Source organism: Podarcis tiliguerta, assembly GCF_965153285.1.
Source record: "Podarcis tiliguerta genome assembly, chromosome: 5".
NCBI lineage: Eukaryota > Metazoa > Chordata > Lepidosauria > Squamata > Lacertidae > Podarcis > Podarcis tiliguerta.
Window position 1 is genome coordinate 17,176,474 of NC_139538.1, and position 72,089 is coordinate 17,248,562.

The 72,089-nt window shown below is 43.1% G+C and overlaps 1 long non-coding RNA gene across 1 annotated transcript; it reads right to left on the minus strand.

Moving 5' to 3' along the window:
- Nucleotides 1-46,669: 46,669 nt before the first annotated feature.
- LOC310677624 lies at nt 46,670-54,380 on the minus strand. The gene is made up of 3 exons (XR_014511343.1): nt 54,324-54,380; nt 50,169-50,230; nt 46,670-47,091 (listed from the first exon to the last, which is right to left on the minus strand). It is a non-coding gene; the product is annotated as an uncharacterized lncRNA (long non-coding RNA).
- Between the last annotated feature and the right edge of the window lie 17,709 nt (nt 54,381-72,089).

The following is a 72,089-nucleotide window of genomic DNA, read 5'->3' on the forward strand; positions in this document are numbered from 1 at the left end:
CATTTTTGTATGCAAATTTGCCCAATATACTTATTTTTGCAAACCAGTTTTTCCCTAATGATATTTTTTCACTAATATATGCATCTTTAGACACACTTTCCTCTACTATATGCATTTTTGTACACATTACCTGCAGAAGTACAAATTTTGACGGTGGTTTTTCAGTTTCCATATTGTTATGGAAAGTCCAAATCAGGTGCCTTTAAGTGTGAACTTAATCCTACCCCCAATCCCTATGGCAGAGAGACACCTGCCCTGCACTAGGTCAAGGAATCGGGCCAGACTTGTAAAAAGGAAGACGCAATGATGGCCTCTTGGAAACTCAGTAGGACTTATTGAGAAATGTGTCTTCACTTTGCCCAGCTTAGTTGTTTAAGCATTGTGTCTGAGCAAAAGTAATACCCTAATTATTGTCAAATCACCGCAATTGCTGGGTGACACTTACAGCTATTGTATTCTCATCAGGCCTGACCTTCCATTCGGCAAGGTCTTTCAGCACGCTGAGAGAATTGGCCGTTTATTGATCATACCTTCGTGCTAATGCAGTGTAACATTTCACATGTAATTGAGATGCTTATTATTAATTCCAAGGAAAGGTGGCAGATTGAAAGCCACGAGGGATGACATACGTTCCAAGCTGGCAGAAGCAAAGACAGGGCACAGATGAGATCGAAGTTCTCTTGTTTTTCAAAACAATGGAGCGGGTTTATGTCTAAACTTCAGGCAAACAACGGGGACAACTTAGGGATGTGGAACCCGCTGTCCTCAGAAGCTTTGCTGGCCTTGTCAAAACTATTGCTATCACATCTCCGCAAAAAGATATGAGCTCCAAGCATTTAAGTTCTGTGGTCCCAAACAGACAGGGGTCAAGTTCCACAGCAGCAATCAAAGGAGACTGGAGGCAAAGTCCCCACAGAAGGGACTGAGGACCAAGCTCTGTGATTACAGTTTTAGAAAACCTGGTAATAAGGATTAGACCTTGGGATCAGGTGAAGCAGACTAGAATAGAATCATAGAGTTGGAAGAGACCACAAGGGTCGAGTCCAACCCCCTGCCAAGCAGGAAACACCATCAGAGCACTCCTGACATATGGTTGTCAAGCCTCTGCTTAAAGACCTCCAAAGAAGGAGACTCCACCACACTCCTTGGCAGCAAATTCCACTGTCGAACAGCTCTTACTGTCAGGAAGTTCTTCCTAATGTTTAGGTGGAATCTTCTTTCTTGTAGTTTGTATCCATTGCTCCGTGTCCGCTTCTCTGGAGCAGCAGAAAACAACCTTTCTCCCTCCTCTATGTGACATCCTTTTATATATTTGAACATGGCTATCATATCACCCCTTAACCTCCTCTTCTCCAGGCTAAACATGCCCAGCTCCCTTAGCCGATCCTCATAAGGCATTGTTTCCAGGCCTTTGACCATTTTGGTTGCCCTCCTCTGTACACGTTCTAGTTTGTCAGTGTCCTTCTTGAACTGTGGTGCCCAGAACTGGACACAGTACTCCAGGTGAGGTCTGACCAGAGCAGAATACAGTGGCACTATAACTTCCCTTGATCTAGATGCTATACTCCTATTGATGCAGCCCAGAATTGCATTGGCTTTTTTAGCTGCCGCGTCACACTGTTGGCTCATGTTAAGTTTGTGGTCAACCAAGACTCCTAGATCCTTTTCACATGTACTGCTCTCAAGCCAGGTGTCACCCATCTTGTATTTGTGCCTCTCATTTTTTTTGCCCAAGTGCAATACTTTACATTTCTCCCTGTTAAAATTCATCTTGTTTGTTTTGGCCCAGTTCTCTAATCTGTCAAGGTCGTTTTGAAGTGTGATCCTGTCCTCTGGGCTGTTAGCCACCCCTCCCAGTTTGGTGTCATCTGCAAATTTGATCAGGATGCCCTTGAGTCCATCCTCCAAGTCGTTGATAAAGATGTTGAATAAGACCGGGCCCAAGACAGAACCCTGTGGCACCCCACTAGTCACTCTTCTCCAGGATGAAGAGGAACCATTGATGAGCACCCTTTGGGTCCGGTCAGTCAACCAGTTACAAATCCACTGAGTGGTAGCATAGTCAAGACCGCATTTTACCAGCTTCTTTACAAGAATATCATGGGGCACCTTGTCAAATGCCTTGCTGAAATCAAGGTAGACTACATCCACTGCGTTCCCTTCATCTACCAGGCTTGTAATTCTGTCAAAAAATGAGATCAGGTTAGTCTGACATGACTTATTTTTCAGAAATCCATGCTGACTATTGGTGATCACAGCATTCCTTTCTAGGTGCTCACAGATTGTTTGCTTAATGATCTGCTCCAGAATCTTCCCTGGTATTGATGTTAGACTGACTGGGCGGTAATTATTTGGGTCCTCTCTTTTCCCCTTTTTGAAAATAGGGACAACATTTGCCCTCCTCCAGTCTGCCGGGACTTCGCCTGTTCTCCAGGAATTCTCAAAGATGACTGCCAGTGGTTCTGAGATCACATCTGCCAGTTCTTTTAATACTCTTGGATGCAGTTCATCTGGCCCTGGAGACTTGAATACATCTAAACTAGCCAAGTATTCTTGTACTATCTCCTTAGTTATTCTGGGCTGTGTTTCCTCTGCTGAATCATTTCCTCCAAATTCTTCAGGTCGGGCATTGTTTTCTTTATCGGAGAAGACTGAGGCAAAGAAGGCATTGAGGAGTTCAGCCCTTTCTGTGTCCCCTGTTTGCATTTCACCATCTTCTCCTCTGAGTGACCCCACTGTTTCTTTGTTCTTCCTTTTGCTACGAACATACCCATAGAAGCCTTTTTTGTTGCTTTTAACCTCTCTAGCAAGCCTGAGTTCATTCTGTGCTTTAGCTTTTCTGACTTTGTGTCTACACGTGCTGGCTGTTTGTTTGAATTCCTCTTTGGTGGTTTCCCCCCTTTTCCATTTTTTGTACACATCCTTTTTTAATCTTAACTCAGTTAAAAGTTCTTTAGATAGCCACCCTGGCTTCTTTAGGCACCTTCCATGTTTCCGTCTCATTGGTATTGCCTGAAGTTGTGCTTTTACTATCTCCCTCTTAACAAACTCCCAGCCATCATGAACTCCCTTTCCTTTTAGTATTACTGTCCATGGGATCTCACCCAGCACTTCCCTAAGTTTTATGAAGTCGGCTTTCTTAAAGTCAAGAAATTGAGTCCTAGTATGCTTGGCTGCTCCTTTCCGTTGTATAGTAAACTTCAGAAGAGCATGATCACTTGCGCCTAATGATCCTTCCACTTCTACCCCATTAACCAGGTCATCGACATTGGTTAGGACCAGATCTAAAATGGCTGTTCCTCTTGTTGCTTCTCCCACTTTCTGGACAATGAAGTTGTCTGCAAGGCCAGTGAGGAATCTGTTTGACCTTATGCTCTTGGCTGAGTTTGACATCCAACAAATATCTGGGTAATTGAAGTCCCCCATTACTACTATCTCCCTTCCTTTTGCATGCTTGGCCATCTGTTCCAGGAAGGCATCATCTATGTCCTCCGTTTGGCTTGGGGATCTATAGTAAACTCCCCCAATGAGGTCACTATTATTCTTCTCTCCCTTAATTTTGACCCAAATGCTCTCACTTTGGCTTTGAGGTTCTAAATCTTGGATCTCTTCACAGGTATACACATCCCTGACATATAACGCCACTCCTCCTCCTTTCTTGTCTGGTCTGTTTCTCTGAAATCGTGGGACTTATCCCACCAGGTTTCAGTGATGCCTATTATGTCATATTTAGTTTGCTGTACCAAGAGCTCAAGCTCATCTTGTTTATTTCCCATGCTTTGTGCATTAGTGTACAGACATTGAAGTCCATTAGTCATTCCCCCGTGTCTCTTATTTAAGGATTTTTTCCTCCCACCACTAGGTCTGCTTGCTGTTTGCTCCATTTGGTCTATGACATTTGGATGATCATCTTCATCAATTAATAGACTCCTACCTTCAGGAGCACTGTCTCCCTCCCCCACATTAGTCAGTTTAAAGCCCTCCTGATGAGGTTTCTTAGTTTTTTGGCAAAAGCATTCCTCCCAACCGTTGTGAGGTGCAGCCCATCGCTTGCCAGAAGTCCATCCTCAAGAAACTGCAGTCCGTGATCTAAGAATCCAAACCGTTCCTGTTTACACCATTTGCGAAGCCAGCTGTTTACTTCCACTATTTTCCTCTCTCTCCCTGGGCCACGTCGTTCAACTGGGAGGACAGATGAGATGACGATTTGTGCATTTAATTGCTTCAATTTCCTGCCCAGAGCCTCGTAGTCTCTTTTGATCTTCTGGAGGCTATTGCTTGCAGTGTCATTGGTTCCCACATGAACCAAGAGGAAGGGGTATTTGTCAGTGGGTTTTATGATTCCTTGCAGTCGTTCAGTTACATCTTGGATCTTAGCCCCGGGGAGACAGCACACTTCCCGAGACATCTTGTCAGGCCCACAGATCACTGCTTCTGTTCCCCTCAGTAAGGAATCCCCTATCACCACTACACGCCTTCTCTTAGGTTTGGTCAGGGTTCTTCCGTGAGCGGTCCGTTCCAAGGTCGCCTGCACATTCCCTGAGGACTGCCTTTGCTGCTCATCTTCATATACGTGATCGACTGTAATGAGGGAGAGATCCTCAAATGGAGTCTGCTCTTCGTCTTCCATGCTAGGGGAGAGGACCTCAAAGCGATTGTGTATTTCTAGACAATCAGAGCGAACCCTGGGCCTCCTACTTCTTTGAGTCACGTTTCTCCACATATCGGGCTCCTGTGTTGGTGAACTAGCCTCCTTCTCAGGGGAGTCCCCTGTCTCCTCCTTGGTGGAGACGGTGTGCTCTGCTGCTTCCAAGAAGAGCTCCAGCTCTCTAATTCTTTGGAGCATAGCTACACGTTCCTCCAGTTGCTGGACTTTGTCTTTTAGGAGGGCAATCAACATGCAATTGCTGCAAGTAACGCTGCCTGCAACCTTTGGCAAGATGGCAAACATTGCGCAGGAACCGCAGGCGACTGCAGCTGTTCCCTCCCCCTCCATCTTGAGAATGTGTCGTTGGGCTTGAGACTAGCTTCCCTAAATCTAAAAGATGGTTCAAACACTGATAAGCTCCTCCCACAGCTAATCACCTGCCTCAACAGAAACCCTGTCCCCTCTGACCTTTGACCAGGGAAAGCAGCTAATCAGCCACAAGAATCACACACACAAGAAACCCCTTTTGGCTCCTTCTTCAGCCGCTGCCCTGCAAACACTGATAAGCTCCTCCCACAGCTAATCACCTGCCTCAACAGAAACCCTGCCCCCTCTGACCTTTGACCAGGGAAAGCAGCTAATCAGCCACAAGAATCACACACACAAGAAACCCCTTTTGGCTCCTTCTTCAGCCGCTGCCCTGCAAACACTGATAAGCTCCTCCCACAGCTAATCACCTGCCTCAACAGAAACCCTGCCCCCTCTGACCTTTGACCAGGGAAAGCAGCTAATCAGCCACAAGAATCACACACACAAGAAACCCCTTTTGGCTCCTTCTTCAGCCGCTGCCCTGCAAACACTGATAAGCTCCTCCCACAGCTAATCACCTGCCTCAACAGAAACCCTGCCCCCTCTGACCTTTGACCAGGGAAAGCAGCTAATCAGCCACAAGAATCACACACACAAGAAACCCCTTTTGGCTCCTTCTTCAGCCGCTGCCCTGCAAACACTGATAAGCTCCTCCCACAGCTAATCACCTGCCTCAACAGAAACCCTGCCCCCTCTGACCTTTGACCAGGGAAAGCAGCTAATCAGCCACAAGAATCACACACACAAGAAACCCCTTTTGGCTCCTTCTTCAGCCGCTGCCCTGCAAACACTCTAAAGACTAAAGACATGTGAGGCTATAAACAGGGATGAAGTCAGGGTTGGGCATGTAAGGTCCATCTCTAGAGTGTCTGGGCTGCTTTCAAACCTTTGCAAATTTAGCACCAAGGTCAGAAAAAGATTTTAAAAGAGCAATTGGTTGGGCACCATAAATTTAGGTATACACAATTAAACTGGATTAAAACACTCTTGCATTGCTGCAACAAATCCACTTTTTTAAAACAACAACAATAACTGGACTTTTGTGGTTCAGAACGTGTGGGATGAATGATAATGCGAAGATGTATAATCACTGCACAAGCAGTTTGGGATTAATTCATGATGTATGCTCATTGTTATAGAACCTCCCCACAAAGAAATCCAAATGAATGATCAATAAAGACTGGACATATTCTAACTTCCGTGGAGGCTTTGTGTAAGACAGGCGTGGTGAACAAGTAAACAGGTTTTTTGGAGTTGCACCTACCTTCCAACCTGACTGTGGCTTAATAATGAACCCTATCCACCAGCTCTCTCAAAGCCAGACTTAGTGAGACATCAGCAAAGTAGTAGTAGTTCAAGATTAAAGGTACCAATGGGGTTTAATCATTTCTCCTGGCACCTCTCTCTCTCTCTATATATATATATATATACAGTGGTGCCTCGCAAGACGAAAAGAATCCGTTCTGCGAGTCTCTTCGTCTAGCGGTTTTTTCGTCTTGCGAAGCAACCCTATTAGCGGATTAGCGCTATTAGTGGTTTAGCGGCTATTAGCGGCTATTAAAGGCTTAAGGGATTAGCGGATTAGCTGCTAAAAGGCTATTAGCAGCTTAGTGCCTTAGAAAAAGGGGGTGGGGAGCAAAAAAAAAATCGCAAGAATCGCAAGACATTTTCGTCTTGCGAAGCAAGCCCATAGAGAAATTCGTCCTGCGAAGTGCATTGAAAAACGGAAAACCCTTTCGTCTTGCGGGTTTTCCGTCTTGCGAGGCATTCGTCTTGCGGGGCACCACTGTATATATATATATATATATATATATTGCTCAGATGCTTTGCTCAAGGAGAATACTCCAAACTCCAAAATGTGTAGAGTCAAATGTTGTTACATTCATCCATTGTTACACAGTACAGTATACCCCATTTGCAAAAGCTTTTCCAGATTTATTAAGTACCAAATAAAGATTTAGTGCACAGTATGGAGAACTTCAGACAGATTGCTTTTGGGTTTATTTGGAAAATGTTCTGGAATGTTGTTTGAATAAAAATTACTTTACTATCTCCCCGGCCCCCAACCACAAAAATCCGCTTTAATTGAACTCTAGGGTGCAGGGGCCTGGAATCTAATTTACTGTGTCATTAAGAAGAAAACAATGTTAAAAATCTTACCTACCTAGTAAAATTCAGTTACTGTGAAATAAAATATAATTTATCTGTTGCATCCCTAGAAAGGTTTTATAACATTATCTGGGAAATATATGGGACCTAATCAACTGAGCTCTATGAAACAGCATGAAGTTAAGCTGATCCATTATTCAGTGGAGTTTGTATCTTTCATACAACTTTCTTCCTGCTCTTTCAAGGTGAGGAAGTTGACTTGACCAGCTGTCCTCTGGACGGCCAGCCGCCACAAACACCATACTCCAAGAGGCTGGCTGGATCACACAGAAGGGTGCATATGGTGGCGCCTGTATCTCCAGGCAGAGTCTCAGTATGCACCCTGTGGTCAGGGCTGATTACTGCCTGCTGGCAAAAGCAAGAACTCTAAAGATAGAACCTCACAACGCTGGGTGTGAGGAAATAGAATAGTGTGCAAGGCGTGGACGTTACGTTGTGCTAACTCAAAGGTCCTGTTTAGGGCTGAGCTGAAAGCACTCAAACATGCACTTCCATTTGGACAGTTCTTTGGTTGCAAAAAATATTTGCCTGTTCTGTGACATTGCCCTCTCTTGCTTTGCCTGCTCATATACATCACTCAGTTTATCTGTTTCCTCCTTTCATTTTTGTTTCAGCTGATTGGCTATGCTGTGTATTAAGATGTCCAATTCACGGTGTGCTCCCTGAGTGGCTAGGATCATGTAGCTGATCTATTCATTTAAGGATGAGACAGCAATTTGATGAAAGTGGCTTTTGAAGCAGGTTTACCTGACCTGCACCTCCTAGACCAGGCATAAGTAAACTCGGCCCGCCAGATGTTTTGGGACTACAACTCCCATCATCCCTAGCTAACAGGACCAGTGGTCAGGGATGATGGGAGTTGTAGTCCCAAAACATCTGGAGGGCCTAGTTTTCCTATGCCTGTCCTAGACTAATGTGGTACTGGGATATGGGTCCACTTTGACATCCTCACTGGATTCCATGATGAGATGGGTCTCTCACCTTGAAATAACTTTGTTAAGCATTCAGTTTTGTTTATCACTAACTCTGTGTTAGTTTTTCAGGATTCCCTCCTTAAGACAGGAATGAATGGAGAGGGTTAGGGACACATGCAGAAATGGGACAAGCTAAATCGATTGGCTGATCCCTCTACTGCCCTCATTTGCTCCCAGAGACATTATCAGATAGCCAGTTCTGATTGGCTTCATAGCCCTGTAATGGCAGCCCACTAGCAGCTTGTAGAAACAAATCCAACCAGATAGAATTGAAAGACCATAAATATATTTTTTTTAAAAAAAAAATTCTGGCAATATTTTTCTACCCTCTTTCCCAGATCACTATCTTTTAGCCCCAGCATGGAGACTGGAGAATAATATATGTAGCCCTATTTGTATTGCTTGTAAAAAATAAAATGTGTTGCATTTTCCCATCTGCTAGCTAGCATCAAGGAACACAATGAAAAACAACAACAATACGGCACTCTTCTGTGTAGAGCAGCAGGGATATGACAAATAATTAACCACTACTTTCTTGTTGTTAATGCATTACTGATGATAATTAGAAACTGCTTTAAACGATTTGTTCTAACATTTTGCAAATGATTCTGACTGAATATGTTTACTGTAACAGAATGCTATTATGCTACACGCAAAATAGACAGAAAACAGATAGTTTTCTAGAAATGTGATGAGCCTTCTTGACATAAATGGAAGAACCCTCAGAAAAAGATAGACTGGAGCAAGTCCTTCCTGTTCTGTAGCAGTAAGAGCTTCTAACAATAAAGTGGTACCTCAGGTTACAGACGCTTCAGGTTACAGATGCTTCAGGTTACATACGCTTCAGGTTACAGACTCCACTAACCCAGAAATAGTACCTCAGGTTAAGAATTTTGCTTCAGGATGAGAACAGATATCGTGCTCCAACGGTATGGCGGCAGCGGGAGGCACCATTAGGTAAAGTGGTACTCAGGTTAAGAACAGTTTCAGGTTAAGAATGGACCTCCAGAACGAATTAAGTACTTAACCAGAGGTACCACTGTAGTGCCAAGCCAGAGGAAGAAATGACACCTTTGAAAGGTAAGCACATATGGGTGGAATGAGAGAATAGGTTTATAAAGCTCTTCTCAGCCCAGTGCTCTGATGGGAGTTCTTCAGTCTCTATCACAAGGTGACTATGTGTGCTGAGGCCATCCAGACACTCACTGTTTCAAGTTCCCTTAGATCAAGGCAAATGGGTTAGTACTTTTGAGGAAATTACTATACAGAGAAAGGCCGACTCCTCTAGGTCATGCTTTTGTTTCTTATGCAGAATTACTGCAAAGGTTTGCATTTTCTTTGTCCTATCAAAGGGACTAGTGAACGCTGCCGAGTATCTCTCAATCAAAATAAAGGTAGTGATTAATTCTTAAGATTGTATTTAAGGCTCATATCAGTTCTAACCTTCCCCAATCAGTTTCCATTCTTATTTCTGGCACCAGGGCAAACACATTATTTGTATATTAATATTAAAGACATGCATTTGGATAATCTAAAGGCTCAGCAACTTTCTCAGCAATCAGAGAGATTAAGCTGTCCTTTGTGCATCCTTTACTGATTATTTTTAGTTTTCTACTGGGTACACTTATCTTAGCCAATACTGGCATCTTAGAAAAATGTCCCCCAAAATCTGTGCCAATTGGGCTCTTCCTTAAGGAAGATGCATATATATATATATATAGTAAAACTTCAGAAAACAAAAATGTTGACCCAACTGAGGCTGGATCTGCAAGGTTAACCATTCAAAAGGGCTTCACCATTCACTTCACCGGAAGGAGATCACTGTGCACACAAATAGATAAATGAGCCAAGTCTCCATGCCTGTGTTATAACTGCAATCAGAGAGAACATGGGATAAAATGGTGTAGGGGCTATGTAATGGTTCTAGGGGTTGCTCGTGTGTAAGTTGCCACCACTCCTGGCTGGGTTACCTGGTTGAACCCTTTCTGTCTGGACAGCCTCAAGTTTCGTTGCTGCCTCAGTCGCTGGCAGCATCCATCAGTGGGCGTTTCTTGAACCTCTTCCAGCATAAAAGCTGTTTGACGCCCAGTCTCCTCCTAGTCTCCCTGCGCGGAAGTCTTCTGCGCAAAGAGGGTGTGGGCAGTGGAGTACTCATACTTTCTCCGCTGGTCTCCGGTGAGGAGTCCTGGAGCCACCTCTCCGATTCCCCCATCTGCCCCCCTTCTCCACTGGTGTTACGCTGATTTCCTTCCCCAGCAGATGGGCTGCCTCTCTCCCTACTGGAACCCTCTCCGGCATCCCTCTGGAGCCTTCCCTCCGCCTCCAGCTCCGATGGCAGTTCCCTGACAGGCTACATTAGAGGCACAGCTCAGTCTGCCTTTCAGTTGAGGGGCTCAGTTTTGGAATACCCCTGTCCATTTTCCCAGCATCCTTCTGGTAGTTTTCAGATGGTGGTTAAATCCCTTATTTGTGCAGCCTTTCAACAGGTTTTTAAACACTGAGGAACGGGCCAGAACTCAGTGGCAGAACATCTGCTCTGTATCTCAAAAGTCCAAGGTTCAATCCCTCACATCTCCAGGTAGGACTGGGAATTGTCTCCTGTTTGAAATCACTTTCTAGTTATGACTCCAACTTTTAGAGGAAACCTTGTTTTTCAACGTGTGACTTCAGCTATATTAAAGCAGATGGGCCTACGTTGTTTGGAACTAGTGCTTAATTTTCAGATGATGCTTCCGTCACAGCAATCTGAGCAGTAAAAGTCCATTAGCTTGCTAGGTAAACTGTCCATATCACTCTCCAAGGACTTGACCATTCATTGGTTGCAAATGCCTGAGCAGAGGCTCTCAGGCTACGCACCCGCCATTGCCAATTAATTAAAGCCAAGGCTGCGGTTAAGTTGACACTTCAAAATCTTTAAACCTTTTAGAGCCAGCTGCTTCAGCTTTTCATATTCAGCGACTTCAAGAGCCAACGCTGAACATTTATCGTGTGATTATGGCCAACAAAATGATGACGGCAGGCACCTAGGTAGCATAATACTCCCAAAGAATAGCTGTGAGAAATGCCATCAGCTATATTTCTGTAACTCTGAAACTTAGGTGGTGAACTTGCCAACAGGGGTATCGATAAATGGATGCATGAACTTTTTTATTTCTTGTTCTAAATTACTGAGGCCATTAACATGAATATGGCTTTGAGTTCCAAAGTATAACTCTGACCTGAGAAGGGACAGTGTCATAGTTTAGTGGTACAGCATCTGCTTCGTATGCAGAAGGTCTCAGGCCCCAGCATCTCCAGATACTGCTAGGAAATTCCTCTGGTTGAAATCCTGGAGAACTGGGACGTTTTATCATATGTGGTGGGATTGTAAGGTAATTAAATTTTGGGGGGGAAATGTTATACAACGAATTGAAGAAAATGTTCCATTTAACATTTGTTAAAAAACCTGAAGCCTTTTTATTAGGGATTGTAGGGAAAGATCTGCCAAAAAAGCTGAAAAACATCTTCTTGTATGCGACAACGTCCGCAAGAGTTCTGGTAGCACAAGGATGGAAGACTGAAGAAACCCCAACTAAAGAATCATGGCAAGAAAAACTGATGGACTATACAGAACTGGCAAAATTGACATACGAGCTATGGGAAAAGGATAACTGTGACTTTAAAGATGGATGGGAACCCTTTACAAAGTATTTGAAGACGCAACAAAGCGAACTGGACTCCTTGGCTGGTTTTGAATAAACATTCACAAACTTTTTATTGATAATAATCAGCTAAATAGTTTGAGGGTTTATACAACTGTGTAACATGCAGAAAACAGCATTTTTAGAGAAATCAAAGACTGGAACTGAGGGAAGTTGGGGTGGGGGTGGGTGGGTTCTGTGGGGGGGAGGGAGGGGAGGGAGGGAGGAAAAATGGGGGGGGAAATAAGGATGATATGTTTCTGGATAATATCTTTTGTTTTAATTTTGAATAAAAAGTTACTGGTATTAAAAAAAGAAGAAGAAGAAGAAATCCTGGAGAACTGCTGTCAGTCATTGTAGGAAGTAGTGAACTAGGTAGACAGAATGGAATAGACTTATGTGTGAGCACATTTGAAAGTGACTCAGACTGGAAATGCACCGATTCATCCACCCCTTGTTGCCAGAATGAATTATAGACCATTTTGGAGCTCTTTCCATAGTGAACAAAACCATTTTGTGAGCAGAGCTTGCCCATAGTTGAGTGTCCAGTACTTTTATCAATCTAGCTTTCCAGTTTCAAAGATGTGTTTTTGAAAACAAGGCTGAAACAACAAGTAAGTATGTGTGTGTTTGCTTTCAGCAATAATAACTAATAATGACAAGACACAGTGTAGAAATATAATTTATGGTGGTTATTACTTAGTCAAACCCACTCTGAAACTGAAATGGATATGTCGGATAATAAGATGCTATAATGATCATTAGGCACCAGTAAGTGACCGGTGTTCCAATTCCACATTTAATAATCAAAATCGTTAAAATGCTATCGCTAGCCACTCATAATTGCACTGTGTTGCAATACATTCCTTGCTGTAGTCAAGAAATTTTGTAACTTGTGTTGATGCTGTTCTGAATAAAAGTAATGCGGGAAAGACATTGTTTCACTCTTCCACCCTCGTCACTTAGCCTGCTCCCTGGTTCTTTGCTTTGCAGGGATAAAGGGTCTTCTTATCTTACCATGTAGTAACTCTAAACTTGGGGTGGGACTACCTCAGGTCCAAGGGCTGCAACCCAAGGCTGGTAATCATGGCTACCGGCCACAGTGGTCTTGCTGTGCCTCCCTAGGCACACACAATATGCTCATGAATACCAGTTCACAGAAACCACAGGAGCTAAACTTCCCATTGTGCTCAGAAACCACTTGTGGGCTTCCCAGAGGCATCTGGTTGGGCACTGTAAGAACAGGAGGCTGCACTAGAAAGGCCATTGACCTGGTCCAGCATGCACCAGGCAGTGTGGTGTAGTGGTTGAGAGTGGTAGTCTTGTAATCTGGGGAACCGGGTTCGCGTCTCTGCTCCTCCACATGCAGCTGCTGGGTAACCTTGGGCCAGTCACACTTCTTTGAAGTTTCTCAGCCCCACTCACCTCACAGAGTGTTTGTTGTGAGGGAGGGAAGGGAAAGGAGAATGTTAGCCGCTTTGAGACTCCTTAGGGTAGTGATAAAGCGGGATATCAAATCCAAACTCCTCTTCTTCTTACCACACTAATCTCATGCAGACCTCAAAGCAATTTTATGCAGGTGAGGGCAGTCTTGTGGAAGAAAAGGAGGCTAGGAGGGAAACAAGGAGGAGAAATGGAAGGAGAAATGGCAGGAGTGGGGTCCGGAATCATATTGCCTCAGAAAGGATATTGTAGAGCTGCAAATGTTTTAGAAAACCAAAATAATCAAACCAATCAGCCCTATGAAGAAAGGTTACAGCACTTGGTTTAGTGAAAAGGCTAGGAAGGTGACATGATAAAATTATGCATGGCATAGAGAAGTTAGATAAAGAAAATTTTTTCTCCCTCTCTTGTCAGCTTCAGTTTCAAACAGAAGAAAAGACTTCTTCACACTGCAAATAATTAAACTCTGGAATCCTCTCCCACAGGATGCATGCTAAGGCAGCACTCCACATAATGCACCTTGTTCAGGTGTGAAATAGTAGTCCAGCCCCTCACCAACTCCACACAATCTCTACACAGCCATGGTTTTAAATCAAGAGAGAGTCTCTGTGAGTACCACAAGCTTCCCAGGGCTGGGAGATGAATGTGTGCTTGTCAGCTGTTCCCTCACCTACATCCAGGGGGCAAAGCAAGTTGGGGGCAGGTTGCCCCAGGTGTCATCTCTGAGGGGGGTGACATTCGGCGCACCACCCGCCTGCAACTCCCGCCTACCCCGAGCCATCAGGGGAAGGGGGTAGTTGTGCTACTTTGCACCGCTTTGTTTTGACATCTCCGTGCTCCCTCACTGCCTGCATGCAAGCAGGCAGGGAGAGGATGGGAAGGAGGCAGGCAAGCAAGCAAGCAAGCAGAGGTGGAGGGAAGGAGAGAAGCAAAAGCTCTCTCAACTCAGGACCCAAACCCTGCAACCCTAAAAATAGCTCAGCAACTCCTGGTAATGACAATGGGTAGATTGCAGTCTCTTGGGAGGCCAACTAGATTTCAATATGGGGGGTGACAAGAAATTTTCCACACCGGGTACCACCTGACCTTGCTACACCACTGCCTACATCTAATCCCATGAGGCAAGGAACACCTGTGTAGGGCTATGGTGGGCCCAGGTTTTGTTTTGGAGTATACAAACAACACTGTGCATAGGAAGGAATACAAGACATAAGCATACATGTAGAGGACTTTATTTGGTATGTGCCTGGACTCCAGCTTCTTTTTGTCCCATTGGATGGCGGAAGAATGAGTGAAAGATCTATGACTTCACATGAATAGAGACCCTTGCAGATGGAGGTGCAAATGTCAGAGTGGTCATCTAAGACAATCACCGTGGAGTCCCACTCCTCACACTTCCAGTCTTCAAAGGCCTGAAAATGATTTGTTTCTCAGGACCCCTATGCTTGAGTAGAAAATCAGCTGGTCCATCAGTCTACAGGTGGATGTCATTTAGAAATTCATTAAAGACCCGTTTCAATGAATTTTTGTTTTATTGAGGAAGAATTTGACAATACTACAAGAGCTTCTGCGCAGTGTACATGAATAACACATAGTCTGCGATTCTATCTGGAAAGAAGAAACTATAAATCAGAGAGAATGCATCATAAAACAAAGTGTTTCCCTTTAGGCTTGCAAAAAAAAAAAAAATGAAGATAGGGAAACTCATACACTCACAGTTAGAGCACCATCCCCCCTCCTACAAGAGAGTGTTGCGTGGTATCTCAGCCATGTTCTGCAAATTGTTTCATGTATTATACATGGGTTCCTGAGAGTGAATGTGGCAAGTCAGCCACTCCTGATGTGAAGTCATGCATTTAAGACATATTAACCTGTTAGGCTTTTTTGCTAACTTCTGTGTAAGAGTTTTGTAAGTGGACCTGTTCTTTCTAGATTGAAAACAGAAGACTACACAGTCAATCTAGCTTCTTTGGTGTTCACTACATCCCTGTTCATGACAACCTTTTAAAATTGTTCATGATCCACGTAATGGTTTCTCCCCCTGCACAGTGAAAAATTCAAGAGTGAAGGTACACAGCCAGCAATTAATTCTCAGAAAGGAAGCCAAGAGGCCCATAGCTTGAGTCAGCTTCAGGGATTAGGCAAGTTTGATGTTCATAGGTGAAAGCCAAGGTGGATATCCAGAGAAGCAGATGGCGATGATTGATTAGACTCCGTTGCTTGTTACAAAATTGCCTCCGAGCGACTTATAGCGACATATAGCATAGCCTAACCATAAATAAAAATACCTTATTTTGTATGCTAATTTCTACTGAATAAATGCTGAGCACAAAGAAATCATTAACTCTTGAAGGATAGGTTGCAATAGGATAACAGTGGAACAATGCTAATTCCAGGCCTGTTAGGCCTTATGCTGGGGGCATTTAAAGGGGCAACTGCAGGCAACAATCCGACTCTTCGTGATAACAATTATCTTCTGCATATATGATGCTACACCTTCTTCTTCTTCGGCAATCGCTTGTACCTGAGTAGGATTGTCTTCCATAAACACAGTTTTAACAGTGAGTCCATAAGTGACTGTGGAGGCTAATTCTGGAGCCACATGTCCTTCTACAGTAGGGACATTGGTTTCCCAGTGGGAGTTGATCACGGTGTGGATTTGCCAAGTGTGCCTTCCTCTTAGCACGTTTCTCCCTTGCGTCCTGAGTTCGAATGTCTTCAAAGCCCATGACACCTTTGGTAAAGGCTGTTCTCCAATTGAAGTGCCTGCAGGCCAGTGTTTCCCAGTTGTCAGTGTTTACACTACTTTTTAAAGATTTGCCCTGAGAGAGTCTTTAAACCTCTTTTGTTGACCACCAGCATTACATTTTCTATTTTTAAGTTTGGAATTGCTTTGGAAGATGATAATCAGGCATCCACACAACATGACCAGTCCAGTGAAGTTGATGTTGAAGAATCATTGCTTTGACACTGGTGATATTTGTTTCTTCCAGTATACACAATTTGCTAAAGCGAGATGTGATATTGGTGAACTTGCACCAATGATAAATTATTCCACTATTTGCCCATAGGGCTGGGATGGGGATCCTGTACCCCTCCATATGTTATTGGACTACTGTCACCCTTGACCACTGATCAACCTGGCTGAAGCCAATGAAAGTTGGAGGTTCTCACTTTCCCCATTCCTGTTGTAGTGTCAGAACTGAGCTGATCCCTGCCTCCCGGTGATCAGAATTATTTTCCAATAGGGTATTTTGATACAAGACTTACAAGTGATTTGTGAAGTTCCTTCTCTTACACAAAGGAATTCCAGGCATAACCTTTTAGTGATCAAAATATTAGGAAACTCACTGTTGAATAGAATTGGAAATAATGTCACCATAGCAGCAGTGGCAGTTTATATGTACGGGCAGCCGGGAAGAGGGGAGGGATTCGTGGATTAGGGTTAATATACTCATTCTTTTCATTTTATAATCTCTTCAAGAGCACCATTGAGCATTGCAGAAAAGTTTCTTTGTAAAGCAGATCAGTAATTTTTTTTTAAAAAGGAACATCTTATTTATTCCCTTAATATATATATATATATATATATATATTTGCTTTCGTAGATTTTCACGGGTACAGGAATGCAGGTTTTGGTGTCCTCGGGTGTCTTCCCGTGTAAAAGTTGGGGTGTCTAGGCGACGTTTCGACGAGGTCTCACTCGTCATCTTCAGGCTGGTGCTTTCGGCTTCTTGTTACTGGAACAGAGCAGGATCTCAGTGTTTGAGTTCCTATAAATACTGTTGAGGAGGTGTGGTGTATAGCCTCCAATGTTCTGGGCAGAGAGGAGGTTCCCAGGCTAGTGTGCCTTTTCTTCTTTTGTTCCTTAATTACTTGAGGGATATCTTGAGTGATTTCTTGAGTGATTTCCTGAATCACACTTAGGTGGGTCATTAGGTGTGGATTAGTTGCTAAAGCCTTCGTGTCTTGAACTCTTGAACTTTGTGAAGAGTTTTTCTGAGAAGATGGCTGTACTGCACTTGGTTGTGCTCTGGCTTGGCTTCGTGTATAGGGGCGAGCTGTGGTTTTGTGGCCTGTGCCAGCCAGATCTGTGTAGGGATTGCAGGGGGGTGCAGCATCCGGAAATTTCTTGAGTGATTCAGGAAATCACTCAAGAAATCACTCAAGATATCCCTCAAGTAATTAAGGAACAAAAGAAGAAAAGGCACACTAGCCTGGGAACCTCCTCTCTGCCCAGAACATTGGAGGCTATACACCACACCTCCTCAACAGTATTTATAGGAACTCAAACACTGAGATCCTGCTCTGTTCCAGTAACAAGAAGCCGAAAGCACCAGCCTGAAGATGACGAGTGAGACCTCGTCGAAACGTCGCCTAGACACCCCAACTTTTACACGGGAAGACACCCGAGGACACCAAAACCTGCATATATATATATATATATATATATATATATATATATATTTAGTATTGCAGTGCTATACAAACAGTGGGGAGAAAAGCAGAGCAAAAGTTTTAAAGAGAGAAGGAGGCAGCCACTGATGTAAATAGATGAAATATCATATGAGAGATGTAACAATCTCCCCTCATTTTCTTCCCACTGTGAAAATGCATCAAAATGATGCCTGCTAATAGTCCTTGGAATACAAATTCACATTCCAGCCCTACCTGATCAGCAGAGGATCCTGTTGAAGCTGCTGTAAAAGCTTATTCATAGAGACCTGTTTTCCTGATTAGTTATGCACCTACTGTGCAAAACCTAGCTCAACTAAATTCACTTTAGCCTCCCCATCTGCTTTTCTAATAAAACTTTAGTGAGCCTGTTTTAACTACTCATGAATGCCATTTTGTTTTTGATTCTTTTCTACCTGCTGAACTTAGTAGCTGACTACAGCAATGCCAATATCACTCAGGTCTTTTTTGGGTGTAAGAGCTGTGCTTTTAAAAAAGAATTTTTGTGGGACAACTGTAGTCTGCATTCACAAAACACCAATTGGCTTGAGTGTTTTGACCTTAACTCCCTTTAAATCAGGGGTGGTAAACTGGTGGTCTGTGGCTTGATCTGTGTGTGGGGGGGTGTTTTCTGATGCCCCAATAGCCCTTGAACAAATTTCCTGGTGCCAGTGGTATTGAAAAATATTGAAAAACATTGAAAAAATAATACGACTGACATCCTTCTTTGGAAATTAAACCAATGTCCAGACTTTAACATTCAAAAACTTTAATTGCAGAAAATTATAGTTATAGATGAATTAAAACATAATATTTACAGCCAAATGCTTCTCCAAGCATGGGCTTACAGTCTCTTCTTCTAACGTCCAAAAACTGTATTTTCCTCTCTTTCCAGAGCTCAACACTTTCAGCCTCCTGTATCTCAATTAGGCCATGCCTTGCAGCTCCTATGAGAGATTTCCACTTTTACCTTCTGCAGCTTTGCTGTTTCTTTCAAGCAAAAAAGAAGCACTTCAACACTCTAGTCAACTTAGCAGTGTTCACAGTGGATTCTAAAACATAGTCATCTTGCTTCACATCAAAAGGAGCCTCTCCTTCACTAGATACCTCCCATGTGACCAATGTTAGCCAATCTAGGTAACTATCTAGAACTCAGTTACCCACCCAATCAAATTTAAACACAAAGTAATGCATACAAGTATTTACAATTTTGGTGAATTGAATTACTATACTTAACAATAATTTGCATCTAGTGCTGTATCCAGTGTTACCTCTGTCTCTGGCCACCACAGGCATGTGGCCCTCAAAATGTTGCCCAGAAAGTAAGGTGGCCTCCAGGCTGAAAGATGTTCTTCACCCAGGCCCTATCTAGAGGGCAATTTCTACCATGCATCTGTTCACTATCTTGACCCTGTACATTTTTATGAGGTCTCTATCTCATAGTGATCACTTTACCATCTAGACATTAATCAGTTTCCATACTTCCCTGCACCCTCTCTGCAATGGATGTGCCAATACCAATTAGTCTGGAATGGATTGTTTTCTGACCTTTGAAAAGACCATATTACATGATTTATTTGTTTCTGCTGTGTATGCTCAGATGTTGTTTTGCTGGGGCAAAGATATGGGCCTATTCTTGGTTTGGTAATTCATATTTTTCCTCCCTAAATCAAAGCTCAATGAAGGGAATATTGACATTTTTGCTTCGGCAGATCCATCAATTTTACTTGAAGAGACCCTTTGCATGACATCCATTCCAAAGGCTATATAGATCTCAATATAGATTAAAGGGCACTGAAACAGATAAACAAAAGTGGTCCCCATGAATGGTATAAGTGAAATGGGTGAACATGATGGAAGAATCATGTTTAAGCTAAGCAAATCTGGATTTTGTCAGTGCTTAGAGGGAAGACTACCTGAGAATCTTTCAGAATCATAAAAAAATATTTGAAAGGGACTTCAAAGGGGATCTGTAACCCACCGTCTTGCTAATGTAGGTAATTCAGTATAACAGCATCCCTTTTAGGTTCAGCCTCTAAGGTAGTTTATTCTGCTGTCAAATAATCCATACCCTCAAAGTTCTTCCTAACTTTTTTCCAACATACCTGTTAGTTTCATTGGCAATGTAAAAGCCCTTTACATAATTCAAGATGGCCAGCATTATATTCTCTTCTCAACATTTCCTCTTTGGACTTGGTCACCAGGCTCTTCATTACCTTTGCTGCCATCCTCTTTGGCAAAGTCCAGTTTGCGTGTTGAGGTCCCCAGGGCCACCCCAATAACTCACACATCACACAGAATTTTTTTGTTTAAGGTTTTTGGCATAAGTTTGGCCACAACTTTATTAAAATACAAAAATGTGAGTGGTAGCTTAGGCATTGGTTGCAACTATCTGCCCCCACCATGGGGGACAGACTGACATTCCGCATGATGCGAAAGTCAGAAAAGGGGAATACACTTGGGGGTAGTGACGGAGCAGGGAACCTGCCCTCAGCCCTCCCCAAATGCAACCAGGAGCTCATTGCTATGGCCCGAGCCCCCTTGACAGAGTGGACAAGCAATAGTTAGCCCCCGATTCCTTTAACGGAATCCCTTGCAGCAGCAGCATTAGAGGGGCAGGCACAGCCAATCCATGCCCCTCAACCAACCAAACCATAAACCAATGCCTAACTGCAACCTTACAAGTTGTGACGATTTGCTACGCAGTAGGCAAAAACCAAATGGCCCCAGCCAATCAGCCAGATGGACAAAATTCCTACCGGGCCCCTGCCCCAAGAGCAGACGACCCCATGACAGGCACAGCAAGGTCAAAGCGAACAACCCTAATTCTAGGGAGGGGGGGGAACGGGCAATCCGATGCACGGGCGAAAAGAGGAAGCCCCAGCCTCGTGCAAGGAGTTTTAGCATTTCTGGCTGTCAATCAACAAATGGCAACATTAACTTCTTCCCAACAACAAAGGAAGCCCCAATCGCATTAGTGGCCAATGATCAATTAGCCTGCCCCCAACTTTGGAGTGTCCTGGCGGCCCCCACCACAACATGTGCTCTCCATGAAGGAGAACATGCTTTGCTGATACACTCTTTAAACTGCAAAATTGCAATGTGCTGAACTGGACACATTACTCCAGGTGAGATCTGACCAAAGCAGAACAGAGTGGAACCATATCTTCTCGGTATCTGAACATGATGTATCTGTTGATGCAGCCTAGAATTGCATTAGCTTTTGAAGCCACCATACAGCTTTGCCAACTTGTGCAAGCCTGTGCACTATATAGATCTTTAAAAAGGAGATGAGGAACCATCCAGCCTCAGTGAGGGAAGACAGGAGTTGCAGTTCATCTGGAGGGCCACAGGTTCCTCATCCCTAGATAAGAGAGTCAGATTTAATTGAGGAACCTGGGTTCCCAGAAACTTGTATTCAGAAGCTTTACTGCATCTGACCATGGACAAAGTACAGCCATGATGGCTAGTAGGTAATGATAGCCTTATCCTTCACTGTCTTTCAGTTCAACCAATCTAATGGGGTCAATGTGAGAAAACCATGTATATTCAGAAGCAGGGTGAGATATAAAAGCTACAATAAGCATGATATTACAAGATATAACAAGATATAACAACAAGTGGATAATAAATTGGGGAAATGCACACTTTCAAATGTAGCCTTCAACATTATTTTATTTCACACAGATGATACAGATGATCCTTCAATCGGCCCTCTTAGCCCCTTGAGTAAAAACGGATGTTGATGCCCATATGTTAATCTAGTTCTCCAGCTTGTCATGCTCATGTTTTTTACTCTGTGTAAATTTCAAAAGCACTTCACAAGAGAGAGACAGATGCCTTAGAGGGAAATAGTAATATGACATTAACAACAGGTGACACAAGCTGTTTGACCCACATGCACGCTCAAAACCATATCCGGTGGGGACCTTGGGGCTATTTCTCTTCCATACCGCCGCCTATAAAGGTTAAAAAAATTTAAAAATACATCCCAGGAAATAGAGGAGTGGGAATTCATAGCTATGCAAAGATTCTAACTCTTACATTTCTATCCTTCCCACTTACTTAGCTGGATTTCAGTGGCAGAAAGGATTCTGTGAGAAAACATAGTCAAAATGGGCACCTTAAAGACTAACACACTTATTATGGCATAGGCATCAAGATGCTTCACTTTTGTTTCGCTGCAAAAGACTATGGCTGCATTCACATGGCAGTCTATTCCAGCTCCCCGGTGTTTCCCTAACCATTAATTTCCATATTTTATTTGTGCTTTTGCCACTCCCAGAAAACTAAACCACTCCCAGAAAACTAATGTTTAGTGCCCATTTCTGCATTATTTAATTCCAGGGAGGGGAAAAAAAAACCCTTGTTAACAGCCCCTTAACATGGAAAATCATGAGACTATAATGATGCAATTTGCAGCAGTATTTCGGCATACAGTTTCCCCCTGCTGTTTTCATAGGGAACGGAAGCATACATATGCAGAAAAGGTAGGGGAGTAACGACGTTCCCCAATGACATTTGTTTTTCTGTCATAACATGACCACTGGTGTGAATGAAATTTAGTTTGACATGCCTGTATATGTGTCAAAAAGCCACAGTTCCATAACACAACAAGTACTTCTGTGTGAAAGGAAAATTAGAAGACAGGACAGAAATGCTAGCATTGTAATTAGGAAAACCAACACAATATTCTCCATGTCTGAATGCACCTTAACACAGCTATCCCTCCAGAAACTCTTACAATTAAATTAATTTTGGAAATCTTATTTCCAAAATGAAGTTAGCGAATTTAGTACAACATCCAAAACATCTTTGGGTAGGGCTGAGGGAGAACCCTCTCTGAAATACTGGAGAGTCACCATCAGTCAGTGTAGTTAATACTGAGCTAGATGAACCCTATAGAGAACGGCTTCTTGACAAACCCTGGGGCACAGTTCTTGGTGGTTCAGATGGTATCGAATAACCAGGATGCAAAACCAACCCTGCAGGGTAGTATGCTGCCATTGCTTCTGAAGTCCAACCAATCTGGGCCAGGAGATTTCCAGACCTTACAGGCCACCTCCAAGATTCTAGAGAAGAACTAAACAACAGGGCTACCTGCTCCCCGAGCCTCAGGTTAACCAACTCATTCACTAGGCAGCAACCAAGAGGTTAGGAACTGGAATTAGTACCAAAGCATCATGCAAAAATGCTGACAGCAAACTTAAAGGATGCTGGTTTATTTTTAAAAAAGAAAAAGGGTTTTCAGCAATGTAATAAAAATAGTGGTATATAAGAGGAGCAAATATTCAATAAAAGAACTAATTTATAGTTAATAATTAATAGGAATTTCAAATTAAAGTAACAAGCTTAATTCCTACCTCTATACATACCATAAATGGTGTTTCCATGCATTCTGGCTTCCATAACAGTATTCCGTTGCGCCAGACGTGGTTTAGTCAACCTGGCAACATGACCTGGAAAGCTGTCTGTGGACAAATGCTGGCTCCCTTGGCCTGAAGCGAAATGAGCACCGCACCCCATAGTCACCTTTGACTGGACTTAACCATCCAGGGGTCCTGTACCTTTACTTTTACATACCATAGAGCAGCACTCCAAAAGTTATACTCCATAGTATAGCAGATATTATCTCCCAGGCTTTGCTAAGAAACCTGTCAGGAAGACAGGAACAGAAGACAAAATGGAGACAGCAAAAGTCTAGCTTTATAATAAGAAGCCCAGTGACTGAGGTTAATCCTATAAGTCAATCAGAAGCCATAGAAGTTAGATTCACCTAGCACTGTGGTGTATGTGGGATCTCACAGCTGAGACCAATTCCCAATTAGCAGGCCTCACCACAGACCCTGAAGCAAGATAGCACAAAATAACACAGATGCTTCAACCCAATGAGTTCACCCCAGTTACTGAGAAGTAACTTATTCTCACAGGTCAGCTTTTACCCAACGGCTTACATGAGAGAATGGTTTTCTAATGGCCTGGCCCCACTTATGGCAGCTTCCCATGCTCCTAGGCAAGTATTAAGCTAGCTCTTCAGATCATAGAGCAACGAGGGGATTTCCTCCCAGTCCATTCCTGGATTGCTTCTCCAAGTCGTTCTGACCTGTGTAATGCTACATGCAAATGACCTCTCAGAAGTCTACCTCTCAGAAGTGTGGGCAGGGCTATTGGGAGGGCAGTTCTCTGAATTTATCCAGGAGGATGGTAAAATCCTCCAACAGTTTCTTGGGCAGGGGATCACCACCAGCAGAAGCAACACCATGGCTTTCTGCCTCTATTGCAGATATTAATACTGCACAGCTTGAAGCAAAAGGATGCACAAAAACTGATTCCTCTAAATAAATATGATTTGAAAGCTTTACTAACCAGAACTTTATTCATAACAGGTACAAAAACATATAATGATAAATCCAAATAACATCATAAGACATATGCTTGTCAAAGCTTAGGTTCATCTTCTTAGTAATACTAGATTACTAAGACCTAAACAGATTTAAAATCAGAGGTCTGTCTCTCCCCACAGCCTCCATTAGCCTGCAGCTGTTTTCTCTCCCAGAGAGACTCATCTTTCTGCCACTGCTTGCTGGGAACCAAAGTCCAAAGTCAACTCCCTTCAAAATGATCATTTGCAACTAAATACCTTCCTCACATGATCTAAAGTTAAACACCACATGTGAGCTATCGGAAAACATAAACAGTTAACCATCAATCCAACTAGGTGCTTTAAGAGCTCCTCTTAGCTTCAGTATATGCCAGTGGGATTTTCCAATGTTAAACCCTTAGCAATACACATACTGTACATGCATTTCCCATTTCAGTGTGCTATTATACAATTATACTTAACAGACTCCACAAGTGGCAGCAGCAGCAACTGGGTTACTAGGCTGGTCACACAAGATGATAAGGAAAGCCTTGCTGGGTCAGACCAAAGGTCCATCTAGTTCTAGCCTCACTGTGGCCAACCATAAGCCCATGGAAAGTCTGCAGAGTGGGACCTGAGTACAACAGCACTCTTCCCCACTTCTGATTTCCTGCAATTGGTTTCCAGAGGCGTACTGTCTCTGACAGTGAAGGTAGAACAAAAAGGCTATTCTGCCATTTTGCAACCTCCTCCATGCCTGGGACCTAACATTGTTTGTGGGCATTGTGGGTGAGAGGGACTTATGTCTAACATATGGTAGAGAATATTGCCAGGGTCTACTCTGAGAAAAACCACAGCGCTTTGTTCTACTCCTACTCAATCCTAGTTTAACTAGAGCAACCATCACACCTTGCTCACCTGAAAGGGGATGCAACTGTTGAAAGGGAAATGTGGCTGTGCTGTCTGGCCTCACCTGAAACATCACATGTGTCAGCTAGCCTGACCCCCAATACCCAAGACATTAAAGCTTTGTTTCAGGTGAGAAAGAGAAGGGGACAGGAAGCACTGTGCATTCATACTTCCTGTTCCCTCTGTATCACTGCCACATATGTAGCCACTCTCAGTATTGCTTTCAGCATAGTAGACCGTTCTGTTCTTAATCAGGATCCATATTTACTAAGCACAGAACTGTGTCTATAATTGTAAAATATGTGCAGAGTCTTTGAAGAGGAATTGTATGCCACCTGACACATTTAGATTTAGAGAGCTACCATTTGTCTCGAGAGTGACTGGTGCTGTCAATCCTTGCTTTAGAGAGAGGTGACATATCCTTCAGGAACATGCATGATAGGCACAGAGAGCATGATACAGAGTAGCTTTTTAGGCACATAAATTACTTAGGCTCAGTTAATCATTTACATCCTGACAATCTGAATCCTTAGCCTAACAAGGATGACTTTGGTTTTTCGCTACCACATGAAGTAAAAAGAAGCGAGAGGAAAAGATGGTGGCTGAAATATTCAAAGGATGTGCTACTTGGAGGAACTTAGAAATACAAATGAAACAAGAAATGCCAATAGAAGGAATGATATGTTACATTTGACCTAACTAAGTCTTAAAAAAACTAGCATGGAAATACACATTATTGCTCCTGCCACCAAAAATGGGACTTCCGTCATAAAGGACACAACCAGCACTGAATCAAGTTAATTCTCTGAAAATCCTTGATGAAACAGAAACATTTTCAGCAGTCTACCAAATATCTAAATTGTTAGCGCCTGTCTGATGTCAACAGGAACAGCGTTTCAAAGAACTGATGTCACTACATTAAAAGATTATTGGAGTTAAACTTCAGTAACATCTGGCGGGCTAAATGTTCCCAACACCTGGTGTTTAGGATTTCAGCCCACATCTAGATCCAATCCTAAATCAAGATCGGGAATAAGAAACCTGAAGCCCTCCAAATATTGTTTGACTACAACTCTCACCATCCATGTGAGGAGATTTCACCCCTCCCATATCCAAGAATCTCCTGAGGAGTCTGCTGATTCTGCAGAGAGGAGGAGGCGTGTTCTGCTCTCTACTTATTCTGCTCCAGCACCACATCAAAGAGTCAGTCAGCAAGTCAGTCAGTGAGTCGGTCAGTCAGTGAGTCGGTCGGTGTGTGGGTCAGTCAGTCAGCCAGGGAGAGAGAGACTGAGTGTTAGAGATTGTGTATTTAGATAAGGTTGCTGCTAAGAGCAGCTGCAGGCACTCAGTGCGGTTCAGCATTCTTTATGCTTAGACCTATTTAGCTCTGTATATAGTTGTATAATAGTTGTAGTTATAGAATAAAGAGAATATTCTACAGAGCTGCTCTCCGCGTCGTTTATATACTCTGCTAGACTCTGCTGTACTCTGCTATGCGACGACTGTCTACTTGTGGAAGTGAATCTGGTGCTCACAACTCTAAGCTGTGAGTCCACAGCACTTTGACCTGTTCCTATGCAGAAGGTGGTCTCTGGAAGTGCTACTCAGCTCGCCTAGCCCAGTCGGGGCTGAAGTGGATGAGTCCAGTTAGTGGCACTGGCTCAAGGGCGATGCTGACACCATAGCCATTAGCCATTCTGGCTGAGGCTGATTGGAGTTGGAGCCCATCAACCTCTGGAGGGTCACCAGTTCACCATGCCTGATCATGAGCATCTGCTTTTTATTGGATCGCACAAGAAAAAAATAAATCATTTGTTGCAATATAGATTATCCTGGACCAATGGTGTGTGTTGAAGCTATGGGAGACCACTGATCATCTTTTTGGAAACTATCCCAGAATTAGGATTTTTGTGTCATTTATTTATTAGAAGTGCAAGCTAAATGACAGGTTAGGACCCAGCATTAAACACAGCGGTGATGCTATTTTGCTATGTAAAACCATGTGTTCTACAGGAATTATGAGTCACCTGTTAGCAGCTGCCAGAATGGTGATTAGCTATAAATGGAAACAAGGAGGTGCATTCCTTTTAGGTTGAAAGATTTGGGACTTATTTATTTTACAAAATTTATATCCTGCTTGATTGTAAGAAAACTTCTAAGCGCTTATATATGTTTACAGTAGCAGACATTAGGATTAGGGAGGTAAATGAGTAATACCTTTATTGGAAAGTGCTGAATTTGTACATATGATTTGGTAGGACAAGGTGTTAAATAACACACACACACACCTATGTTACAGGGGATTTTAGGAACATGTGCCAATATGTGGAGGCATTTGGGTGGCAAGATGACCAGTAGGATAATCATGTAAGCTGAGTTTTTAAAATTATTTGGTTTTATTTAATCTTGTGGTTAAAGTTTTATTATAAATGTTTCAATAATTAAAATCCATTATGTAATTTTCTTGATACTACTGATGTATTTAGTAAACATTATAAAAATTTAAGTGTGCAAAAATACATGTTAAACATATCCAGCCAACATAGAGAAAAATAGATAGACAGAAAATCCTGCTGCAGCTGAAACACATATGGGCACCATTTTCTTATGTACCCTCTGCCAGTTCCAAAATCCTTCTTTAATCTCTCCCATCTTTCTCCTTTTTCATATGGATCTGGTTCAGGAGTCAGAACTTATTTCTGCTTGATGTTTTCAGTTTTGAGACTTACACGCTTTCCTCTCATTTATCTCTGACAAGTGCAGCACTTACGAGCTGAAACCTCTTGCTCCTTCACAAAAAGGTCTTATTTCCAAATCAAAAGGCTACATTTAACGCACCAGTGAAATCCACTCGGTACCATTAGATTGTCCCCATTCATGAATCGGTGGCATAAGTCTACCATCTAAGCCCTTTTGCAGTTGAAGGTCACTATTTCTTTTACAGCCTTTTTATATATATAAAAAATGTTCTCTGTACGCTTAGTCCTTTCTTTCCCTGGCTTGCTTCCAACTGCCTGTCTCAAAGACAGGAAGGGAAAGCGTTCCAACCATATGTTATGCTGACCCTTTGATACAAACGAAATCTTAAAAACTTCAAGCTATCACAGTCATTTTGAAGACCGTAGAGGTTGTCACTTTTTTTCCTCGACTAGCCGTGCAAGTCACAGTGTTCTGCAGCTCTGCAGTGCTGACATTTCTTGTGCTACCAATATTGACTCCAGCAATCCCTTGACGGATCACTAAAATTCATTTTGTGAAATGTATTGGCAGTCTAAGTAGGTCCTTTCATTTTCACTTGAATAGACTTTTCAGTGGTAGTAACTCAATCTTGAAGAGTCTGACAGTCTCCCTGTAAGGTCTCTTCTGTGTCAATTTTGAGCGCTGTGAGATTTCCAAATGCTACTGATCTTGCTCCAAAGAAAGGAGAGGTGCCTTTCTTTGGATAAAGTCTTGAATTTTTGGAGAGGAAAAGTGATCCCCAGATTTTTTTCAGGGGACATAAAACATTTCTCACATTTGCACCTACTGACATTTCCAGAGCAGGGTTTGTCACAGTTTATTTTCTTGCCTATCCACATCACTTGATGAAATGGTTGTGGTTAATTTTTTTCTGGTTAGTACTTGCATGGATTATTTCTTTGGCCACGTTTAATCTATTTAACCTCATTTATCGCCTGAGCAGATAGCATCCTTTTTAAAACTGCATTCTCACAAAATCCTAAAAACACTGGCAAGAACCACTGAAGAATGACCCAAATATCCCAAGTTGCCAAACCCGAGATAGAATAGAGTAGATACAGAAAAGTCTTTATCCCACTGTCACTACCCTAGAACTCATGGATATCCAATGATGCTGAATATTAGAGAATTCAGAACAGATAAAACAACGTACTTATGCACAGAGCACATAGTTAAACTATGAAACTTGCTCACACAGAGGGCAGTAATGACCACCAACTGGGATGGTGTTAAAAGAGGGATAGACAAATTCATACAGAAGGCTACAGAAGGCTACTAGACTGGTGACTGGGAGTGGACTGTCTCGCCAGAGTAGTGCATGCTCTAGTTATCTCCTGCTTGGACTACTGTAACATACTCTATGTGGGGCTACCTTTGAAGGTGACCCAGAAACTACAACTAATCCAGAATGTGGCAGCTAGATTGGTGACTAGGAGCAGCCACTGAGGCTACATAACACTGGTCCTGAAAGACCTACATTGGCTCCCAGTACGTTTCCAAGCACAATTCAAACTGTTGGTGCTGGCTGACCTTTAAAGCCCTAAACAGCCTCGGCCCAGTATACCTGAAGGAGCGTCTCCACCCCCATTGTTCAGCCTGGACACTGAGGTCCATCTCTGAGGGCCTTCTGGCGGTTCCCTCACTGTGAGAAGTGAGGTTACAAGGAAGCAGGCAGAGGGCCTTCTCGGTAGTGGCACCTGCCCTGTGGAATGCCCTCCCATCAGATGTCAAGGAAAGAAACAACTATCTGACTTTTAGAAAACATCTGAAGGCAGCCCTGTTTAGACAAGTTTTTAATGTTGGATGTTTTTAATATTCTCTTGGGAGCAGTCCAGAGTGGCTGGGAAACCCAGCCAGACAGGTGGGGTATAAATAAATTATTATTATTATTATTATTATTATTATTATTATTATTATTATTATCCTATCCTACGACTACTACTAGCCACTTTGTCTGTGCACTGCCTCCACAGTCAGAGGCAGCTATGCTTCTGAATACAGCCACTGGCAACCACAGAATGGGAGAGTGTTTTCAAGTCCGGCCTGAGGGATTATCAAGGGCATTTGGGTGGTCACTGTGAGAACAGGATCCAGGCCTGATCGAGCAGGCTGCTGTTTAGTTTTAAGTAAGAAAACTTGTTGGCTTAAAAATAAATAAATCAAGTAGACATAGTCAATCCAGCATTCTAGGGCAAAGCAATGAGTCACATAGGGGCCACTTGCCGTTGTAGACCAAGTATAATCTTTTCAGCCTGTCTGAAAGATGAATGGAACTTAGGCATATTCATCATATGTAAGTAATAAGCAACTATTTCAATACACTGCTAGCATAAGACACAGTCTTCTTATCATTGTCAGTTTTAATGTAAGCCCAAACTTCATAGAATCACTTTTTGTCCCCTCCGTGTGGCAGTCTGGTACATGCTATTCCATGCAAACACCAGAATGTAGGAGTAAAAGTACCTCTGAGCATGTGTGGAGTGCCCCACCCCCCCATGATTGAACAACTGTGTTTCTTGCCTTCCAGACACTTAAAATTCAAGCATCTGTTGCCTTCAGGCACCTATGTATATGTACGTCAGTATAATTGTCAGTATAATTAAAGACTGAGCTAAAAGTTATTTCCCTGCATCAAAATAAAATATAGTAACATCCAGGTTTTTTCTCTGCCTCTTTCCCTTATTCCACAAGCATGCATCAAATAAATAAAAAGGAAAAGGCCACTTACTAGCAATTTCCATTTTTAAATGGCTGTTATCTAACCATTAGGGAGTATTTCCATTGCCTAAACTTCTCCCCTTTCAGTTTTCCTGTCTTCCCTAGTTTGTAGTTGTTCCCCGCAGTGAGCTTAGAAAAAGCAGAGAGAAGTTGCCAACCATAAAACCATTCAATTTGCACAGTACGTTGTCTTTAGCAGGGGTGTACAGAGGGGGGAAATCAGCAAATGCATTTAAAAGAATACAATATGCCAATTTCTTTATTTGTCCCAGATCACATAACTGAAGCAGACATTACTCATTTGCAGAAGCCCCTCCTCCTATTGACTTCTGCTGAATAGGGAGTACGGCGGGCAGCCTGACTGGAAGATGCTGCAGTAGGTGGCTCAGCTGATGGGTGGCACAATGTCCTGGGCCACAGTAACGTTCCTCTAGGTCTGGGATGAGTCTAGAGGGCCACATTCCCTTCTGGTCAGCTTTCCAAGGGCCACATGGCTGTGCTGGGTGGGTTCAACAGCAAAGCGGATGGTGCAAGGAATGTTTTACCTTTGTTGAATTTGGGCACACACCCACACACCTCTCTCTGTTCTCCATCCAGAGTTCAGGGACACATTCCAGCCCGGCAAGAACTCAAGGAACTCAAGGTTGTGGCCCATGGAGGGGAATGGGAGCCAAACAGAGAAGCCAGCAGGGCCCTATTTGGTTCCTGGGATTAAGGTTCCCCACTTTGCTTTGTGGCCACTGTAGGCAATTATAATGGCTGACACCAGGTGCGCACAAGAGCTCTGGGAAGGAAGATCCAGTGGTGGCTGATGCTCCATATGACTGATAGGGCAGAAGAGCCAGGAAGACCAACATTGCCAGAGCCAATGACAAGAAGAGTCAAGTAATTGCAGCTTTGTCTCCATCTTCTTTTAAATATAATTTTTATTAAATTTTCTCTTTTACAGTTTAGAATATTCATTTCTACAACGTTAAAATACAGTGGTACCTCGGGCTACAAACACCTCGGGTTACAAACACCTCGGGTTCCGGACTCCGCTAACCCGAGTAGTACCTCAGGTTAAGAACTTTACCTCAGGATGAGAACAGAAACCGTGTGTCGACGGCAGCGGGAGGCCCCATTAGCTAAAGTGTTACCTCAGGTTAAGAATGGACCTCCGGAACGAATTAAGTTGGGTAACCAGAGGTACCACTGTATCAATAACTTCCCTTCTTCTCTTTCCATGGTTCATTTTACATAGCATAAATCCCTGCATATTTTATATAAACTAAACCATTCAGTATTCTATTATTTCTTACATCAAAACTTACACTGTTGAATTTATCTTAATGCTGCCAATGTTCTCAAGTGTACACAATTTCCCCCGTATATTCAATAAACATCTTCTTTAAATGAATGTTCTTCTTGTTCTCTTATTCTATGTTAGATCTGCAAAGTGTGCATATTCCATCAGTTTAAGTTGCCATTCTTCTTTGGTTGGGACCTCGCTCGCTTTCCATTTGGGAGCTAACAAAACACGGGCTGAATTATCCTCAACAAAAAGGACTCTCAGGTTTGTCTCTGTCTTCCTCCTTGCTGAGTTCTACAAGGGCAACACTGAGACTAAAGAGGGGGAAGCTAGCAGGCTGGGTCACAAGATGTAAGGGGGGGCTGAAGGAAAACTAAGGTTGGTGGGGCAGCACCTCATCTGCCCTAATGGACCAGCATCTGGTGGGATGGAGTTGGTGAAGCAGCATCTTCATTTGCCTTGGAATCCCACCTGATGATATTGGGTCATCTAAAGAAGGGACACTTTTGTTGTCACTAGTGGAAGAAAGGGGAGAATATGCTGAACGCTTACTTAAGATTCATCTTCTCTTAGCATTTTTAACAAACAGGATTTCTTTTGGCCGGGGGAGGGGGGGGCTTGTGCATTTTGTGTTTTCTGTTGAAGCTGCTGAATAACAGACTGATGGTATTCTCTTTTTGCTATTTTGCAATGTGTTTCCTAGCAACCTCATATTTGGAAGCTTAAAACAAAATAAGGGCATAATGGATGCAGTCTAAATTTGGATCAAGTAATCTAAATTTGATTGGTGCGTGTTTTTATTCTCCCATTTCATAGCCTGCGTATAAATGTAGGATGATGGTTTTCACCATCAAGTAATGAGAATCCATTAATTTGGGCATTTTAAATGAACATTGCTATTTTGCGTTCGTGACAGGACATTTTTGTCATCTTAGTGAAACTCAGCAATTTCCCCTATAATCCGCCAGACATTTCAGCCTAGGAAGAAATTATTATTATTATTATTAGTAGTAGTAGTAGTAGTCGTAGTAGTATACCGCCCTTCATCCGAAGACCTCAGGGCGATTCACAGCATACAAGATAAAACCACAAAATGCATAATAAAAACAAGAACAAAGATGAAACAATAACCGCCTCTTCCACAAACACATTTAAAAGGATATAGGATGTTAATCAGCCCAAGGCCTGGTGAAGAGGAATGTTTTCACCTGGTGCCTAAAGCTCTAAAATGTAGGCACCACGGAAGCTTTCCAGGGAAGAGCATTCCAGAAACAGGGAACCACTGTAGAAAAAGCCCTCCAACCTTTAGATTTGCTTTAAATATTACTTTTGGCCCGTCTCCCCCATGTTAGAGCCCTCCAGATGTTAAGAACATAAGAAGAGCCCTTCTGGGTTGGCCCAGAGTTCAGCCTCTTGTTCTCACAGTAGCCAACCAAACAATGGTTCGAACCTAGTTGCTGCAGTGTTCAGACAGCAGTCAGTTCCCAGGAGGCATTGGCTGGTGTGCCCAAATTGAACAGGCTTGAACTCCCTGCACAGTTGCATACTCTGGAATAGTTCAACCCTCTTTTCTGCCACCATGTGTCTACTTGCCCTGGTCCTGACGTCTCATATGATACCTCACACATAAGGTGTGGTGCGAGGGTCTCTGCACACACAGCTGAATAGGCATAGGATTGTTGTTGTTGTTTAGTCGTTTAGTCATGTCCGACTCTTCGTGACCCCATGGACCAGAGCACTCCAGGCACTCCTGTCTTCCACTGCCTCCCGCAGTTTGGTCAGACTCATGTTAGTAGCTTCGAGAACACTGTCCAACCATCTCGTCCTCTGTCGTCCCCTTCTCCTTGTGCCCTCAATCTTTCCCAACATCAGGGTCTTTTCCAGGGAGTCTCCTCTTCCCATGAGGTAGCCAGAGTATTGGAGCCTCAGCTTCAGGATCTGTCCTTCCAGTGAGCACTCAGGGCTGATTTCCTTCAGAATGAAGAGGTTTGATCTTCTTGCAGTCCATGGGACTCTCAAGAGTCTCCTCCAGCACCATAATTCAAAAGCATCAATTCTTTGGCAATCAGCCTTCTTTATACATAGGATTACTCTGCTACAATTTCCTGCCCCCCTTTAATATAAAATAATTGTACAAACCAGGTCTAGCTGCGTGCTTGTTGAATTATTTATTTAATATCATTTATGTATTGTTTGTCGTTGGACCTAAAAGGGTCACCCAAAATGTCTCACAATAAAAAGTGCATTATAAAACAGCTGCAGCAAAGTCCAAAAGCACAAAAGAACTTCAAGCAAAACCTCAAACTAGGCAAAGTAAAAAGATAACGACAGCTTGTTCAGAGCTTCAAAGGGGGTGTTGGGGAACCATTTGGAAAGTAGAGAATGCCCTTCCTTCCTTCCCAGCCTACCTCTGACTTTGGTGGGTTGTAAGAGCAAGTTCTGCAGGGTAAGGGGCCCTGGGCCAGAAAGGTCACAGTGGAAGAGACAGATTTCAAGTATCTTAGTCCCATACGCGTATATGGGCATACTTGCATCACCTATGTGCCATACATCTCAGGGAAGATATGAACTTTCTAGTTTCTTGGATGACCAAAAAAAAAGCAAAATCACTCCATGTTTTGAATCAGAAACCACCTTCTGCCCTCTAAATCAGTCTAGGGCAGTATTCTTCAACCTTGGGTTCTCAGATCAACTCCCATAATCTCTGACCATTGCCTAAACTGGCTGAGGATTTAGGGAGTTGTTCTCCAGCAACCTCTGGGGACCCAAGGCTGAAGAACATTTTTCTAGGGGAAACAATCTTTTACAAGTATTGCATGAGAAGTAAGCCTATGCTCCTCTTTATCCCCCCCCCCTTGTTCATTGCTCTCAAGTTTCCCTCGCCACTTGTCAAGAGATCACATCACGATGCTGTAATCTTGTTCTCCTAGTTCCTCCACTTTGGCTCTGAGTTATTGTGCTTGGAGCTGTTTGACTTTGACAGCTCACATTTGGTGAATTTTAATAAGCTCCAGTCAGTAAAACATCTGTCCAAATTATCTCCTGCTTATGCGGAGGTTGCATATGGGTTTGGATGGTGTCAGAAGCGATTAAAGAAGTTGGTTGTGTACTTCACATACATCTCAAATCCAGCTGTAGATCTGCCCAGGCCTTTTTGGACCGTATTAGAAGAAAGTATAAACACACAGAAAGATTAAAGTTGGGTAATGGGCAGCGGATTATGTTCTTTTCGGGAATTAAGTGAGTTATGCACAGCAATTAAACACCATTTTCTCTCTTCACAGTAGAGCTCACAGCTTGTTGTTGTTTTGGTTTTTTTAAGGGACAGGTCTACAAATGGAGGAGAAATTTGGTTCACATTTTAAGATGTATCTATCTAATCCAACAATACACAAACACAAATATTTGATTGCTTTCCTGGGGAATTCGCACCTCTCTGAATTTTGTGATGTTGTTTTTCAACTACAAAATCTGAACCAAAATGAACATTTTAGTGTAAAGTTATAATGTTTCTACTAATAGCCTTTATTGACGTAAATTAAAACAGTTAAATCAGGCAAAGGCAAAATTGTCCCTCCAGATGTTTTGAGACTACAGTACCCATCATCCCTGACCACTGGTCCTGTTAGCTTGGGATGATGGGAGTTGTAGTCCCAAAACATCTGTAGGGCTGAGTTTGCCTATGCCTGAGTTAAATCATAAAATCATACAAAGTCACCCAAATACATTGATAATCCAAACACATACGATATATAAAAGCTATCATAATAATGTATATATTAGCAAAAATTGTTGCAAAGTAGGTTCTTTTGTCTCATTCCCAGGAACAGAAGCCAAGAAGGAAAAGGAAAAGAGAAATTTACATGTCATCACCCCAGCCCAATATACATTAACTTTATAAAGGTCCCCCCCCCATACAGTCGATATTCATTAGACTGTTGTTTACAAAGGAGCTTCTGGTTGACTGATTTGTATTCCTGTGTCTTCCATTGTTTTTCAGTCCTGAACCCTGGCTCACCCTTTGAGCCTGCCTTGTGACTTGTTCTTTGATGTGGACACTGCCTCCTATAGGAGCCAACTCCTAGGGGCTGAGGGCCCATCGCCCCCCAATAAAATATTTGAGTGGGCAGCCCCCCAAAGTCGATGGGCCTTGCCATTCAAATGGTGTGGTTGTGCCTCGTCATGTGACCAGTTATGCAGGGCAGGGCTTACCAGGGCCCCTGCTGCCTCCTGCTTTGTCCTACAGCTCCATGATCTCAGCTCTTGTCTCACCTCAGCCAACAACCTATCCCTAACACATGGTGGGGATAAAGCTTAAGAACATGAGAAGAGGCTCTTGGATCAGGCCAGTGGTCCTTCCAGTCCAGCGTCCTGTTCTCACCATGGCCAACAAGATGCCTGTGGGAAACCCTCAAGCAGAATTCAAACACAACAGCATCCGTGCCTCCTGTGGTTTCTTGCATATGGTTTCCAGAAGCATCACTTCCTCCAAATATGGAAACAGAGCATATCCATAATGGCTAGCAGCCATTGTTAGCCCTCTCCATGAATTTGTCTAACCCCTTTTTGAAGCCACCTAAGGTCAGTGGCCATCACTGCCTCTTGGGGGAGCAAGTTCAATAGCAGGACCATGTGCTTTGTGAACAAATGCTTTCTTTTAACTATTCTGAATATTCCAACATTCAGATTCATAGGCTATCCATGAGTTCTGGTGTTGTGGTGTCCTATGATGTCATCTCTTACTCATCTTTTCTCTAAGTCAATACTACTACTACTACTACTAATAATAATAATAATTTATTATTTATACCCTGCCCATCTGGCTGGGTTTCCCCAGCCACTCTGGATGGCTCCCAACAGAATATTAAAATACAACAATCTATTAAACATTAAAAGCTTCCCTAAACAGGGCTGCCTTCAGATGTCTTCTAAACATCTGGTAGTTGTTTTTTCTTTGACATCTGATAGGAGGGCGTTCCACAGGGCAAGTGCCACTACCAAGAAGACCCTCTGCCAGGTTCCCTGTAACTTGGCTTCTCACAGCGAGGGAAACACAGAAGGGCCTCAGCACTGGACTTCAGTGTCCAGGCAGAACGATGGGGGTGGAGACGCTCCTTCAGGTATACTGCACCGAGGCTGTTTAGGGCTTTAAAGGTCAGCACCAACACTTTGAATTGTGCTTGGAAACGTGCTGGGAGCCAGTGTAGGTCCTTCAAGACCAGAGTTATATGGTCTCGGCAGCCACTCCCAGTCACCAGTCTAGCTGCCGCATTCTGGATTAGTTGTAGTTTCCGGGTCACCTTCAAAAGTAGCCCCACATAGAGCGCATTGCAGTAGTCCAAGCAAGAGATAACCAGAGCAGTCTGCGGCAGGTAGGGTCTCAGTCTGCGTACCAAATGGAGCTGATAAACAGCTGTTGTAAACTTTCTTCATAAAGAAGTCACTTCGAGCATGCAAGAGAATCATGCGCTGGAGTCATGAAATAGGTTACAAAGTTTTCAAAAACCAAAAGAGGGAGTGCTGAAGGGACCTAGAAGGGACTGCCATCTGGTATGTATACAGTAAGTAAGTAAGTAAGTAAGTAAGTAATAAATATGTGATACATAACCTGTGGGTGACTACTTTAGACCAGGGGGGGAGTATGCCTTAACCCCAAGGGCCACATTTCCTCATGGGCTACTTTCTGAGGGCCACATGCCATTGGTTGGCTGGGCTAGAGGCATAACTCTTACCATTTCACAATAGGCTACATTTATTTCATGCAAAAGCCACAGCTTTCTACATGAGAGCCAGGGCGACGTAATGGTTAGAGTGTTGGACTATGACCCAAGAGGCCAGGGTTCGAATCCATACTTAGCCATGAAGCTCACAGGGTAACCTTGGGCCAGTCACCATCTCTCATCCTAACTTCTCACAGGGTTGCTGTGAGGATAAAATGGTGGAGGAGGGAGAAGCATGTACATCACCTTGAGCTCCTTTGAGAAAATGGTAGTTTATGAATGTAATAAACATACATACATACATACATGCACTTATTTCCTTCATGCAGGCAAGCAGGAGGGATCATCATACCTCAAGAAGAAGAAGAAGAGGAGTTTGGATTTGATATCCCGCTTTATCACTACCCGAAGGAGTCTCAAAGCGGCCAACATTCTCCTTTCCCTTCGTCCCCCACAACAAACACTCTGTGAGGTGAGTGGGGCTGAGAGACTTCAAAGTAGTGTGGCTAGCCCAAGGTCACCCAGCAGCTGCATGTGGAGGAGCGGAGACGCGAACCCGGTGTGGCGTTTGCCTCCTAGGTGGGTCATAAGGAAAGGGTTAAAATGAGTGTGATGTGATTGGCCAGTGGAAACTGATAGGAGGAGTTAGGGTTAGAGGGGGAGTTGTGTGAAAGTCAGTTGAGAGTTGGGAGTTGAAGAAGGAAGAGGGAGGATATAAGTCTGTGGGTTGGTCGAATTGTGTGGTGAGAGAGTCAGAGAAATTGTTAGGGGGAGTCAGATAGATAGTTGGAATAATCAGTTTTAAGTTGTTAGGAACGCATAGTTAAGGAAATAAGATTAAGAAACTGACAAGAAAAAAAATTAACTGAAACCATAAGCTTGTTCATGCCTATAAATAAACTTGATTATTTGTTAATGTTAACAACTGTCTAGACTCCGTGATTACCCGTGAGGAGAAACGGGTTGGTGGCAGTGAAGAAAGCTATCACAGTGGTGGCACAGGGTCAATAGACCGTCAAACGTCCGGGGGCCCTGTGTGATCGCCACACCCGGTTCACCAGATTACAAGTCTACTGCTCTTAACCACTACACCACACTGGCTTAAGAGTACATTCCATCCATGCAAATGTACCAGCTCTAGACAATCCCGACAGCCAGAATCTGGCCTTGATTCCACTCCAGGTTTTTGTCTCTAAAATGTGGTCCTTCAAAACATACCAACTTCAGGATAGTGTTTGCAGTCATTGGCCATATTTGGCATGTCAGTTATTACCGAATCATTATCAGAATGATGATCTGCACCTGCTTGATTAGCTTCCACTTTGCACGCAGCCCTGTTACTCACAGAGAACATTTCTGTTTCTTTTTGCTTTTTCCCTGATTGCCAACAGCAAATGAGAAATATAATTTCAGGGAGGCACACAAGAGCGCTTTTTCCTTTCTTTTTCTTTTTTTTGCAGCACATTTAATATTCGAAAACCAGATGGTATTTTTTTAACCCTTTTTTTCTTGGAAGATGGAAATGTTAATTGCATTGCAACCAAAATGTCCCCGGCTTCATCACTCTTCTTTTTTGCCTGACTAATTTGCTCTCAACAAACCAATCTTAGAAGTGAAGAAGAGGGAAATGGCTGTATCTGCAGTCCTGTGCTGGGAACGAAATGTCCGTAGTTCGCACCAGCACCACTTGGATTCCTGCTTGTAATGCATTTAAATAATTCTGTATTGTTGGTCTTAATGTTCTCCTCAAACACTTTCTTTTTTTCAGTATTCCTTTGCATTCCTTTGCTTGGGACCTTTGTTTATCAATCAATCAATCTTTATTACGGCCCAGAGACCCAACAAATCGTTACAAAGCAATACACAATTCATACAGCCTACCTCCAGGTTAAACATGCATTTTGTTCAGAATATAGGGATCATTGGTTCTTGCAACCACCGATAAAAACTTTGCCACTGCTAATGTTCCAGCATTTGTCCGGTCTTCCAGTAGGAACCTGACATAGTGAGCCACTGATTTTCCCAGGAAAGGTACCAGCAAGGGTAGTATCAGTTCAGCCCTGGCTTGCTCCCGCGCCTTAATTAAGAATGTCGTTTCCGTTCCCTTCTGGAAACCACTGAGATAGGAACCAAATTTGAATCCGGCAACCAAGTGAGGCTTGAACTGGAAACCGACATGTTCATTGTTGGGCCTGATAGCGGCGGCTGCAGGGAGAGCGCTCCTTCCCGGGTTCAGGGCGAGGGAAGGAAGCTGGAGGACAAGAGCTCGAGACGAGTGGAGAGGCTGTTCCACATCTGAGTCTTTGCATCTTTTCCTTGATCTTGCAGTTGTAAAGGATGCCTATCCGTGCCCATTGTACCATCTGCTCAGATTTCTTTGATAATGAGAGGGATGTTTATTGGCAAAGGGAGCTATCCATAGACATGGATACCTGCCACCTTTGCCTTCATTGGCCACGTTGACTGAAAGGAGTTTCTGGTGAAACTCATGTATGCTGTTTTTTCTATAAGTAATGCATAAAATGCTTGCATGGGTGTAGATAATAATGACAAACACTTGCTGTTTGGTGTTCACACTGACTCAAGGCTGCAAACCTTTGCAAGCCTTTGTAAGTTTACACTTTCTTCTAATAAAACACTAGACTTAATCATGCCATCATTTTTGACATCCTTCTTTGGTATCCCTGAATCAAACCACTTTACCAGGCCCTCCTTTGGGCCTGTGGATGATGATAATAATAATAATAATAATAATAATAATAATAATAATAATAATAATTTATTTGTACCCCACCCTCCCCAGCCAGAGCCAGGCTCAGGGTGCCTAACATCATAAAACCTACACAGTATACAAAGAACATAGGAACATAAAAACAGGCAATCACTTAAAATATATCTTACAATTAGTTCAGAACAAATTAAAATCTGGACAGATGGCAGTCCACAGGTACAACTGAGAGTGGTTAATATTCTCCAGGGCCAAATGCTACCACTGGTCTTATAAAGGACCTGTGAGCGGGCTAGGAGGCCTATTTAATGCTTGTTCCTATACAGAAAAAAAAGAATCAGACTGAACCCCAACCAAAGGCCTGGCGGATCAGGACAAGCAGGCAGGCTCCCATGGGAGAATAACAGGATTACACAATTGTAGAGTTGGAAGGGATCCTGAGGGTCATCAAGTCCAACCTATCTCAACAAAAGGTGCATAGTTATCAACTTACAGATTTGAAAATAAGGGACCAGCAGCCTCGAAAATAAGGGACCAGCGGCCAAAATAAGGGATTTTAGCCAACCAGCTCCTTTTCTTTCCCGCATAACAGTCAATCGAAGGAGCCTCAAATCCAAAAGCCCCCCCTCCCACGAGATCGCCGCCTTCCATTGTACTCAACCAGCTCCTTTCCTTTCCCCCCACCATGTGCCCCCACTCCAGACAGACCTTTTCCCCGGCAAGGGTGAGTAGACCGTCGATAACGTATCCATCTGATTCTGAGCACAGGTATGTTCAACTTCTGAGCCCCTCCAAGCCAAAGGCAGAAAACCCAGCCAGCAGCCAAACGAAGCCTCAAGCGGTGGTACCCACAGCGCAGCAACCCGGCAAAGGGGATGCAGCAAGGAAAACAACTGCCACCTCTCCGCTGGGAAGCGCTGAGCAAAGGCGAGTCCCCAGGCAACGAGGCCGATTTGATCGGCACAAGGCATGCAAGCTCCACCCCCCAGTCGTTCTTAGACTCCTTATTCGGGTGAGCAACGCAGCCAAGCAACACAGTTGGAGCCTCCCTCCTCCCTGGCCAGCAGGGAGGGAGGGAAAGGAGCTGCTTCCTTTGAAACCCGGGAAATTTTTGGGATATCATCAATCCGGGACAGCAGCGGGAAACGGCGCTGGGATAAGGGACTTTCCCACCATATAAGGGACGGTTGACAGCTATGAAATGGTGCCCCATCCAATTTGAAACCATAGCAGACCCTGCTTAGCTTTGTAAATGTGAAAGCAGTTTTACTGCTGTACCAGTAGGATAAAAATACTGCCTCTGTCCCTGGGGGGTGGGGTGGGGCTGAAACCACCAACCTTTTGGTTAACAGTCGAACGCACTAACCAATTGTGCCACAGAGAATTCCTAAAATGGATCCTAGAGAAGGGAATCCCTACAAAAGGGATCTTCAAAGGGCATGGACTAGAAAGCAATCATTTCATCAATCCGAACTAACTTGTACTTACTGATTATCATGAATACTGTATTGGATACACGGTATGGGATCTTGAAGCCTTCACTACACATGAAGGGAATGGTGCACTGAGCTGTTAGTGAGCTTGCACCCATAGATTCCATTATTATTAATAATAATCAGGCAAGGCTACATATTGGAATGTGTTTGCCCAAGCTAGGAATATGCTCAGAATCTTCAGTGAAGTTTACTTACTCATATCAGAAGCACAACAGGCAACAGCCTTCAGTCATTGTGAAATTGGTGCTTTGTTGTTACCACGTTACATTACCACAAAGGACTTGATCCATGATCAAAGATCACATGCCTGAAGGCTGACACCAAAGGCAAATATCAGCCCTGTTGGGAGGTAACAACCTTCAGATAAGAGACAGGCATTCTGAAGTCTGATAATGGTGCATGACAGTCAACAGCTCGGAGTCTTGACTGAATTGAGTGCATCTGCTCCATGGGTTTTGAGACATTTAAACTACAAGGTTTGTGGGGATAAAGCTTCCTGAAGAAAAGGGGGGAAAGGACACAGGGAAGCGGGGATGTTCATTTTAAAAATAAAAATCAGAACTCTAACGATGGTGTTTATTGACACATTTCCTTCCAGGATGAAATTTTTGATGACCTTTAAAGTTCCTACTGGGGCAGCAAATCTGAGAAATCCCGAAGGAAGGAAGCTAAAATAGATTTAATCGAGTCTAGCAAACTTTTGCAGAAGTTGGGTTGCAGATCCCATGGGAGGATCTGAATGTCAACAAATTCAAAGTGAACTTTGAAGTTTCTGGTGAAAATAGAGCTGAAATTTCTCAAAGGGGGAAAAAAATCCATTGTTTTCTAACTGTCATGGAAAAAGAAGGCCGATCAGATGGGCTGGGTACAAATATAATACTAATACTAATACTCTTAATAAATTCTCTGCCTTTTTCTTTTTGTGGCAGTTACCATGTCCTGCCCACAGTGCCCTGCAATGGCTCTAGGTAGCCCAAGTTGTTCTGGAGGATCAAAATAGTGGCAAAAGTAGCATAAAGGGATGTGCTCAGGTGAATGGGGAGAAATGCTTTGTGGCGGCGGCTGCTAATTTAGAAGTGCACTTTGGACATTGTTGGTGAAATTCTCATTTCCTGTGCCGAATTCAGTGAAATCATTTCCCCCTATGCCCACAAAAATCATCTGCTGGCGAATGAGGTGGAGAATTTTGAGAGGCCGTTGGTGCACAGGTCTAGATAAAACTGAATTTCAACAGAAGCAGAATGGTTTTTTGATGCAATGTGCAGCATGAAAAGGAAAAGTTGATCCAAAAGATGTTCAGCATTTTATTGCACATTTCTCCTTATGTACACATTTGGTATGCAATTTTTCCTTGTGTGCAAATCTTCGCAAGTAATTTTCCCTATTGTAATGCATTTGTATATGCTATTTTCACAAACATATCTATCTTCATACACATTTTTATTGTTATCACTAGATTATGAAATCTGGAGAAGTGTGAATTTCAAAGAATACCTGCATTTTGGTTAAGCTTCAGGAAGTCCAGATTGTCTACTTTTCTATTTCAAATATTGCGTAAGCAATGCATCTGGATGAGCTCTGCATAGACATTGGCTTCTCCATCTGACAGAAGTCAGGAACTGTATTTTATAGACACAATTATTTCATTGTCTGTCTCAGGAATTGATGCCACTCATCACTTGAAGTGGATGAAAGAAAATCCATTTTAAATAAAATACAGAGAGGGAGAGAGAGAAAAAGTAAATGGAACCCCTTCTTGGCAAACCCACTTATCTTGTTGGAACCAGCACAAATCTCAGATCCCTTCCACAGGTGAAACTGTGTCTGTGGATTTATTTTTTAAGTGCTCCCTTCCAGCATCGCTGCTTCCCAACACTTGTGCTGTATAAGTCAAGCCAAGATTATTAAAGAAAGCATCAATTAGACTTCTATTAACATATCATTTTCGCTTGGTACCTGTTTAATAACAGGAGGTATATGATTCATTCAGTGTATGGCATGTGTTATTTCAATCATAAATGCAACACCAGTCCTCTTCAAACATTCAAGTAGTTTCTCCAGAACTCACAAATGGGGTGTGTGGGAGGAAGAGAGACTAAGCCCTTATATCTAATATAAGGAGATCTTTATGACTTGCACCTTAAACCACATCCCATTGTACCTTTCTGCTAGGGGTTGTATACCTATAGGAAGGGCAATAGCTCAGTGGTAGAGAATCTGCTTCGCCTGCAGAAGACCCTAGATTCAATGCCTGGCGTCTCCGGATAGGGCTGGGAATGTCTGCTGTCTGAAATGTTGGACAGCTTCAGTCAGTCAATGCAGGAAAAACTCGGCTAGAAAGATCAGTGGTGAAATGGAGTATAAAGAAGATTCCTATTTTCCAAAGGTATGTCTCCTGGAAGTTTATACAGCAGGACAGCATCCTATGTTCTTAGGTAGTATCTATTTACTATTGCCTTCAATAGCAAATGGCTATTTTGTGGCATGACCTCTGTATTAGGCGTGTATTGAAGATGGAATGCTTTTCCAGACCGTTAAACACCTATCTGTTAACCATGTCATTTCCTGACTGTTGAAACATAGTTCCTTTCCCTTTTTATTTTTGGGTCAGGCTGCTGTAGCTGCTTAAAAGTATGTGTCATTTATTTTATTGTATTTTTTTATAAAAAAAAATGTATTCTACCCTTCCTTCCAAAGTATTCCAGAGCTGCAAACATCAAAATCATAAAATAGTACTATTTAAAATGAAATAATTAAAACATATTTAAAACATTTAAAAACACTGTAATACCATCTTAAACTGTTAGAAAACAGAACATCTTAAAAAAAAACATTTAAAAGCAATTACATACCACCAAACATTTAAAAGCAATTACATACTATACGGACCTTTGCCAACAAAGGTCCGTATAGTAAAAGCTATGGTTTTCCCAGTAGTGATGTATGGAAGTGAGAGCTGAAGAATTGACGCTTTTGAATTATGGTGCTGGAGGAGACTCTTGAGAGTCCCATGGACTGCAAGAAGATCAAACGCATCCATTCTTAAGGAAATCAGCCCTGAGTGCTCACTGGAAGGACAGATCGTGAAGCTGAGGCTCCAATACTTTGGCCACCTCATGAGAAGACAAGACTCACTGGAAAAGACCCTGATGTTGGGAAAGATGGAGGGCACAAGGAGAAGAGGACGACAGAGGACGAGATGTTAGACAGTGTTCTCGAAGCTACAAACATGAATCTGACCAAACTGCGGGTGGCAGTGGAAGACAGAAGTGCCTGGCGTGCTCTGGTCCATGGGGTCACGAAGAGTCGGACACGACTGAATGACTAAACAACAACAACAACATGCCACCATAGCTGCTAATTTCATGGTGGCTATCACAATATTTTAATTGTTCTTTTTTAGTGAATTTAATAGTTTTTATATATATTGTGAAACGCTTTGAGATTTCTCATCTATATCTATCTATATCTATCTATCTATCTATCTATCTATCTATCTATCTATCTATCATCATCTATCTATCTATCTATCTATCATCTATCTATCATCTATCTATCTAATCTATCACACACACACACACATACACACAAACATATCCAGAAAATATTATGGCAGAAATAGCCAAAAGGTCCTTTCCAGATGTTGTTGGCACTCCAACTTCCATCAGGCCTTGCCTGCCTGGCCAATGCTCAGGGATGATGGAAGCTGAAGGCCAGCAACATCTGGAAGGCATCAGATTGACTACAACTGTGAAAATCCTGTCCTCTGACTGACATTGAAATGTTGGCTCTCACTGATATAAATCACTGATATAAAGGGAAGGTACCGATATAAATCCTGAAGGGAAGTTTGTGGAATCTCTACACAGGAACATAGGAAGCTGCCTTATACAGAGTCAGATCCCTGATCCATCTTGGTCTCTCCTGGAGATGCTGAGGATTGAACCAAGGACCTTCTGCTTGCAAGGCAGATGCTCTGCTACTGAGCTATGGCCCGTCCCCAGATGTAAGGGCCTGCCTCATTTAAGTAATTAGTCTTCACAAATCTCTCTCCCACCAGAACCAATGGAAAGCTGGTTTTCAGGCCTAATTGCTGCAAGCCCTCTGAAAATAATTGCTGTGTGGCAATTAGGCTTTGAAACAGCGTGATTGGATCTTAATCACCATATGGGGACATTGGGGGGAGGTCAAAACTGCAGTAGGAAGGGTTACATTACAAGCTACTGCATAAACAGTGACCCCTCACACCCCGCATAATGTCCATAGCATTCCTTGAAGCACTACAACTGGTAAGGAAGCATGAGTGGCATGGGCGAAGGCTCATCTTTCAGTTATTGTTCATTTTTTAAAAACTGCATAGCCATTCTCTGTCCACATCACATCTGAGATATAAAGTGCAGTGAGATGGTACCACCAATAACCAAAATGTTATGGGGTTTTTTGGGAGGGGGTAGGAATTGGGGAGGAGGGCAAATAAGATGGGCAATTTTGATAAGTGAAAGCAAATAAAACCTCTCAAAGGCAGTTTTGATATAGCTTTATCTAGTAGTGATGGCCAAACTTGGCCCTTCAGCTGTTTTGGGACTACAACTCCCATCATCCCTAGCTAACAGGACCAGTGGTCAGGGATGATGGGAATTGTAGTCCCAAAACAGCTGGAGGGCCAAGTTTGGCCATCACTTAATTCTATAGCATCTATTGTTTGAAAATATCTACAAGGAACTTTTCCTCATTAACCATTCTCATTTGATTCTTTGAAGGAAAGGTTGAGAATTAGTCACTCTTAAATCTTCAATACGATTTTACCATTTTCTGTATAATCTATGGAATCTGTTCAAATTTATTTTACTCATTGTTATTGTATTATTACGTCTCTTAAAAAGAACCTTAAAAATGCAAAGTGTCACATCGCACAATATATTTTAATGGAAGAGGATTTGTGGGCAGGTTCTTATTGCTTTCACTTCTGCTCTGATTGATTGTCACATTTATGGTCGCAGAAGTATTTGGCCAGAGGTTTGCAGTTCCCCAATGAGAAAATTGTCTTGCATCCCTAGGCAGCAATGTTTGAATGGGATCTTCCAGATCCCAAGACCCCTTGCAACATGAAGTTCTTCAGCTCTTGACTTTTGATTTATTTCTCCAAAGAGTAATTCCCCAACAAGGCTGATATATGTGTAGTTTTAAGAGATACGGCAACAGCTTCTTCCTGTTCGCAAACAACTAAGTTTATATCTTCTTTCCTCTGCCTCCATATGCAGTCCAGAGCCAGGTTGCAAATTATATAGTTGGTTCTCTGTTTCGAATCTTCATGTGCTTGTCTGGTGGCAGGTAATGGAAACTGTCTCCAAGGAAGCTACATCCTGTTCTTCTTATCGTGGCATCCTCAGCCTACAAGTAAATGGGCAAAGAACAACACCAAATGGTATTATAGTGAGATGTGAACATACCTGTCTTTGGATAAGGATGGAGAATCTATGGTCCTCCAGATATTGTTGGACTATATAACTCTCATCATCCTTGACAAAAGCCTGTTCTGGATGGAGCTGGTGGGAGTTGGAGTTCAACATCTAGACTCCACTTTTAACATTTAATAACTATTTATTAAAGTTATACAAATAGACAAACTACCATTTATCTGCAGCTTTTCAGGGTATTATTTCTAGGTAGTCAGTCTTGAAATTTACAAAGCTTCCTAAACTTTTAAAACTTTCTGGAAGTGTATTAAAGCTTTTTTGGGGGTTTTTTTCCATTGGATCTTCCATTCTAGCTCACACCAGATCAATTCTTTCTAAACCTCCTATCGACATTTTCGCTGCTGGGATCTCACTCCATTTTTCAACTGGGCCATAATTAGCGGTGTAGGTCTAAAAGCACTGTTACCAAATGATGGGCAAATGGTTATCAGTCTTCTTATTGACAAATCCCATGTTGCCTGCGCTTTAACCCTTCACAAACTTAATCTAAAGGTGAAGCTGACTCCTATTTGCAAAAGATGCAGGTATGATGTAGGCAGAAAAGCATGAAATCTTCATAGCATCGTAGAATTGCGGAGTTGGAAGGGACCCCAAGGGTCATCAACATTAAATGCCTTCATCAGGAGCTAAGCAACATTGACCTGCTCAGCAGGACAACATGAGGACATTTTCATTATGATGACGTTCAAGCCACTCAGAGAGTTTCTCGGGACTTTTGTTCTTGTTTCTGTCATGTATTTTGTGTTGTTGTTTTTTATATTGTATTTCATATTGTAAAGTGCCCTGAGTTCTACAGATGAGGGTGGTATGCAAATTTAATAAATATTAAATAATAAATAATAATAATAAGCAGCATATAAAGTCTAAGTAACCAAACAAATTGAGAAGCAGCAGCCCAGAATCTAGCACCTTGACACTGGAACTCTAGATTCCCCGCTTCTGTTAAGTTCTGTGGGTCCTAAGGATTTTTATCTGGCAGTGAAAGTTCATCAAAATACATGGGATTTTGATACATCAAGGGTTTATAGGACTACTTGAATTTTTTAAAACATATATTTATTTTGGACTCTATATAGGACTTTATATAGGACTCTAGCACTAGCTGCCTACTAAACACTGAAACAGTTTTGAGATCCTGTTGCATACAAAGCGTTCCTCTCCACTGCCCGGAAGGATACTGAGATCAACAAATGGAATCCAGTTAGTTTTGTGATGGCCTGATGGTTATCTCTTAACTTGCCATCACCAACTAACAATATTTTATCTCCTAGGTGGGGAGTTCCACATACTGGGTACCACAACAAAAAGGGGACTTTTGCACACACCAAGTGGTGCAGTTGAATAATTTTAGGCTCTGGGTTTAATGAGTTTATGGGGTGAGAGAGCTCTTTAGGCAGCAGTACATATTATTTCACTTATGTTCAAAATGTGGTCAATTATCCCCACTGCATTGGAGGGCTGTCCTGCTCAGTGGGGTGCAGGACATCTGCTTTGAAGGTCAATTCTGTGTCCAGGGCGGCTGTCTACCAGCTCCATCTGGTATGCAGGCTGAGATCCTACCTGCCCACAGGCTGTTTCACTAGAGTGGTGCATGCTCAAGTTATCTCCCGCTTGGACTACTGCAATGCGCTCTACGTGAGGCTACTTTTGAAGGTGACCCGGAAACTACAACTAATCCAGAATGGGGCAGCTAGACTGGTGACTGGGAGCAGCTGCCGAGACCACATAACACTGTCTTGAAAGATCTACATTGGCTCCCAGTACGTTTCCAAGCACAATTCAAAGTGTTGGTGCTGACCTTTAAAGCCCTAAATGGCTTCGGGCCAGTATATCTGAAGGAGCTTCTCCACCCCCATCGTTCTGCCCAGACACTGAGGTCCAGCACCCAGGGCGTTCTGGCGGGTCCCTCGCTGCAAGAAGCCAAGTTACAGGGAACCAGGCAGAGGGCCTTCTCGGTAATGGCGCCCGCCTTGTGGAACACCCTCCCATCAGATGTCAAGGAAATAAACAACTGAATTTTAGAAGACATCTGAAGGCAGCTCTGTTTAGGGAGGTTTTTAATGTTTCATGTTTTATTGTGTTTTTAATATTCTGTTACGTGGGTGACACTGTGATTTAAACCACTGTGCTGCTTGGACTTGCCGATCAGAAGGTCAGCGGTTCAAGAACTCGTGACGGGGTGAGCTCCTGTTGTTCGGTCCCAGCTTCTGCCAACCCAGCAGTTCGAAAGCACAAAGTGCAAGTAGATAAATAGGTACCACTCCAGTGGGAAGGTAAATGGTGTTTCCATGTGCTGCTCCGCCTTCGTCAGAAGTGGCTTAGTCATGCTGGCCACATGACCCGGAAGAATGCCGGCTCCCTTGGCCTGCAAAGTGAGATGAGCGCCACAACCCCAGGGTCGTTTGCGACTGAACTTAACTGTCAGGGGTACCTTTACCTTTACCTTTAATATTCTGTTGGGAGCTGTCCAGAGTGTCTGGAGAGGCCCGGCCAGATGGGTGGGTATAAGTGAATAATAATAATAATAATAATAATAATAATAATAAAAAATAACAACAACAACAATAATAATAATTCCACCCTGTTGACAACATAAAATCATAAAAATTGCAGAGTAGGAAGGGACACACATGCAGCGGTTATGCTGCATGGTTTTTTAGTGCTTTGCATTTAAATTTTAGTTCAGAATATGTTTTGTTTTGTTTTGTTTAATGCTGCTTCATGCAGAAATGTGGTAGAATGGACTTACATGTGAACACATGCAAAGGTGGTACATTACAGAACTATATTGATGAGTCCATCCCAAGTTATTAGTTGGCTAATGCAAAAAAATAAATAAAAAAATTGCACAATCCGAATGCACATTCAAATGCTTGTTCATCTGCAAGGTGGCATTTCTGTCATCGAGAGCTTCATAATAAATCAATTGCTCTCAAAAATGTAAATTACACAAAGAACCCTTGGAAAAAAATCTGTGTTTATATTAATTACCTGATTAGGCAGCAGTGAACGGTTGTCTCCCACCTCAGCTGTGTTTGGAACGTTTTTTGTCACTTTCATGCCAAAAGAACAGAAACTATTAACATTCCGTGTTATTCTAGTTAGCCCTGCTGATAAGGTCTGCTAAGGTTGTTTCCACATGTGAGGCTTGAGTCAGCCTTGTTTTATATCAGCTGTAGGCTGGATTAGATGGGATGGATAGATGGTTTTATTTCCATTCACTAGCTTCATTAACAGCATTCAGACGTGATGTAAAGAGTGTGGAAATCGAAATTTCAGGAAGGGATTCGAGATTATGGGGGATTTCAAAGGCAGCTCTGTATAGGAGTCAGGGTCTGGGCAGAGGACGAATGGTGGAGACCGCCTCCCCAGCCTGACTCGTCCAGAGAAGAAGAAGACAGTCCAGAATTACAACAGGGGTTTGAGGGAGGTCACAGCTCAGAGGAAGATGAGGGGGGAAGTTGGGAAGTAATGGGAGAGGAGGAGGAGGCAGAACCGGAGCAGCTGGCTGACATGTTATCACTGGAAAGCATTCCAGACCCACCATCTCCCAGAACCCAGCAAGCCTTAAAAGTAGGAGATTAGAGGGCTCAGAAGCAAAAGGCCCTCAGCACCACCTGTAGAAGAGATGACGAATGAGGAAGTGGGAGAGAGGGGAGATTTACTCAGGACAACACCATTATTCCAAGAAGCTGCATTCTCAAGCCTATCTCTGTAAATATTGAATAAAAGAAGATGGTAAGGACTTTTCCTTGTCTTATCCCTTCCTGGCTGTGGGGGTTGGCTCCTCTGCCATCTGACAATACAGTAGTTTTTAATGTTTTATGTTTGACAGTGTTTGGTGTTTTAGTTTGCCCAAAGCCACCCAGAATGGCTGGGGCAACCCAGTCAGATGGGTGGCATATAAATAAATCATCATTATCACCATCATCATAGCTCAGTGAAACAGCAACAACTTTGCATCCTAGGTAGAAATGAGAATTGTCCTCTGTCTGAAACAATAGAGATGGTGTTATAAATCAGTATATACAATACTGAGCTAAAAGGCCCGATGGATGATTCCGTATAAGGCAGCTTCCTTGATTCCTATGTAAATGTGTTTCAGAGGGTCACCTATGAAAAGAACTGGCTAATAAAGGGCTGTTCTAAGGGTTGTTCTTTAGATATGGTGTTGCCTGCGGTATCTTTCCTGACCTTATTGAAAGCAGATATTGGTATGTTGGAATCTACTGTAGAATTATGCCCTGAACAGGCACTTTTATCCTGTTATCTCTATCTCTTCCAGGTTGCTGAGAGATAGAACCAGCAACCCAATTTCTCTAGAGAAATTTGATTTCTGTAAATTCTGATATTATCCAATTTGATCTGCACCTCCCAGACTAAGGCATGGATAAGGAATGTAGCCATCTATCAGAGGCCATATTTTTCCAGGTGTCAAGGTTTCAAACCTTTTCAAAATATAGTTAAAATATATATTTGGAGATAAAAGAGGATAGATAAAAGGTTCAAAACACATAGCTTCCCTCTTAGGCATATTGACAATGAACACATTCAGGGCAGTTTTGCAGGTTGCAAGGCAACGATGAGAGACAGCACTTTGTTTGAGTCTCTAGACTGTGGTGAGATGAGCAAACCTTCTTACATCAGAAGCTCAACAGGCCTGTGTGATTTGCTCATGGTTCTTTGGCTGCAAACTGGGGTTGGGGGAAGCATCCTGACATTTCTCTGTTGCAAAATTTGGCACAGACAGGTTGGAACCAGCCAGTTGGGTGATGCTGCCTCCAGATTTCAGGTTCCCTGAGGAATGTGCTCATTACCCCTCAGCCATTGGCTGTCTTAACTGGTGGAGGTGTACCGTTGTTGCCTATTGTCATGAATGAGCCAGCCCCCAGCAAAGGATTGCAGCCAGATCCTAGGGAAGGGTTGCAGCCCAATCCCAGAGAAGGTTTGCAACCAGCTGAAGGAAATAGCCAGGAACAGAGAGGGTAACTGCCAGACAGGATGAGCATCAGCTAGTGCCAACTCCCCCGCCCCTTGGAATGCTGGCTGATAAGGGAATGACTGAGAGTGAGCCGGAACCCTGCCAATGCTCTTGAGAAGTGCAAAGTGCCACAAACAGAGAAGGAAGCAGTTTATCAGGCAGGAAAGAGCTAAGAGACAGCCTCTCAGAGAATGGGGAAGAGGTGGGAGCTGACCCTCTCAGCCCAAGGTCTTGGTGAATGGGAGAGCGGCAAGACAGGAAGCAAAACAAGAGACATCACAAGTGAAAGTTCAGTTGCTTCTGGTCTCGCAGGAAGTGGTTTTCAGAAGAGTCATCATGACTGATGAGACTGGTGGCTTGTTAGAGCCGTCCAGCAAACTCTGTTTTTGCAATAATTATTCCTTTTTAATTAAGTACGCTTGCTGTGTTATCAAGATAGGAACCGGAACTCCTGACACCCATGATTCATCATTGGCATTTCCCCACAATAACCTGGAGACAAGCTAAAGGGAGATGGGGGAGCATTATGAGAAGCTGAAATGGCAGCTAGAGCAAACTACTCACCCAGCTCAAACCGCCTGCCCTGCCAGAACCATGGAAGCTGCCTGAGGACCATGGAGATGGAAGGTAGCCTTGTACACGAGAATCTTCTTTTCAGTCTCTATCCCATTAACTAATATGGGGAAGTTACTTATTACTTTTGTACCGCATCATACAAACATGTAATTGTCTCACTTACCCCTTGCAACAGATCTGGAAGGTATATTTGAGTGAAAGATAAAGCTTGGCTGAATGCTATTCAATCAGCTTCATGATTCAGCAGGATTTGAACCCAGGTTTTTCTGATCCCAGACCGACCATATCATTAAAATTACTCATGATCACTACCTTTTTGATGTTTTCAAACTAGTTTTCTTATTTGTTTTGTCAGAGACAAAATGTGGTGAAAAATAAGGAAACCTTCCATAAAAGCTGATTTTACTAATTTGTGTGAATAAATGATGAAGAATAAAATGTCATTTATATCTCATTAACTTTGCTTACACTTTGCCTTGGAAACCAGATAGACATTTCAGGTGATAAATTATCTGTAACAAGAAAGGGCAACATACTTTCCCTTGAGTCGCTAATCACCATGAATTTCTCTGCTATTCAGTGCGAATCCTTTATTAAGAAGAATGTATTTTGCATTAATGTGGGTTAAATTTGATCTCATAGAAAATCAATTGCAATTTAGAACTTGGTTTAAATTTACAAGTCAGATGCAAACGTCTCTACAATAAATGTATACCAATATGTGCATGTGTGCATTTCAGAGATTAGGCTGGATGAGTCAACATGGCTTCCACTCTCAAAACCACTTGCAGTTAACTTTGAAAACCAACGTACAAGATTAGACGAAGTGGTTTTGAGCACGTCTTCACCTCCGTAGATTATACTCATCTTTCCTTTCCTTTTTGAACAGACTCAGGAAAATAACAGCATTTGAAGAGTCCTACTAGATCAAAATAAGGGACGCGGATGGTGCTGTGGGTTAAACCACAGAGCCTAGGACTTGCCTATCAGAAGGTCAGTGGTTCGAATCCCCGTGACGGGATGAGCTACTGTTTCTCGGTCCCTGCTCCTGTCAACCTGGCAGTTCGAAAGCGCATCAAAGTACAAGTAGATAAATAGGTACTGCTCTGGCAGGAAGGTAAATGGTGTTTCCGTGCGCTGCTCTGGTTCGCCAGAAGCAGCTTAGTCATGCTGGCCACATGACCCAGAAGCTGTACACCAGCTCCCTCGGCCAATAAAGCAAGATAAGCACCGCAACCCCAGAGTCGGCCACGACTGGACCTAGTGGTCAGGGGTCCCTTTCCCTTTACTAGATCAAAGGCCCATCTAGTCAAATATCCTGTTCTCATAGGGGTCAGCCAGATGCCTATGGGAAGCTCACTAAGAGGACCTGAGTCAGAGACTGTTCCCACTTATGATTCCCAGAAATGAGATAGAGGGGCATGCTTGTCCTTGACCCAGAGCATAGCCATCATGGCTAGCAGCCACGGATAGCCTTATTTTCAATGAATCTGACTAAGTCACTTGTAAAGCCATCTAAGTTGGTGGCCAGCAGTACGTCATGTGAAAACAAATTCCATACTTTAACTCCGTGCTGTGGGGGAAAGTACCTCCTTTTGTCTGTCCCGAACTTTCCAATATTCAGCTTGGTTGGTTGGTCCCAGGTTCTAGCAGTATGAGAGAGGGAGAAAAGCACACCATGACCTCATACAGTGCTATTTTTTTCTAGAAAAAGCAGTTCTGGAACTCACCACGAAGACTCCCTTGTTCTCTTATAATGGCAATGCCACTCACCTGAGAGGTGCCGGAACTGAATTCTGGTGAATTCGAGCTGCAAAAAAGCCCTGGGACTCTCATATGTCGTAACCTTTCCTTCTAGAAAAGATTCCTGATTATGTTGTATTCTCTTTATCAATTTGGTTGCCTCTTTCTGAACTTTTCCCAGGGCCACAGCAATCCAGAGCAGGACTTTTAGTGTGGCTACTACTCTTCTGTGGAATAGCATTCCTGCTGAGATACTATCTGCACTTCCTAAAAACCATTGAAGACATTTTTGTTCTGTTTGGATAAATGGATCTCTGCCATAGGTATCTATTTTGTATTGTTTTAGTTTTGTTTTAAATGCATTGGCTGGGTTTGTTCGTTTTTAGTTTTTAACTGTTTTTAGCAGGGTGGGTGTGTTATAAATTGACATGAAACTGCTTTGTAAAAAGCGATTAATAAATTAATGTTGATGGTGATCATCATCTACAATATACTTTTTGAGGAGATATGGCTAAAGCTGTGCACAGTATTCCAAGTGTTATAGCACCATAGATCTGTATAACAACCTTATGATATTGACACTTTTATTTTCAGTCCCTTTCATATGACACTTAGCACCCAAATACTCAGTATTGATTCTGGATGCCATTGGTAAGAATGCAATGACTAACTATAAAAAGAATTTACACAACACCAGGCTCATTCTTAGAGAGTGTCTTTCAGAGCCAGCACCCAAATGACACTTGCATGTGCCCATAGAAGCCAGACATCCAAGGTAATGAAAGCAATGACTCAGTTACGAGAGGAAGTAGTTACAGACATTTCAGTTTTCAGTTGCAGCCATTGTCATGACTCCGATCAGCAGAAAGGCTCAGGACAAGTTCCAAAGGCAGCTTTAAGCCTTTAGGACTTACCTAATCTTTGTAACAGGGACACGGGTGGCGCTGTGGGTAAAAGCCTCAGCGCCTAGGGCTTGCCGATCGAAAGGTCCGCGGTTCGAATCCCTGCGGCGGGGTGCGCTCCCGTTGTTCGGTCCCAGCGCCTGCCAACCTAGCAGTTCGAAAGCACTCCCGGGTGCAAGTAGATAAATAGGGACCGCTTACTAGCGGGAAGGTAAATGGTGTTTCCATGTGCGGCTCTGGCTCGCCAGAGCAGTGATGTCACGCTGGCCACATGACCTGGAAGTGTCTCCAGACAGCGCTGGCCCCCGGCCTCTTGAGTGAGATGGGCGCACAACACTAGAGTCTGTCAAGACTGGCCCGTACGGGCAGGGGTACCTTTACCTTTACCTTTTTTAATCTTTGTAACAAGGTGGCTGGAAAATTAATACAAAGAACAGGCAGATTCATGCTTATGTAAGAGTTGAATTAATTAAAGTAGATTTGCTGGACTTGACGATGAGGCCAAGAACCTGGAAACAGCTGTTTGTTATACTCTCTATGTAAACTCCTGAGGTGGAATTCAGCATCATGCTGTGGCAATGTTCAGTCTGCACAAGCACTACAGCTTTCCGGGCAAAGTGACCCCCCGTTCTCCTCCTCTGCATGATGTTCTGGGGGTTCTTCTGACCCAATTTGGGGGACAGGGGGGTTGCGGTGTATGTGAGAGGAAAGTCCATCATGCAAGCAAAAGTCCTTGCACATGGGTTATTCTGATGGGGCTCATTCATTGAACCCCACCCATGGCTTTATTGAACTTTCCCTGTGCTTTGTTTCATTTTACAGTATCAGAAAGTGACTGTTTTGCTCACACAGCAAGGATTAATTGTAGAAAAGAGGGTTAAACATTTGGAATTCTACCCTTAGACCAGATCTAGTATCTTCTAATGGTCAGAATATAAGCTTTGCACCTTAGAATTGTTCTTAATGTTATTACATTTATCCCCATCTTTCTTCCATCTTGGAATGCGTGTGGCTCCTAGGAAGTCTCTCATCCAGACTCATACTTGCTACATTTCAGTAAGGTGACACCCTCAAATGCCTTAAAACTGCACCCTAGGCTAACACCCATGGGCTAACTGTGAACTTGAGTGACTCATGCTATTGTCATTGCTACTGAATTTTGCATAAAATGAAATCTGAGATGAATTTGGAAGGCCCTGCAAAAGAAATTGAGACTCATGAAGTGTGAAGTTGTTTCCACGTCTCTATAAGTCACATGCATTCAAGTTCTCTTCCCCATCTGTAAAAATGGAGGCAGCTCTAGGCAGGAGGGGCAGCAAGGAAGGAGGGCAGACTCTTTCCACAGAGAAGATGACTTTTAGACAGCTGAGGTTGGTCGACTGATGGAGTAGAGTTCACAGGCAAGGATATATCAGGATATAAGAGCAGAGAGGTAAGGGTGGCACGTTCATGGGTGGCTTTTAAGTTGAGGAGAAGGTTGCTTTCCCTTCAGAGAATTATGAGAACAAATGTAAACAAAGACTTTCCTCATACAGAGCATGTTAGTGCTTGAATCCTAAGCACACAGAAAAAACTATATTGTTGAACTTTGTGCAAATATGTTTAGGGTCAAGCTTCAGAAGCTATTTATAAATGAGAGCACAGATGGATGATTTCAGTTTATCTTAATCTCTCTTTTTTAATGTTAGGTTCACCCATTTTTTGCATTAGTTTTCATTTCAAAGAAAGTTATGAAACTATGTAAGCATTTTCATGTGTTTTCTCCTAATAAGACAAGTAATAAACACTTTTTGCAAGCATTTTCACCCTAACATAATGCAGTTTTATAGAATGGTTTAATTAATATAAACATTTATGGGTTGATTATGTCCCCTAATATACACATCTGTGTATACATTTTTGGGTTGGAGGACTGCATTGAAAAATCCAATGAAGTGAGAATTTTGCATGATAGTTGTTCTTTGATTCAGATATTGGTTCGAGAAGTGCAAATTCACATCAAACTGTGAACCAAATAAATCTCTCCTCCTCCCTAAATGATGATAAGAGACAACTAGACTGTAGTTCTGCTTTTAGAATTCAGTATCCATTTACGCCGGTGCATTCTTTCTATGTCTATAGCCAAAAGGTGCTGAAGAGCAGAAATTTTGCTTTCATTTTCATTCCTTGTCCTCTCTGGAATGTACCTCCAACTTTATCCTATTTGTCACACAACATTTACTAGAGATAAACACAGCTCAGGCAGACATTGTATCTGCTTCTGATGACATGGTTTGGGTCTGACCTTCAATTATCCTGTTATCCTTTGGCTGGGTTTTCCATGGGCAAAAGATTAAAAAAAATGTTCTAAATCATACAGAGCTGTGATCGTTCTGAGCAGTGAAACACAGTGGCTCATCAATACAAGATTCATATTTCATTTTTAGTTTGAGGACAGATGTGCATTTATTATTAAGTAACAAAGGTAAAGGTAAAGGGACCCCTGACCATTAGGTCCAGTCGTGACCGACTCTGGGATTGTGGCGCTCATCTCGCTTTATTGGCCAAGGGAGCCGGCGTACAGCTTCCGGGTCATGTGGCCAGCATGACTAAGCCGCTTCTGGCGAACCAGAACAGCGCACGCAAATTCCGTTTACCTTCCCGCCAGAGCGGTATCTATTTATCTACTTGCACTTTGATGTGCTTTTGAACTGCTAGGTTGGCAGGAGCAGGGACCGAGCAACAGGAGCTCACCCCGTCGCGGGGATTCAAACCGCCAACCTTCTGATCGGCAAGTCCTAGGCTCTGTGGTTTAACCCGCAGCACCACCCACATCCCTTATTAAGTAACAAACAGTGCATTAAACAAGAACAGGGAGGTAAAAGTCACCACTTAGTGGCTCACACTGCAATGTCTAGTGACTAGACTAAGTTCTGTCTTGATATCTGTGTAACTTCCCCATTCTGGGCTTGCCCAGTGTCACTTTGACACAGGTCATGCCTTCAGTGCAGAGATAGACCTCTCAAGGTGATGACCAAGACAATCTGTACTTTTGCCTTTTGTTCACAATCAAAGGAAGGTGTTGATAGTTCTTTTCAGGGATGGCATGGCCTCTTTTGCCACTTGACGCCAAAAGGGAACTACCACCCTTCTGCCACTCCTGCACTTCACAATATCCCTCATCTGCTGTTGGTGGAGAAGCATCACTACCAGAGGTGCCAATTTTGGGCAAGATGGTTGTGGGGCATGCATGGGGGTGATGCCTCTGGGGCTTCTGCATGGGGCAATTCTGACCTTTCTCCCTTGAGAAATGTCCAAACAGGTCACCAATTGCACACCAGAGAAAATTCAATTGCAGCAACTTGCCCCTCCCCACTCACAGCAGACCTAGCAAAATTTGTTAGAATTTCTACATGTTTCCTTCTACATTCTGCATCAAATGACATCTCTCCCCCCCCCCCAGATGGCACTTTATGCTAAATTCTAGAACTCATTGATTTTTAAATTAGTTCACTCTGGAATGATGTATTCCAGGTCAACCACGTGTCTTGAAATGTTGGCTTCCACTTCTCTACAAAGCAGCATCAATAAGAACTGATCTACTTGAAAGAAGCCTCAAGTGTTTAACTTTCCCCCAACACACCACTCTCCCACTCAACCCCCACCCAGCTTCTTTCAGTCTGATATTTCCATTGAAATTATGAATGGCATGAAATGTCTGGGTGAAGGCAGGATAAGGGATGAGAACACCTTCTTCCAACTGCTGCTATTTCCATGCACAGACATGCTCCCTTGGGGCTGCTTTGCAGAATAACATGGGGACCTGCCTCATATTGAAACAGTCCATTGGTTCAGTTTTGTCACGCAGTGACTGAGTAGCAGTGTTTTCATGCAGGGTTCTTTCCCAACTCGTCCAGCAGATGCCTGGAACTGAACCTGAGACCTGCATGCCAAACAAGTGCCACTGAGCCTAAGGATTCAAAAATGAAGTGCAGTGGACCTGGCTCAAATTTTGGGGGAAGATAGGGGGCCCTTAATGAAATCCATATGAACCCACATCAACTCCCCTTAATTTAATAAATTCACACCCCAAAAACCACAGTAGTAAGGACCGCTCTCTATCTGCTCTTGGAAGTTCAAGTGGAACATATAGTCCTGTTGTACAGTGGTACCTTGGGTTAAGAACTTAATTCGTTCTGGAGGTCTGTTCTTAACCTAAAACTGTTCTTAACCTGAGGTACCACTTTAGCTAATGGGGCCTCCTGCTGCCGCCGCTGCCCGATTTCTGTTCTCATCCCGAAGCAAAGTTCTTAACCCGAGGTAACATTTCTGGGATAGCGGAGTCTGTAACCTGAAGCGTCTGTAACCTGAAGCATCTATAACCCGAGGTACCATGGTATTTTTCTGCCTTTATCATAGATCTGTGGCTGAAAGCTGGGGAAATGCAACTAAATTGCAAATCTGTTTCTTCTTTTTGGTGAAAGTTTGTTGCAGAACCTCTTAGACATAGCTTTCTTTCGGTGGACTTTATAATCAGGACTGTCTTGTGTGAGAGATGTCTTAGAACACAGGCTCAACTTTGAGCTGCTGACTTTTAAAGTTTAGACTTTTGACAGAGTCTTTAAAGGCCAAAGGAAGCTTTTGTTCTGTACTCTTTAACTTCAGTCGGCTTGTCTCTTAAGTTTCTACGACGAAGGGGAGGAAGGGAGGAAGAAATCCAAGATTTTTGTGCGCGCGCGAACGTCTGATTCTGATATGGTAATCAAAGGAATCTCCGTGGAGCTACTCTTTGATTGTGAGATTCTCTAAGCCTATGATCATATGTTGTGAGACTCCAGCACATTCTGGATGCCAAACAAGAGATATGGCAGCCTGCCATAAAGATAAGCCTAGAGGACAAAGGGAGATCTAGAGAGACAAGCTCAATTCTTCTGTGCTCTGAATCTGCAGACCGAGCAAAAACATTAATATGAAGGCACCAGGAAGCAGAAGACCAAAGGTCTGGAGGAATTAATACACATCTGCCCTTTCCCCTCTTGGTATTAGCAGGGTTTCAGAACACCTGCCATCTAAAGGTTTTTGTCCCGCTGGTACACTCCTTACCCATTTCTGTAGGATCATATGAGTGGCACAAGAGCCATTCTAGTGATGCTGTGAGAATTCACATAGGTGCACTCCCAAAAAGCAAGTCTCAGTATTGCTGTCTTTGTTGCCATCTGATGTCTCCTTCCACAAGGCCCAGGATGCTTTCTTTGAGATGCAGGAGGCAGGCAGGTGGTGGGTGCTCCTTAACCACTGGATGAGAGGGGTTCCACCTCCCCTGCCAGGGAAGACACCAGAATTCCAGGTCATTCATTCATTTAGCTGGAAAGTGGTAGGAGGGACATTCCCTACTTTTACAGAAGGTCCTCCTCCTTTCGAAGGACTATCAGAGGACAGCCCTCTGTTTGAAGGAGTCCTTTCTCTGAAGAGCTGTCCTGTTCAAGTCTGACTTAAAGATGATGAACCATAAACAGGGACAGCATGGGCTGAAAAGCTGACTGAGGAGGCACACGGGTCACCTGGCCACATAGTTCTCTGGACTATAGTGATATGTATTGGATTTCTTAAAAAATGCATGAATAATTTCTAACTTGACACATATACATATAAATCAGCTAATGCAAGTTTTATGCACATTTGTTTCATCTTTGCATAAAGGAAGGAAGGCGGAGCAAGAATTCAGATGGGTATAAAATTCATGGAGAGCTTCCAAGCCACCACATAGAATCCAATTATTAAGTGATCCTGAGGTGATTGATAAGCTTCTGAAATGGTTTTGTGGTTCCATGATCCTGGACTGAGCTGTGGAATGTCACTGTGGCTCCATCTGCACTACACATTTAAAGCAGAGTTGTAGCACTTTAAGTAGGCCTGGCTTTCCCCAAAGAATCCTGAATCTTGTAGTTTTGTGAAGAATGCTGAGAGTTGTTAGGAGATCCCTCTTCCCCTTGTAGAATGAAAACTCTCAATTCCCCTTCCCAGGAAATTTTGGGCATTGTAGCTCTTGGAGAACAGCATTTTCCTAATGACACTCAGTACCCTTAACAGTTTCCAGGATAATTTGAGTGGTGAAAAAGACATGATGCTGCTTTAAATGAATAGTACAGAGGGGACTCCTGGACATAAAACCACACAGAAATATATTGTTTGATTTATCTCACTTGTTGGAAGAACTCAGAGGCTGTGGAAAATAATGAGGATTAACATCAGAATGACTTATGGGAACCATTGGAAATGAATACGGGAAGCAGTAGAAGTATGAGATGATCAGATCCCCTCTGACCTCAGAGCATGGTGAAGTCTCCCCCAAAAATTTATAATTTGGCATCATTTTTGGATTGTTTAACTATTGAATAATTTGTATAGTTTGGAATATATGATGTGATTTGATTGGAATGTTAAAATGGAAAATTTAATAAATATTTTTTAAAAATAAATAAATGAATGAATAGTACAGCTAGGACCTCGGTGAGGGCAGAAAAGCGCTGTGGTCTCCTCAACTGCTTTCTCCAATGGTTGCTAACTCCTTCCCATCCTGGTTGTTATTTTTGGTCTCTGTCTTCTTTGGTATCATTGAACAATTCTTATCAGAATCTCCTCCATTGCATTTGACACACTTAAGGTGCCATTGGATTTGCCACTGAATTTTACTTAAAACCAAATTTAGAGGGGGGTGGGAACAGGGTCCTCTTCAGATGAGATGCAAGGGGTTATGCCTGTGAGGATGCCACCCAATGTAACCTTTGTAGCAACGCCTGAAGAAAGGTTATGCTAAACATCCTGGAGGAAGCTGAATGTGTTTTCAGTGAGATTCAAGAAATTTCTCAGGAAGCTTTCACAGTTTCACAAATCCTAACCACTTTAGTTCTGAAAATAGAGAGATAGAGATAAACCTGTCCTGTGGTAAGAGTTCCCCTTTGATCTGCCACAGGTTTCCCTTTAAAAGCTCAGAACAGGAACTAGGCCATGAAATATAACACAGAGATAAATGAAGGATGTAGACAGGTACAAACTAATGGATAAATACCTGAGCTACAGATCCCGGGTGAATTCAGTATCCCTTTCTGCTTCATTAACAGAGTTTTCCTGCACAGTTAGATCTTAAATTCACTAGACCGTGTTCATTCCCCCCTCCTCCTTTTGGCTTGATCTGAAGGGCTCATGCTTGACTTAGTAATTTCACATCCTAATATACATCGCCTGATAATTTTTCACCGCACTGCCTTAGCTTTCACATATTTCACATTAGTCTCGACCAAATTTACTGGCATGTATCCACGGTCGAGACGCGCGTGGATCAAATATAAATAGATTTCGTCAGTGTTTCCCACCCCCTTTAATTGTGAGAACTGAAAGATAATCATGAGCAAAGCAACCTAGCCGATGATTTGTATACTACAGGGAAAGGAAGCCAACAGGATATAGAAACAGAGCTCTGATAAGTGCGTCTTACCTCGGCGCCATCTTGACCACCCTTCCAAAAGAATGGCACCTTACTTGGATGTGTCTGGAGTCACAGAGCATTTGAAGCATTAATGTGGTGTAGTACTTCATGTATTGGAGACCAAGATTTGACTCTTACTCAGCTATGACACTTACTGGATAATGTCCTCTCACAGAGTTTTTGAGCAGATAAAATGGGTCTGGATGAGAATAACTGTTTACACCAACTTTGGGGGGGGGGGTGTTAATTGGAAATAATAATAATAATAATAATAATAATAATAATAATAATAATAGCAGCAGCAACAACAACAATTTATTTATTTGGACCCCAGCTGGGTTTCCCCAGCCACTCTAGGCGTCTCCCAACAGATTAAAAACAGAATAAAACATCAAAGATAAAAAAACTTCCCTAAACAGTAAAGAAAGAAAGAAAGAAAGAGAGAGAGAAAGAAAGAAAGAAAGAAGAAGAGTTTGCATTTGATATCCTACTTTATCACTACCGTAAGGAGTCTCAAAGCAGCTAATATTCTCCTTTCCCTTCCTCCAGTGTGGTGTAGTGGTTAAGAGCGGTAGTCTCGTAATCTGGGGAACCAGGTTCGCGTCTCCGCTCCTCCACATGCAGCTGCTGGGTGACCTTGGGCCAGTCACACTTCTCTGAAGTCTCTCAGCCCCACTCACCTCACAGAGTGTTGGTTGTGGGGGAGGAGCCGCTTTGAGACTCCTGAAGGGGAGTGAAAGGTGGGATATCAAATCCAAACTCTTCTTCTTCTTCTCCACCACTTCTTCTTCTTTCTTCCCACACTACACCACATGCACTTTCTTTCCACAGGTCAAATGTGGTGATGGGTTTTGGAGAACAAGTCCTATGTTAAATGCATGTAAGCTACACTAGTGAGATAAACAATACATATAGTAAACCTGCATTATAGGTTCATTTAACACACACAATTTTGACCATATGCAACCTGCACCTGCCTGGCCAAATCCTGCTTGGTGTGCCATGCAAGATAGCAGTATGGTGGCTCTGGGAGTGGTGAGGATGCTCTCACAAGATCTTGTGGTAACAACAACTTAAGCCATTGGTTTTTCTGTCAGGAGCCAATGGTTTGAGTGATTTCTGGCTTGAGCTCCTTTGCATCCTACCTTTCCCTCATATGTATATTTAAAAGGTAAAGGTAAAAGAACCCCTGGACGGTTAAGTTCAGTCAAAAGCGACTATGCGGTTGTGGCGCTCATCTCACTTTCAGCCTGAGGGAGACAGTGTTTGTTTGCAGACAGCTTTCTGGGACATGTGGTCAGCATGAACACCTGCTCTGTCTTATGCACCATTTTGATTCCATAAGAATCTACACTTGGAGACTTGAATTTGCTCAAGTATATTATGATGATGATAACATTTATTACCTGCCCTTCACCTGCAGGTCTCAGGTTAGAATAATTTAAAATTCAGAATTAAATACAGTGGTGCCTCGCAAGACGAAAAGAATCCGTTCCGCGAGTCTCTTCGTCTTGCGGTTTTTTTCGTCTTGCGAAGCAAGCCCATTAGCGGCTTAGCAGATTAGCGCTATTAGCGGTTTAGCGGCTATTAGCGGCTATTAAAGGCTTAAGGGATTAGCGGATTAGCTGCTAAAAGGCTATTAGCGGCGTAGTGGGCTTAGTGGATCAGCTGATAAGCGGCTTAGCGACCAGCTGTTAAGCAGCTTAGCGGCTTGGGAAAAAGGGGGGGGAGGGGAAAAAACCCCGCAGGAACTCGCAAGACATTTTCGTCTTGCAAAGCAAGCCCATAGCAAATTAGTTTTGCGAAGCACCTCCAAAACGGAAAACCCTTTCGTCTAGCGGGTTTTCCGTCTTGCAAGGCATTCGTCTTGCGGGGCACCACTGTATAGTTAAGACAAATTGCAGTGCGGGGGGGGGGGGGCGGACCGGGACCAAAGATGGACAAACTACCCCAGAAGAAGCAGGACAAGTTCCCCACTCAAGGTACTAAAGGTAAAGGGACCCCTGACCATTATGTCCAGTTGTGGCCGACTCTGGGGTTGCGGTGCTCATCTCGTTTTATTGGCCAAAGGAGCCGGCGTACAGCTTCCGGGTCATGTGGCCAGCATGACTAAGCCGCTTCTGGTAAATCAGAACAGCGCCCAGAAATGCCGTTTACCTTCCCACCAGAGCGGTACCTATTTATCTACTTGCACTTTTGACGTGCTTTCGAACTGCTTGGTTGGCAGGAGCAGGGATCAAGCAACGGGAGCTCACCCTATCATGGGGATTCGAACCGCCAACCTTCTGATCAGCAGGTCACTCAAGATACTACCCCTCCCTTAATATCCCACAACAGTTTTTTTTATATATGATGATGTTGATTTAAAGAAACATAAGATACTGCTCCTATTTAAATCCCATGGAAGACTTATGAGCTAAGCCCTCTTTCCTTTGGATTGCTGATGTATGTTAGGGAAGATGTGTTTTGGTCTACAATATGTTTCTTTCTTTCATTTTTAACACACAGCATGCTGTAAGAAAGCTGTAAGGTGCTTTTTTAACATGTTCTGACTCCGACATGTTGCATAAGAATAGAATATGTTTGTCTGCTGTTTAAGGAAGATATATCAGTTGATTAATCATAACACTTATTTGTTATTGGCTTGCTGTTGCCTTGGTAACTAGAATTGTGTGTGTGTGTGTGTGTGTGAGAGAGAGAGAGAGAGAGAGAGAGAATTTTGCTTTCTCATGTGATAAAATTGGGCTCAAATTTGGTTTGAACATTGGGGCCCCTGACAACTTTTTGATGGGAGAAGTTCTAGGAGTGGGAGTTTAGCTGTTTGTGGCAGAAGTGCATTTTAGCCCTCCTTTAACAAACAAAACAAAACCTTGAAGTGCCACTTGTGGAGTATGCAGAGTTGGTATTTGCTAGTTCATCCCAGCAATTCCATTCTTTTTTTTACTTCATTGCACCCTTGGAATGCCATAATGGAGCCCTGTGGCCATGGAAAACGGCAGCTTTCAGGAATTAGCTACCAATAGCATGCTGCCTCCTCAAGTAACAAACCAATCTTTTTCTTCCGGCATTTGAAGAGTTCTATTAACGTTGGAGATTGAGCGATTCACACTGAATTGTTTAGCTGCCTTAATTTGTTTTGCATGATGTGTGTTCATTGCTGTATGATGGATCAGGGCTGGCCCTACCAAGAGACAGCTTCTTCAGACAGCTAATTTTGGGTGTCATAAAGGAAAGCAATTGCTATGTGTTTATTTATTAGTATTCTAATTTTTGCATGCAGCAAGAGACACTTGTGGGATTTTCTACCTCAGATGCCAACTGAAGTTGGCCAGAACTGGAAGCTAAGCATCTTGACTTAGAGAAGAGGTGCCATATGCTTTCCTACCCCCAGGCGGTAAAATGTCTTCTGCTGGTCTTGTGATTAATCATTCTGTGGGTTGATTATTTTATATTCTGTACCTTCTTCTGCTTTCATTAGATGCTTAATCAATATAACACTGATAGTGATGGTGCTTGTAATAGAAGCATTATTATTATCTCTACTAATATCTTTTACTACAAATAAGATTATCAGTAAGATAGTGTGGTGTAGTGGTTAGAACGTGAGGTTCAAATCCTCACTCAGCTAGGAAGTTCACCTTGAACCGGTCACTGTCCCTCAAGCTCATCTACCTCTCAAGTAGAAGATAAAATGTGAGGATAAAATGCTGTGCCAGATTTATGTATAAGCTAAACAAGATATAGATTAGGGCCCCACTCTCTTGCCCCCCCCAAAAAAAATATAAAGAAAAAAATCCTGGATGTACATTTCCAAAATATAAGATAAAAAACAAATAAAATAAAACCTACATACAGCAACAGTGCTTTGTGTTGTGTATGCTCCTATGATGATGATGATGATGATATTTATTTATTTATTTATAACCCGCCCTTCCCAGTTCAGAAACCGGGCTCAGGGAAGCTAACAAGAAATTTAAAACACTTAATTGTAAAAGCAGCATAAAATACAGTATAAAAACATGAATAACAATAAAATTCAAAGTTCAGAAATCAATTTAGGGGAAATCCATCTAATAAGCATTAGATAATCACCAGGGCTAGCTGGCTGAATTAGTCCTACTTGGGCCAGCGAGGAGCATAGCTGTCAACATTTCCCTTTTTTAAAGGGAAATTCCCTTATTCCAAATAGGATTCCTCGCAAGAAAAGGGAAAAGTTGACATTTATGGCAAGGAGGCCAGGGGAGAATTAGCTGTGGGGTCTCAGAGTGGGTAATCTTCATAAAAGGGGAGGGGGAGGGGAAAGAAGGGAAATAAAAGATCAGGATGAATTCAAATTAAAGGCAGGCGGAATAGCTCTGTCTTACAGGCCTGACGGAAGGAGGTTAAATCCTGAAGGGCCCTAGTCTCATGGGACAGAGCATTCCACCAGATCGGAGCCATCACTGAAAAGGCCCTGGCCCTGGTGGAGGATAGTCTGATGTAAGTAATGGGCCCCGCCTGCTAGCCTGCTCCCTGAAATATCACTGGTTTGTACATTTCTAAGGACAGCTGGACATATAAAGGGCCCCATTACCTTCAGTAGCTTAGGGCCTCATCAAACCTAAATCTGGTAAATGGGGGTGGGGGGAGGAAGAAGCGCATATGCCACCTTGAGTTAAATTAACTAAAACTAACTGAAATTATTACTAAATCACAATAGCAACAATGAAGAAGCATAAAAAGAGAAGCGCTTCTCCTTTATCATTGCTGACTACAGCAACAGAGATGGTCGAAGGCTGGCTGAAGATACCTGTGGGAGTGCTCACTCCCTCTGGCCTTCAGGTTAGGGTTCAAGTCTCATCTGCATGGTCTCTGCTCTTGGGTCTCTATAGGTGGGCCAAATGTTCTGACAGATTATAATGCCTTACTCTGCAGGCCTTCACAGCTCCTGTTTCCCTTTCATCTTCTTTCCTATTTTATCTGATGGAAAACAGAACACTAGTATTTCAGTAATTCTACGGAGGTCCAAGAATGTAACAGCAGGGAGAGCATGTAATTATTAGATGCCTCTTTTCTTCCTGATCGTTTTGTGCCATTGAAAGGGACACATCTGTGCTTCAAAAGTCTAAGCAGTTCTCATTTTCCTCTCCTTCACTCCCGTTATCATTTATTGTTATTGTCATAGATAACGAGAAATTTCAATACACTGATATGAAAAAATGTCTGTGTAATGTTGGATTACATTGTCTGTTTATTGTGTATCCGCTGTCCTCTACTTTTCTCTGATTTTCACTTCTTGTCTTCAGACTAGGCTTATGTATGTGTGGGTGGAGATTGGGTTGTTTTGTTTTGCTTTTTCTGTTCGCTCTTCATTTTTCTGTACTGCCAGCTCTGTAATGCATGTTATCATTCTCTCTCTCTCTCTCTCTCTCTCTCTCTCTCTCTCTCTTTTCTGCAGCATGACAGCAGGTATTAAGCTCCTCACCACAGGAACCCAGAATGAACACCCTCCACTCCCAAGGCCGTACATTAGAGATGAACTGCTGAACTACTGAAAAGTTTTACTGACTGTTCCCCCATCATACGCTCATTCTTAGGAATGAGCTACTAAGACTTCTGGGCCAGTATTTCTTACAATTGCAATCTCAAGACATGTTTACTGAAAACAGGCGTGGCAAACCTTTGCCTCTGTTGTGGGTCACCTTCCCATGGGGTTAATATGCTGGGTGCTAGATAACCTCAGATGTAATGTTGCTTTCTCACACAAGTCACAAGGCTGCAGTGGCGTAGCGTGGGGGGTGCAGGGGGGGGCGGCCGCACCGGGCTCAACATCTGGGGGGCGCGCTCGCACTCGCAGCTCTCTGCCCCTACCTGGCTCACTCACTCTCTCTCACTGCAGTGCTGGCTGTGCGAATCCGATCCGAGCCGCCGGGTCGCCGCCCACTGTGGAGGGGAGGGTGCCAGGCGTGCGGTGCGGTGCGGTGCGGAGAGAGAGTGAGGGACTATCTGGGGGAGGGACAGTGCAGCGGGGGGGGGCGCAAATTACTTGCCTTGCCCCGGGTTAGGGGGCGCAAATTACTTGCCTTGCCCCGGGTGCTCACAACCCACGCTACGCCACTGCAAGGCTGCAGACAGTTTAGATGAGCAGGTGTCAGCAAGTAGAGAACTTGCTGGCACCTGCTAGAGGTCAGGATGTGGGTGTGATAAGTAGACAAGTGTCAGCAGTGTAGATTGACTCACACGTATCTCCAGGTATTTTTGCGTGGCTTAGCAAATAATTGCATATGAATATAGACCAAATAATAAATGTTTGTAGGGTAATTAGGCAGTCATGATAGACTGTAAACCTTGTAGTACCCAAGCCAATGGGGAGACAAAGGAGAACCTGTGCCTCTGGTATAGGGAATATAAGCTTATGCTTTGCCAAAACTGGGTTTGCCTACTTTAGACACCTACTCTTGCAGTGGCAGAGGAAGGTGGTGCAGGCTGCCCCGGGTGTCATCACTGGGGGGGGGGGTGTGAATAAATGACAAAAATATGAGTTTAAAAAAATAATTTTAAAAAATTGGGCTCATAAAACTTTTTAGTTTAGTCAACAAAGGTGACAAAACATGGCTGGCACTGGGTGCCACACCGCAGGGGCCAGCGCTTACCTTGGGGCTTACAGCATGCCCAAGCCATGCATCTCTCCTGGGAGTGACATGGTAGGTTCTGCGCTGCCTGAAACCTCTCCCTCAGCCACCCTACAGTTTAGGGGGAGGCAGCGGAGAGGTGCACCCCTCCCCCATGGGTGGCTTGCCCACCCCCAGCTACAGGTCTCACACGCCACACCGGGCACCTGAGCGGTTAGCTCTGCCGCTGCCATATTGTATTCAATAAACTCCTTGCTGCTTTGCCAATATTGTTCAGATTGTATTTCAAGGAGCGGGATTAAGGATTTTAGGACCCACTTTTAGGACTCACTGGGGACTGCTTGCCACCTGTGGCTGAAACTAGTCAAATGGAAACAAGGAGTGCTGTAGCCGTTAAGAGTTTCACACTAGGCTCTGGGAGACCTGGGCATGCAGTTCAGACATTCCAAGTGTCTCTATTTTCCAGGGACAGTCCCAGATTTACAGAAGCTGTCCTGGTTTCTGATTTGATCCTGGAATGTCCCGCTTTTCCTTAGGACATTCCTATTTTTATCGAAGAAATGTTGGAGGGTATGGAGCTTTCTGATCCTAGAGTCATGCTGGAGCAACATGGAAGGACTCAGGTACAATCCTAGACATTCCCAGGTAAGACTTGGAATATCCTGTGTCTGAAATGCTGGAGAGACACAGCTAGTCAGTGTTGTCAGTACTGAGCTTTGTTGTTGTTTAGTCATTTAGTCATGGCTGACTCTTCGTAACCCCATGGACCAGAGCACACCAGGCACTCCCGCAGCTTGGTCAAGCTCATGTTCATAGCTTCGAGAACACTGTCCAACCATCTCAACCTCTGTCATCCCCTTCTCCTTGTGCTCTCAATTTTTCCCAACATCAGGGTCTTTTCCAGGGAGTCTTCTCTTCTCATGAGGTGGCCAAAGTATTGGAGCCTCAGCTTCAGGATCTGTCCTTCCAGTGAGCACTCAGGGCTGATTTCCTTCAGTATGGATAGGTTTGAACTTCTTGCAATCCACAGGACTCTCAAGAGTCTCCTCCAGCACCATAATTCAAAAGCATCCATTCTTCAGCGATCAGCCTTCTTTATGGTCCAGCTCTCACTTCCAAATAGTTATCACTACTGGGGAAACCATAGCTTTAACTATACAGTTATCACTACTGGGAAAACCATAGCTTTAACTATACAGAACTTTGTCGGCAAGGTGATGTCTCTACTTTTTAAGATGCTGTCTAGGATCCTTCATGGATCACTGCCTTGTTGTGGAGAAGGGGCTTGAATAAGTCAGAGAAGCTATGAGCTATACAATGCAGAGCCACCCAGGACGGACAGGTCATAGTGGAGAGTTTTGACCAAACTTGACCCACCTGGAGGAGGAACTGGCAAGCCACTCCAGTATCCCTGCCAAGAAAACTCCATGGAAGATGAGCCCCTCAGGTCAGAAGGCATCCAACATGCTACTGACGAAGAGTGGAGGACAAGTACAAGTAGATTCAGAGCTGATGAAGCGGCTGGGTCAAAGCCAAAAGGTCACTCAGTTGTGGATATGCCTGGAAGCGAAAGGAAAGACCAGTGCTGTAAAGAAAAATATTGAATAGGAACCTGGAATGTAAGTACTGTGCTAGCTAGAGCAATAATCTTAGGCACCATCTGCACTATGCATTTAAAGCAGCACCATAACACTTTCAACAGTCATGGCTTCCCCCAAAGAATCCTGGGAATTGAAGTCTATTATGTGTGATGAGAGTGGTTAGGAGACCTCTTATCCCCTCACAGAGCTACCATTCTCAGGGTGGTTTACCAGTCCATCCCTCTTCCCAGGGAACACTGAGAATTGTAGCTGTGGACCAGAAATGAAACTGGGGGACTCAACCCCAATTCTGGTGCTATAGTCTCTGAACTGAACCTTGCAGCTCTGTATCACCTATTCTGCAACAGGCCTAATCATGGGGTTAGTGCAAAGCAAGCAGTTCAGAGACCACAGCCCTGTTCATGAGCACAGCTTGTGGATTTCTAGCTCATTATACCCATCCTCTAATAGAAATCACAGATGAAAGTCGATTCAGCCCAAGAAGAAAATACAAAGCGCTCCACAACAGAAGTCAGCTTTGTACAAAAGGTAATTCAATCCAAATGGAACAGAATGTCTTGCAATTAGAAAGGGCCAAAATTGTAATAAAGTAAGTACTACTTGCAGCATTTTTATAATTGCACTTCTGTTCTCTATTTTTCCCCCCCACAGCATCTCATGGGACCCTCAGGCTTAAGGATGGGAGGAGAATAGGGGAGAGTTAAGTTTCTTACTAAAGTTCAATGGTTGGGATGAGTGGAGTTTATCTTACCATGCTGGTTATTGCATAATCATAAGTGAGATGAATTTCTTCTGCTTTAATTTAGCTTCTGGCCAGGAAACATACCCTTATGAAAATTTAGTAGTAGCCGCAGCACAAACTAAAATAATTGCATTGTGCATAATGACTTTTTATTTTTTAAAACAACTTTAAAGCCTAAATAGAAATAGCCAATCTTTTTCATGCATCTTAGTTACGTTACCAGCTGTAATGTTATTAGCTTCTGCTCACAGTAAATTAGACATGCAATGAGAAAGGGCAAGAGGCAGCTTC